The sequence below is a fragment of the Mytilus galloprovincialis genome, chromosome 7 (assembly GCF_965363235.1).
Source record: "Mytilus galloprovincialis chromosome 7, xbMytGall1.hap1.1, whole genome shotgun sequence".
NCBI lineage: Eukaryota > Metazoa > Mollusca > Bivalvia > Mytilida > Mytilidae > Mytilus > Mytilus galloprovincialis.
This window is the reverse complement of record NC_134844.1, coordinates 28,381,254-28,453,342: the sequence shown is the minus strand read 5'-3', so window position 1 is coordinate 28,453,342 and position 72,089 is coordinate 28,381,254. Positions and strand designations below refer to the sequence as shown.

General features: G+C 32.0%; 3 protein-coding genes and 1 long non-coding RNA gene across 6 annotated transcripts in view; 2 read left to right on the top strand and 2 right to left on the bottom strand.

Moving 5' to 3' along the window:
- The window catches only part of LOC143082697 (uncharacterized), a 12,428-nt gene extending 9,820 nt beyond the window's left edge, over nucleotides 1–2,608 (top strand). Inside the window, exon 4 of the mRNA XM_076258511.1 lies at nucleotides 2,278–2,608. Within this exon, the coding sequence (XP_076114626.1) occupies nucleotides 2,278–2,433 (156 nt within the window). The 3' untranslated portion in view covers nucleotides 2,434–2,608. The remainder of the gene's footprint in view (nucleotides 1–2,277) is intronic.
- A 9,964-nt stretch (nucleotides 2,609–12,572) lies between these two features.
- On the top strand, nucleotides 12,573–25,702 carry LOC143082698 (uncharacterized). Its single transcript, XR_012980448.1, has 3 exons — nucleotides 12,573–12,713; nucleotides 23,290–23,406; nucleotides 25,063–25,702. It is a non-coding gene; the product is annotated as an uncharacterized LOC143082698 (long non-coding RNA).
- A 6,199-nt stretch (nucleotides 25,703–31,901) lies between these two features.
- On the bottom strand, nucleotides 31,902–44,413 carry LOC143082695 (uncharacterized). Of its 3 annotated transcripts, none has more exons than XR_012980447.1 (4): nucleotides 44,030–44,413; nucleotides 36,654–36,845; nucleotides 32,487–35,516; nucleotides 31,902–31,942 (listed from the first exon to the last, which is right to left on the bottom strand). XR_012980447.1 is itself a non-coding variant. In XM_076258508.1 (3 exons), the coding sequence occupies exons 1-3, from the start codon at nucleotides 44,310–44,312 to the stop codon at nucleotides 35,281–35,283; spliced, it is 711 nt and encodes a 236-aa protein (XP_076114623.1). In that variant the 5' UTR covers nucleotides 44,313–44,413; the 3' UTR covers nucleotides 31,902–35,280. The 3 variants fall into 3 exon arrangements, 1 of the variants encoding a protein (XP_076114623.1); XR_012980446.1 differs by having other exon boundaries at nucleotides 31,902–32,579; nucleotides 32,987–35,516; XM_076258508.1 differs by having other exon boundaries at nucleotides 31,902–35,516.
- Nucleotides 44,414–52,482: 8,069 nt separating this feature from the next.
- On the bottom strand, nucleotides 52,483–53,561 carry LOC143081615 (uncharacterized). Its single transcript, XM_076257396.1, has 2 exons — nucleotides 52,945–53,561; nucleotides 52,483–52,602 (listed from the first exon to the last, which is right to left on the bottom strand). The coding sequence occupies exon 1, from the start codon at nucleotides 53,537–53,539 to the stop codon at nucleotides 52,946–52,948; it is 594 nt and encodes a 197-aa protein (XP_076113511.1). The 5' UTR covers nucleotides 53,540–53,561; the 3' UTR covers nucleotides 52,483–52,602; nucleotide 52,945.
- Nucleotides 53,562–72,089: the final 18,528 nt, after the last annotated feature.

Here is a 72,089-nt window from a genome sequence, read left to right as displayed (position 1 = left end):
CCTGAATTGTAAACAATTTTCGATTATTGAAGAAATTGATATTTTTTTGTTCATTGTTTGTCTCGTCATGTTATACTATTTCAAGATCTTAAATTTTGTCGACATCTTCTGTAATGGTAAAAACAGATTTTCAGATTTTCAGTTATGTTGATTTGTTTTGTTTACCATGGTTGATAGTTTTAACCTTCGTTTTTAATAGTATACTTAAAACGTACAATTTGTGCAAATTATGAAACAATTGTTATCAAAATAGAAAATAAAGCAAAAACATTTATCCACTTACAATGGTGGATATAAGAGGTCATTGCAAAACAAATTTTTCTTGGAAAAAAAAGCATGACAACGAAATGCATTGAAATACAAATTTGCTTTTCTAAATAATCATTATGTATCACATTTGAAGTGAACCATACACTTTTGTTTGAAAACTTATCATATGTTATTCAGGTCTCAGAAAGGGTATATTCTGGGACATTCTCGTCCTAGAGTTTATAACCCCGGCAGTTATCTGCATATATACTGACATTTCTGTGTTATTATTCAATCACAAAACTCTCGACACATTGATAATCCGTAATATACACTTAATTTTAGTAAAACAGTTCTTTCAATATGCTATCGGTTCAGTTAAATATTTGATATGATCCGACATAAAAGTTGTATTTTGTTACAGGGCTACAAAATAAAGGCTCATAAAGATGTAGATTATATTTTGAAAACAGCTGAAATATAGGAATATTCTGCTGAAAACGCTTGCTCTTATATAAAGAATTATAGGAAACTATTTTATGGGGCGTGAATCAGATGTGGATACTTAAAAATTCCAAAGATCTTTTAGAGTACATACAATCTAACTCTCTTTCATCTTGTAACAGTATTAAAACATTTGACTTTTCTACTCTGTACACTAGTATTCCACATTCCAAACTAAAAGACAAATTGAAAGAGTTGGTATTGCTTTGCGTCGTAAAAAAGAATGGCCAACGTAGATACAAGTATCTTGTCTTAGGGAGGGATAAATCCTATTTTGTAAAGGATCACTCTGATTCGAACAAAAAATTCTCTGAAATTGATATTATCGAGATGCTTGATTTCTTGATTGACAACATATTTGTTACGTTTGGAAGACGTGTTTTTCAACCGACTGTCGGCATTCCAATGGGAACAAACTGTGTCCCTCTACTTGCCGACTTGTTTCTTTATTATTATGAGGCTGACTTCATGCAGGAACTTCTTAGGAAGAAAGATAAGAAGTTAACAATATCCTTTAACTCTACTTTTCGCTATATAGATGATGTTCTTTCACTAAATAATTCAAAATTTGGTGACTATGTGGAACGCATCTATCCAATCGAGCTAGAGATAAAGGATACTACAGATACAGTTAAGTCGGCCTCATATCTTGACTTACATCTAGAAATTGACAATGAGGGTCGGTTGAAAACAAAACTTTACGACAAAAGAGATGATTTCAGCTTTCCAATTGTGAACTTTCCATTTCTAAGAAGCAACATTCCAGCAGCACCTGCATACGGGGTATATATCTCCCAACTGATACGATATTCCCGTGCTTGCATTTGCTATCATGATTTTCTTGATAGAGGTATGCTGCTCACAATGAAGCTATTAAAGCAAGAGTTCCAAATGGTGAAGTTGAAATCATCCCTTCGTAATTTTTACGGACGCCATCACGAGTTGGTTGACCGTTATGGAATAACCGTATCACAAATGATATCGGATATGTTCCTTACGTCGTAACTACAATCCCCTTCCCTTTCCTGAATGTGACCTACCGAATTAGACTATTTACCGGATTTGTTATCACATAAGCAACACGACGGGTGCTGCATGTGGAGCAGGATCTGCTTACCCTTCCGGAGAACCTGAGATCACCCCTAGTTTTTTGGTGGGGTTCGTGTTGCTTATTCTTTAGTTTTCTATGTTGTGTCGTGTGTGCTGTTGTTTGTTTGTCTTTTTCATTTTTAGCCATGGCGTTGTCAGTTTGTTTTAGATTTATGAGTTTGACTGTCCCTTTGGTATCTCTCGTCCCTCTTTTATGGTATAACACCTTTTTTCAACTGTTTCCAGTTCTCCCTTTTGACCTTATTATTAACACAAAAACCAAATAATTGATAAAAATAATAAGTACAGGTCAATAACTACTTGTAGAAGATAATTATATTTCAGTTTTTAAAAAACATTGTCTTGCTTGTCATTTAATAAATTTTAAACTTTTTTGACTAACAACAAAGTGCAATATTGTTTTTTTTTTTGTAGGCATCCATTGCAAGATCACAAGGTGATTATGATGCAGCAAGAAGATATAATCATTGGACCAAGATTTTGATAGTTTTATCGATTATTTTTGGAATTATTTTTGGAATTATTTACATCTATCTATACATAAAAAAAAATTCGGTCGTCAATTACTAGTATATTAGTTGTATGCTTACATCTAGATGTCTTTATACATCGTTTTTCATAGAGCTGTTGTCTCATAGCTGTATATCTCTACATAATTTTTACTTCATATTTTTTTTTCTTTTTCTATCAAGTAAGAGCTCGTGGTTGACAGTATGTAGTATACATTTGGTTCCTAATAAATGACTTTTAAAATTTATCATGAAACCTTTTATATTTCATTTCATGTTCCCATTGTAGAATTTTCAACTAAACATAGTTCCTTTATCCATCAGAAATCTGTACCAAAAATATACCTGATGACTTAAAAAAAGACTACACCTGTAATTTAAAAAAAAATGCACCAAGTCTATTGCATCTTAGATTTTCAAGAAGATGGTTTTAGAGGCCTTTAACATTAAAGATGTGAAATCTATTCCTCCGGATTGCTCATGTGGATCGTACAAATACAATTATATTCTAAATCATCATGTTAATACAACCGGCCTTGGCATCGTTACCAATGAAAAAGTGAGAGCGTTGTAAGCCAATGGACTAAAAATATAGAATTCTCCAGTCTATTAACTAGAAAAAGAACTGCCGGTTACTGATGAATGCAGTTGAGCTGAGGACCATGCTAGAAAATTTGTTTAGCGCGAAGCAGACAGACCTGAACTTGACACTTTGTCTGAATGGATCAAAGATATTCGATCATGTATTCAGAAAATAAGGTTAAAATCATAATAAATAGTATAAGATATCCGAATAATTAAGGCCAAGTTAATTTAATTTGGCCCAGTAGTTGTATTAAAAGCAGGTCAACCTATTGTAGTTTTACTACAACAGTTACTACAATAGTTACTGAAGACTCCGAACCATTATCTAAATTAGTTGTGACTATTTGAAATTGTTTATTACAATTTCCACATAGACTTTTATAGTAAACACCTGTGTATATGTTTATACTATGTTAAGCGGCCATGTTGAGTAGATGGCAGGCTCATCGGATATATATTTTCAATGAAGATCCCCTTTTATAAATGGTGGCTAAGTTTAATTCTATTTAGCCCTGTTGATTCAGTGGAGAATATTTTATTATAAAAGATTACAAAAATGTAAGGAGAAATGTTAAAATTGACTATAAATAGCAATCACTCCTAAAAATTCAATGAACAATATTAATCATGTTGACTTATTTGTAGATCTTAGTTTGCTGTTCAATATTGCTATTTACTATATATCTCTATCTATAACTATATTCAGGAAAATAACCTATAACTGAAAAATTTCTTTAAAATTACCAATTTAGATGCAGCAACCCAACAACGGATTATCTGATTCGTCTGGAAATGTCTCAGAGATGCTCTACACGCTTTACAATGTAGTTTCAGAGGTATAAGCCAAACACTTCACTTCACCCCTATGTTCTGTTTTATAGCCATGTCTGCCATGTTAGTTGGCAGGCCGAGTCAGCGGACACATTGTAAAATCTAAGTATCCCAATGATGATTGTGAGCAAGTTTGATAAAATTTGAAGTTGGTATTGATAGCAGATATAGAAAGTCTTTTTTGCTTTTCTTACTTTTTTTTAATCGTATTTGCTATAAAACGTGGCAAATATTGAACTATTGGTAACTTGTTTGGTGTCAGTTTGACTTAAAAGCGCTACTTTCTTCTATGTTTTTAATTATGCAGGATTTCATTATTATCGTCATTAGAGTCTATAAGAATCTACCAACCAGTAAACTTAATAGGTATTGGATCATCAAAATTGACAATACTACACAAACAGGAAAAATTATATGAGTATAAAAGATTGTGTAACAATACCGATAAAAAGATTGAAAACAAGACACTAAAAAGTGTTGAATATCATCGCACACATAGACTCATATATATATATAAACGAGTCTAAATTGAAAACTACGTTCAAACCTATGATTGCGTTGGATAAAAACCGCAATTTCTATACGTGTGCATGTAAAACGAATTCGTTGTAGAAGGGTCTAAAAACAGCACAAACAACATTTTCCAAAAGACCAAAAAAGTGAAAAAGTATTTTTAAACAAAACGCATTTGACTAACAGGTCGAACAACTGATGTTCTTTAACCCTGCTGACTGCCACTGGCGATTCCCAAATAAAATTGATCACAAGGTATTTGTAGACAGATACATTTTATTTTTGTTTCTTCACTTTCAATTCAATTGATAGGTATTTTAAGGTATAATATTCATGCAAAACAAAGTATAAGACTATATATTTTTTTCGAAATCTGTCTTTCGGCATGCATTTAAACATGTTCAACATATCGATGTATCAGGTCGGGAACTCTGGATTTCTTGACGTAAGAATATATTTGCATAGTAATTTCCTAAACATAAGGCCAATATGGCCTTGAAAAACTGACAATCGACTCAATGAACTTCAATGCGTTGTTGGCTACTACGAGTTCCCTCCAATGAAAACACGTGGAATTAGTGAGAAAACTGTAAACTAATATAGTGTCTGGAACTCTCATAAATTAATACATTATTTTGTTCTGCGAATATGTTTAATGTTGAATATATAACGCTATCTTCAATTTCCATGCTCAGATTAAAAAAGTATTGTTTACTGGCTTCACGATTCGACTTTCTTTTTCGCCTTGAAAAAGTAGTTGAACAGCAATCATAGTTTCAACACTGAAAATTAAGTTATAAAGGGACCAAAAATTACTAGTGTAAAACAGTTAAAAAAAACCAACAGCAATGGCCTAATCTATATACAAAAGGAGAAGAAAAATTATCCAATAAATAAAAGAAATATAACTAGTTTAAGATCCAACAATGTAATTTTCAGAAAACATGTATAAAAGTTCACGTCCTTTTCGCATCGCACATAAACATAGATACTCTCATGAATGATTTAATTAAATTTGGAAAATGCCCGAGTCCGTTAAAATAAACAAAAGGAAAATGTCCATTAAAAAGAAACAAAAAGAATTTTGCAAAGACAAAACGAAATTTAAACTACAGCTGCATGCCATTTAATCTTCAGAAAAAACAGTTTGAAATAGGAAAAAAGTCAAAATTACTGAAAAACTTATAGATTTAATTAACATTGTCAGACAAGAATTAAAAAATGTCTTGTGCAGTTTTGATAGAATATGATGGAGCATATGAGCTTTACGCATGTTCTGTACATGTCAAATTCTAAATATTTAAATATTACTCAGTATTCTACAGTAAATTTCCATGATGGAAAACTGATCTTTTTCAAAGGTGTTTGTATACAAAAATAAGTAGATGTGGTATCATTAGCAATGGAACAACTATCCACTTAAGTTCAAATGGAGTTAAGGTAAGTAATGATAGGCAACCTTGATACCTTCACTAACGAGAAAAATCCATACCGTAAAATGGCTATAAAAGGCCCCGGTTGATGATTATACGTTGTTGTTTCTTAAAGACAAATTAATAACCATACTTTTCCTCGATTTGAATTACTTTTCAATCATAAAAGAAGGTACAATATCATATAATCAATTGGAACAACTGTGGAATTTTGGTGACCACAACAGATATTTGACACATTCTATGTCTGCAAGGGTCCTTTTTTTTATCTATCTATATGAAAGTTGCTGTCCTCATGAACATTATCAACGACTAAACTTTGAAAAACTAAATCCCAGGAATACCTTAGCCTTATTTAGCTCAACTTTTGGAATTTTGGGGCCTCAATGTTCTTCAACTTGTTTGGCTTTCTAACTATTTTAATTTGAGCGTCACTGATGAGTCTAACGAAGACGAAATGCGCGTCTGGCGTATTAAATTATAATCCCGGTACCTATTTACACTAGTAAGTGTGTATTATGGGTAATAATGTTTTTTTATTATTGTTTCGTTGCCGTCTTGTGGACGAATACCTGAAAGCTCCGTGTCATCATCAACCATAGTAATGGCTATATATCGGGTAAACTCAGTTCTTCGCAACAAAACAACTATATGTTAATCTGAGCTTTGAACGAATACTTTAAACCACGAACTATAAATGTGATTTAAAAAATTTAAAAAACTAAGCGAAATTGTTATTCCCGCAATGCATGAAAAATGTGTTGTATTTCAGTAAAACACACGTGTTCTCGGTTGATTGTAAAAACGTAACAGTCCATCAGGCAGTGATACTGATTAAGTAGATTGGTCGAAAACCCAGGTAAAAATAAATTGCGTCACACGTAAATAAACAATTACATGTGCGAGGACATAAGTATGCTAATTCATGCATATCCATATAAGGTAGTGTTCCCGACCTGTGTATATCTGCTTATGCATCACGCAGTAATGACACCGTGACAGACATTAACCCATTTAATACAAATATAAGGAGATGTGGTTCAATTTACTTTAATCTAAAAAAAAAATGCATAATGCATAATGGTATCCGTATATTAATTTTAGTTTCTTGTGTATAATTCGGAGTTTAGTCTGACGTCCATTATCACTGTACTAGTATACATATTTTTTAAGGGGCCAGCTGAAGGACGCTTACGGGTGCGGGATTTTCTCGCTACATTGAAGACCCATTGGTGGCCTTCGGCTGTTGTCTGCTCTATGGTCGGGTTGTTGTCGCTTTGACACATACCCCATTTCCTTTCTCAATTGTATTGTGATTTCTATACATAAATGACTATTGGGATAACCAGAAAATGTTTTAAAAAAACTTGAGGGCAGATACAAGGTCAATTGTATTAAGTTATTGCATCCTTTGTTTGAATAATATTATATCCGTCCTTTTTTATGGTTTTATTATTGAATATTAAAATAACTCAACAAGCATCCTAACTTATATGTGACAGGCTACAGATAATTTGAGAATTGAAGCACATAAACGGTTTCAATTATAGTATATTTATGAATTAGCTTGTTTCAATTCTTTCGATGAATATTGTGGATATAATTGTATAAAGTTCGAGATCGCATATATGTAACAAAAGCACGTAATTGTTTGTGTATATCCTGTTGTGACTGTCGTTGAGGGAATGTGTTCGTTGTTGATCTGCAGTTTTCAGTCCTTTCTACTATTAATTTAATTATTTTGCGTTTCTCTTCGATGAATGTTCTTATGTATGTTTGTGCTATATTTCTGTCAAAAAGTGTTATCGTTTTATTTTTGTAACATAAAACGGGAGGTTTGGCTAACCATCAAACCATCATAATAACTAGTACTGTTCAGCGTCAACGTTTTATATCAAAATATGTCATATATTATTTTTTATTCGAATCTTCAAAAGTATTTTTGTTTTTCAACTTGACTGCCAATACTTCTGAAAAGCACACTTTTGACGACGGAACGTTACAAATGTTACATGCATGGTTCAAAGTATTATAGGAATGGGGTATTTACCAATCTTAACTGTAGATCAAAATTGAGATATGTTGTTCTCCCTTCTTCTGAAAGAAATCAACGAATTAGAGTTTATGATAATTAATGTATAGTTTTATCTACTTTTCTTATTCATTCAATAGGAAGGTTTTTTTTTTGGCTCTAAAAACAAAATCGTGCACATCAAGTTTTTTTGTTTTTTTTTAAAGTACTTGAAATGGAACTTGAATGCCTAAAATAGAGAGGAGATTATAAAACAGAAAACTATATCAATGAAATTATATAATCAAATCAAACGCTTACATCGACAATCCACGGTTCCAAATGTTACGGAATGGTGCAGATTATGACATGAACTGCAGATTTAAAATCAGATCTTGTTTAATGTCAATACTTCGGTGTTGACATGAATATCAATAATGTGGTCAATTTTATAAATTTCCTGTTTACAAAACTTTGAATATTTTGAAATACTAAGGATTTTCTATCCCAGGCATAGATTACCTTAGCCGTATTTGGCACAACTTTTTGGAATTTTGGATCCTCAATGCTCTTCAACTTCGTACTTGTTTGGGTTTATAAATATTTTAATATGAGCGTCACTGATGAGTCTTATGTAGACAATACGCACGTCTGGCGTACTAAATTATAATCATGGTACCTTTAATAACTATTTACCAACTAGGTCGATGCCACTGATGGTGGACGTTTCGTCCCCGAGGGTATCACCAGCCTAGTAGTCAATACTTCGGTGTTGACCTGAATATCAATAATGTGGTCAATTTTATAAATTTCCTGTTTACAAAACTTTGCATTTTTCGAAATACTAAGGATTTTCTTATCCCATGCATAAGATTAACTTAGCCGTATTTGGCACAACTTTTTGGAATTTTGGATCCTCAATGCTCTTCAACTTTGTGCTTGTTTGGGTTTATAAATATTTTGATATGAGCGTCACTGATGAGTCTTATGTAGACAAAACGCGCGTCTGGCATACTAAATTATAATATTGGTACCTTTGATAACTATTAATATTCTTTGTAAGTAAATGAATAACCGACTATACGTAATTGGTTTTTCTCGTTTTTGAAGGTCGTATAGTTGCTTATTTTTGCTTAAATTCAATTCATTTGAACTCTGGTTGATAGTTGTCTCATTGACAGTCATACCTAATCTATTAACTCCCGGGATTCAATATCAATCAAAAATCATTAAAACATACATATTCTGGACGATATCTTACTAACACAATATGGATAATGTACGTTCTGTAAAGTAGGTCGAGTGAATCCGTTAACTAATTGTTGAAGCTAAAACAATTAAAGTATGGAAAGGTCAAGGTTATTTATATAAAAAAAATAAGGAAATTGTTCTTGTTTGCGCACTTGAATATCATAGAATCAATTCAATACGATATAATTAAGTTGATTGTGATACAATGGGTAAGTAAATACTATTATTTAAGTATATTTTATTTCAGATTATTCAGTCTTAATCATGTTCATAAAACACAGTTATTGAATTCTATTTATAAACAACTTAAAAAGAGGTTTATTCGTTTCACTTTCCTTTTCCTGTTAACAGTTCATTACAGGTCGCAGAAATTGTGATGTCCTTAAGAATTTTAGTTGTGTCGGCCCGATATATAGTACTGTAATTTACATATTTTCAATAGAATTTCAGTTTCTTATCTTATGTCTACGAAATTGTACTGAAACAATTTTTTTTATTTCTTTGCTGATTTGAATGCTTTTGTTTTCACGCAGCTACACAGTTATTTTACGTGAATTCATAAATATTTGGTTCATATCAGACACTTGATTAAGTTTATTCTAGTATCAAATTACTTAAACACTGAAAAATGTATGACATTATTATAAAAGCTGACAAACATATAACAGTATACAGAACACCGACATACACATCACACTATTAGAACACTGACATACGAATCACATTATTAGAACGCGTCGGATTATTAGAACCACGACAAACACATCATATTATTGGAATAACGACATATAGGCGAGTGACTTTAACCATAGAATTAAATTTTTAATGCACCTACCTAACACACGGCTAAATTATATATCATTTGAAAACTACACATCTGTACTATCTGTTTTGCCCGGTCGTAAAAAAGATCGTACGGTGCAATTTCCGTCAAATCAAGATCAAAGGCCAGGGACGAATAAGTGCATATTTTCTAAGATTTCAGCCTGATTGCATAATATGACTTTTATATACTAAATTCACATATGCAAACAATTTAAACTTTTAGCAGAGAGATTAACAGTCATTATTCAAATGCATTTTTTAATATTTAAAGCGTGTTTTTGACAGAGAGCCTATGTTTCATGAAATTCGGTTAAAAGATAACAAAATGTGTGAAAACCCAAATTTTTCTTTCTGGTGCAAATGCTAATCACTTAAAACTAAGTAAAACCCTGTAATGACTATCAAAGAAGTTTTTGACATCATAAAATTTCCTAAAATTATGCTTACTTCTAATCAAACGGCAAATCATAACAACTCATACAGTTGCCCAAAATACCGCCATCTGCGACAAAAAACAGCTTTTAAGCATTTCTTCCTATTTAAACATTGTATGTGGTCAATATAATATTTAATAAACAAATTTTTAAGGATCTGAAAAAATTAGAGTAAAAAAATATGTGCGCGAATCATCTTATTGTTTGAAATAAAGGGGTCGAAACTAAGATATTGCAATCTGCATTGTAACTACCAGACTGAAATAAACATATTTCGACTTTTCTAATTGTTTGATTTGTAGCTTCATCATAAATATTGATGTAGTGAAAAGACTTTTTATTTATTTAATGTGAATTGAAAATTTAGACCAAAATAAATAGAAAATAAATTGATGGAAATTGAAATTTCAAAGAATTTCAAAAACTAGTAAACACATTATAAAACTTGATTTCTTGATTGCTTAAATTGCGTTGTTCATTGTTTACATGCATTTATTCATCAAATAAGAATAATTTTGAAGAAAAAATATCCATTAATACGCAACGATTCTAGTTACAACTAGACTTCCTGAATAGCTAGCTTGAATGACTAGTTCATTTTTCATACGAGGATGACTTCATGCAAGAGCTTCTCATGACGACTGAAAAGAAGCTATAATTATCTTGAAACTACACTTTCCCTCATATAAATGATGTTATCTCACTGAATAGTGCAAAATTTGTGACAATGTTGGACTCGTATTTTCCATTGAAATTGAAAATAAAAGATTCAACAGATATTGTTTACTCCATCACGTACCTTGAAATTGATGATGAGGGTTGGTTGAGAACAAGTTTTACGACAAAAGAGATGAGCATAAAACAACCCATAAAAACACCCCTTACTACCAAATTATAAACTTTTCATTTCTATGTAACAATATTATAGCAACGCCTGCATATCTATACTACTAAAGGAGGAGACCGATTTCATTGAGCCTCAACTCCTCTGAAATAAAGGCAACTATAGTATACCGCCATTCAATAGTCATCAATCGATTTACTAGTAACTGAAATAAATCCGGGTAACAAAGCAAAAACTAGGAAAACGCATCAACTATAAGAGGAACACAACGATAACAGAAATACTGACCTGCTACAAAAACAAACACCAACATACAAAGACACAGATTATTCGATACCAACTGCCATATGCCTGACTTGGTACAGGACATTTGAAGAAAAATGGTGGTTTGAACATGGTTTTAAACCAGAGTTCAAATGCAAAGTTGAAATCATCCCTTTGAAAATTTCACGGACGCCACTACGAGTTGGTTAACAATTATGAGATATCTGTTTCGCCAGATGACAACTGATAAGTTCCATCGACGTAACCAAATTGCCGTCATTTCTCCCGTTAATGTCACCAACCGAATAAGGCTTGGCACCGAGTTAGGAAATACATGAGCCACAAGACGGGTAAAAGAGAGCCGTGGTGTAGTGATTAGTGCATCGGACTACTAACACAAATCCGTTTACATATTAAATCTAGTTAAACCTATCACTTTTTATCTTACCGCTGGTAATTACGTTGTGATTGGTTGAACGCCGTCACATGGTGATCCCCTATGGATTTGTAGGGGTAAGTAAATTTCATAGGGGTTCATGACGTCACGTCCACTGTTAATGGTGATGCATATATTTATGTTGTTGTGTTTATTTATTAATTTTTCTACAAAACGCAGTAGAAAAGGTACTGATTGCGATAAATTCTTTATACGGTGTACTCCTGACCCCCTACGGACCATAGAATGGGAATAACATACATAGGATGTTCGGGTTGCGGCCTCAACCCTATTGATTTTTCTAACCCTCTATGGATCCGTAAGGGGTCAGTAGCAAACCATTCATCTTATATTCATCCTTTATTCTTTATTCTTTATATGTATATTTCTGAACAAATATGCTATGAATGAATAAATGAAAAGACCGGATAGAGTAGCAAGGAGCTCGGTTGCCAAGTGGTCAGAGTTGTTCATCTGCAATAAGCACTAACAGGTAAATCAAAGACGAAAAATTCGCTCATGTTAGATTTGTTCCACTTCTTTATTAATTGACTAGGATTGCAAGTTGTATTGCCGTAAGTTGGTGGTTATCTCCGGAGTCTCCACCTATATATGCTTCTAAATATGTCTGTGTCATTCAAAATAACTTTTATACTTTGTAGCTTTGTTGTCCTTGTACTTTTTTTACCCTTTATAATCTTATGAACGAGTACGATCCTTACATGTAATTATGGTTTTTATTTTTTTCAGCACAGTCCTCTATCTACAGTCAAATTCCATTGAATCAAGATCGGTCCAAGTCATGTCTTCCTACATGCAATAGCGATCCAGTAAATGTAGCTCAACCAACGACATCTACTTATGTCGTTCCAATTGTTTTTGAGAATCAAACTGAGAAGATTTATTCTGGAAAGGTTAGTAATTTGCATATAATACATATTAACGAATTTCCCTTGCTTGAAGATATACTCTGTAATACATTAATGAATAGAAGAGGACCAAAAGATACCGAAGGGACAGCAAAACTCATAGATCGAAAAACAAATTGAAATCGCCACGGTTAAAAATGAAAAAGACAAACAAACAAAACGTAGTACACAAGGCACACCAAAGAAAATTAAAGACTAATCAACAAAAGAATTGGGGTGGTTTCATGTTTCATATTTTAATTTTGATATTATTAATTTCCCCCACCTTAGTAGCAATATACCAACTTCACCTGCATATGGGATATATATTTCCCAACTTATTCGATATTCAAGAGCTTGCAGCTCCTACTCAGACTTTGTAAAACGTCATCAGTGTCTGAGTAGAAAGTTGATGAACCAGGGGTATGTCAAAGAACGTCTCGTCCTTTTTCTAAAAAAAAGTACCAAGACCTTGTTGATAAATATTCCGTATCAACTTCTCAAATAATATGCGATGGTCTTGATGTATAGATTCTGCGTACCGATGTTGTTTATCATCTTAACAACGTGTTTTATAGTTCTTTCATTTGTCTCTGTTCTATTATTAATATCACTTTTACTGTTGAATGTTTTTATGTGATATCTGTTTCACGTGGCTCGGTACTTATACATCTCGTCAATGTGTTTGTATTGGCCTTCATTTTTTGGTGGTTTGTTAATTTTGTAGATGCGACTTTTTGTATTTCTTTTGTTCTTATAACGTGACTCTGTACTTTAAAAGATCCCGTCAGTATGATATTGTTCTATTGTATTTCATTATGATATATTTCTTTTATGAATTACAATATACGTTGAACCATCATTCAATCGCGTAGTGGAATTAACTATTTTTTTATTCTTATAAATATAACTTTTGGACTAGTTTAAATCTCGGTCTATTTCTGAAATTTATTCTTACATACTTTTGATTTTTTAACCCTGTATGCTAACATTCCCATGTAAATTTTAAAATTGTTTTTATGCACATTGAACGACAAGTTTATGTGACGTATAAAATTTTATGACGTCAGACACTCAAATCAATAAATGTGTTCGTAGATAGTAGACGTTTTTGTGTTCTGTTAAATTGTCCCCTTTTAAAATTGTTATACGATGATGACTGATGTACCCATATTTTGACTATTTTATTTATTGCATCAATGTAAATATATCGGACATTGATGAGACTGTCATTAAAGTGAGAGGGTTAGTGCAATAGAACCAGGTTTAATCCACCATTTTCTACATTTGAAAATGCCTGTACCAAGTCAGGAATATGACAGTTCTTGTCCATTCGTTTTTGATGCGTTTTGCTATTTGATTTTGCCATGTGATTATGGACTTTCCCAATTGATTTTCCTCTAAGTTCAGTATTTTTGTGATTTTACTTTTTTCTGTAAATATTGACAATGCAATTTCCCATAGGAACTCCTTTTACGTCTAAAACTGTACCACTTTTGAACTTTTGAAAAAAATCTTATCCTAGAATTGAAAGATCATATGCACCACAATTTTTTTCAAAGGTCAAAATATAGGGTTGCGCGGCATATTTTCAACGTTTATGTGCCCTGAACTTCTCAGAGTTTTAACTTACACTAAATTTCTTAACTACCCCTACCTCGAACGAAAGGTTACCACAGATTTCAATGTAAACAATATGCACATGTTTATTTACTGGTAACATTTCCAAGTTATGTCTCTGTGAGATGGAACACATAGAGCATAACTGGGAACCAGTATGTTAACAAAATTAATTTTCTATGAATATTCAAGATCTCCCCAAAAGAGGCGTGTTTTGAGAAACAGCTGTATTTACAAAGTGCAATCTACAGTGGAGATCACTTCTAACCTCTCATTAGAACTGTCAGGAGAACTGTCATAGAACTGTTCTAACCTCTAACCTGTCCTAGAACAGTTCTACCTAGAACAGTTCTACCTAGAACAGTTCTACCCTAGAACTGTTCTAAGTAGAACTGTCAGAATCAGTTCTAGGTAGAACTGACTAAATCAGTTCTAGGGTAAAACTGTCTGAATCAGTTCTAGGTAGAACTGTCCAAATCAGTTCTAACCGTAGAACTGTCAGCAGAACTGACTAAATCAGTCAGGACTGTAGATAGTAATCAAAGGTACCAGGATTATAATTTAGTACGCCAGACGCACGTTTCGTCTACATAAGACTCATCAGTGACGCTCATATCAAAATATTTATAAAGCCAAACTAGTCAAACTAGTAGAACAGTTCTAAACTGACGTCACTGCAGTAAGGGCACTTTAGAATTTAGAAGAAATAAATCACTTCCAATAACTTTGCTATATAATAGCAGATTTTCTATATTTTTTCTGATCATACGTTACATGTACAAATATCGAAGTAAATAAGAGGTTATCCAACTCATCGGAGAAATATTTTTATAAGATTGCATAGGAAACATCATTGTTTACGTTTCTTCGTTCCCTGTTTTTAACAGTCTCTTCATACATGTCATAAATATATCTCTGCATTTAATTCATGGAATTTTAATCGTAATTTACCTTGTTTGCCTTGGATTTACATTCATTTAAGATTTTGTTTTGACAAATGTTCATACGAAAATTGTACAGTGGATGAATTATGGGATATTAATGATAAAAGTGTTGTATTATAACGTAAAAAAACTATATACATTTGCACCATCTCGTCAATTTAGACAGACTTATCCATAACGATTATAAATGATATCTAGGAGTCTGAAACTCAGAAAAAATATACTCATCTGAACATTAATGAAGCAATTGCCACTGGACGTTCGGCTACAAACAAAATCATGCATTTGTCTTTGCCTTCATCCATTTGTCTTCAAATTATATTAACAGTATACTATTCCATGAAGAGAACTTCCCATACATGTACTTTTTATTTTAAAATAAAGTATATGAATCAGTCATGTGAGTGTTGGGTGATGCCGTAAAATATTTTGTTTTTAAAAAAAACACATCACAAACTAACTGACTTAAAAAGTCACTTTAGTGACGGTTCATTATTATGGATACAGAGAGAAAATAAGGGTGCGCTAAATTTTTAGATATGGTATAAATACACCTTACAGCTATTTGTCTGCCATTACTGGATATCGCACAGGTTCCCGTAAAAATTTGACATCATAAAACAAAATTTCTGACGCCACAATGGAAAAGTGATTGTTGTATGCTTCAAAAGTTCAAGAGGCCGGGTCATCCAGGATTAGCAATAAAGGTGTATTGTGTTCCAAAGTTGGTGTCATTTTTATCATACGATCCGTCCTGACATAGAAATATTATTGGTTTACAATGAGGCCATATATATTTACATGATAAGTGTAAATAAGTTCAGTTTTGGTTGATATGGTCAAATAATTTTGTTAAAACGACTCAGTCTGATACATGTATATCGAAACTACTGAAATGTGTTTACAATTCAATATTTTGAATAAAAAGAGGACTTGCAGAAAATTTCTGGTACTCTAAATTGATGTGAAATTTTTTTTTTAGCCAATGTGTTACAATATTGCTGTCATTTGAATTATACAATCCATCGTGATATGTAACTACATGTATAAGTGATTTACTATGCAGCTATATATATATATATATATATATATATATATATATATATATATATATATATATATATATATATATATTATATTAAGATTTACATTATAAAGTGTAAATATGGTCAGTTTTGGTTGATGCTGTCACATATGATCAGTTTTGGTTGATGCGGTCAAATATGGTTAGTTTTCATGGTTTTGGTTGATGCGGACAAATAATTTTGTTATATCCATGAGTCAGTCTGAGATATCAAAACTACTGAAATTAGTTTACGATTCAAAATTTTGATTAAAAAGAGGACATGCTGGCACTTTAAACTGATGTGAGCATTATTTTGTTTTCCAATGTTGCTTTCCTTTATCATGTTTATATTGAACAATCAATCCTGATATAAAAATATAAGTACGCGCAATATAAAATTCTACTCGGAACAATATTCCCCAATATTCATGCAATAACCCTATAATATAAATCATTTGTATTATAATGATAATACACTCCATCCTTACATAAAAATATTACAGATTTACTATGCGACTATAAGAGTTGTATAAAAAAGAGCAAATATGGTCAGTTTTGGTTGATGTGGTCAAATATGGTCAGTTTTGGTTGTTGCTGTCAAATATGGTCAGTTTTGATTGATACAGACAAATAATTTTGTAACATGAGTCAGTCTGAGGTATGAAAACTACTGATATTTGTTTCTGATTCGATATTTTGAATAAAAATAGGAAATGCTGGCACCCTCAATTAATGCGAAAAACAAATTTGTGGTCATTGATTTCCAATATTGCAGTTATTTATATACTACAGTCCTTCTCGAACTAAAATTATAACTGAATTGCTGTGCAGCTCTATAGATTTACATAATAAAAAGCAAATATGGTAAGTTTTGGTTGATGCAGTCAAAAGATTTTATTACACGACTCAGTCTGAAGTATAAAAACTACTGATATTTGTTTATGATTCAATATTTTGAATAAAACAAGGACATGCTCATTGGAGGATCAAGGGGAGGGGGTCCAGGGGTTGGAACCCCACTTTTTTTTAACATCAATGCATATGAATGGGAGCATATAGTTGGACCCCCAGCCTGGTCTAGCTGCCCCTGCATGCTGGCACTATAAATTGATGTGAACAATTACATTTGTTTTCCAAAATTGCTGTTACTTGTATCTTGCAGTCCCTCTAGACCTAAAATTAAAACTGAAGTACTGTGCACCTATATAGATTTGCAGAAAAAAAAGCAAATAAAGGCAGTTTATATTGATGCGGTCAACAGATTTTTGTTAAACAGGTCGTCCGAGGTATGAAAACTACTCGTAAACAGATATTATATTGGTTATTGAGGTCCGATAATTTTGTTATGTGATAATGAGCCATCCTGACTCCCAGAATAACAAATGTAAAACAATTCAAATAATAATGCCCCCCCCCCCTAATACTAACGGCATAATTTATGTACAAAAATTGAGAGAAAAACAAAAATTTATGTAACACATCAACAAAAGAAAATCACTGAATTACATGCTCCTGACTTGGAACAGGCACATACATGCAGAATATGGCGGGGTTAACAGGTTAAACATGTGCTCTAAGGCAGCAACCATTTGATTTTTTTGGCTATGGGTTTTTTTTCTGTACAAACTTTTTTTTTCGACTTCGGCGAAGAACAATCTATTTTTTGACGACAAACCGAAAACAATTTTTTCTTTCAATTTTAGCATTATATAAAGTGGCAGCTGAGGATGAAACAAACAATATTTTTTTTTCTCAGGGTCCAAAACAAATTATTTTTTTCACCAAAAACTGGAAACAAACTTTTTTTTCCAAAAAAAACCATAGCCCCCCTCCACCCAGAAAATCAAATGGTTGCTGCCTAAGTCTTGCCGATTATAAATCTGAAAAAAAAACGGCAAAATAGCAAACTCTTAATTTAAATCGCTTTTTTACCCAACCCTTTATATTAAGGCAAAGTGTTCAGATTGATGCGGTCAACAGATTTTTGTTAAACAGGTCGTCCGAGGTATGAAAACTACTCGTAAACAGATATTATATTGGTTATTGAGGTCCCATAATTTTGTTATGTGATAATGAGCCATCCTGACTCCCAGAATAACAAATGTAAAACAATTCAAATAATAATGCCCCCCCCCCCCCTAATACTAACGGCATAATTTATGTACAAAAATTGAGAGAAAAACAAAAATTTATGTAACACATCAACAAAAGAAAATCACTGAATTACATGCTCCTGACTTGGAACAGGCACATACATGCAGAATATGGCGGGGTTAACAGGTTAAACATGTGCTCTAAGGCAGCAACCATTTGATTTTCGGGGGGGGGGGGGGCTATGGGTTTTTTTTCTGTACAAACTTTTTTTTTCGACTTCGGCGAAGAACAATCTATTTTTTGACGACAAACCGAAAACAATTTTTTCTTTCAATTTTAGCATTATATAAAGTGGCAGCTGAGGATGAAACAAACAATTTTTTTTTCTCAGGGTCCAAAACAAATTATTTTTTTCACCAAAAACTGGAAACAAACTTTTTTTTCCAAAAAAAACCATAGCCCCCCTCCACCCAGAAAATCAAATGGTTGCTGCCTAAGTCTTGCCGATTATAAATCTGAAAAAAAACCGGCAAAATAGCAAACTCTTAATTTAAATCGCTTTTTTACCCAACCCTTTATATTAAGGCAAAGTGTTCAGATTGATGCGGTCAACAGATTTTTGTTAAACAGGTCGTCCGAGGTATGAAAACTACTCGTAAACAGATATTATATTGGTTATTGAGGTCCCATAATTTTGTTATGTGATAATGAGCCATCCTGACTCCCAGAATAACAAATGTAAAACAATTCAAATAATAATGCCCCCCCCCCCCCCTAATACTAACGGCATAATTTATGTACAAAAATTGAGAGAAAAACAAAAATTTATGTAACACATCAACAAAAGAAAATCACTGAATTACATGCTCCTGACTTGGAACAGGCACATACATGCAGAATATGGCGGGGTTAACAGGTTAAACATGTGCTCTAAGGCAGCAACCATTTGATTTTCGGGGGGGGGGGGGGCTATGGGTTTTTTTTCTGTACAAACTTTTTTTTTCGACTTCGGCGAAGAACAATCTATTTTTTGACGACAAACCGAAAACAATTTTTTCTTTCAATTTTAGCATTATATAAAGTGGCAGCTGAGGATGAAACAAACAATTTTTTTTTCTCAGGCTCAGGGTCCAAAACAAATTATTTTTTTCACCAAAAACTGGAAACAAACTTTTTTTCCCAAAAAAAACCATAGCCCCCCTCTACCCAGAAAATCAAATGGTTGCTGCCTAAGTCTTGCCGATTATAAATCTGGAAAAAAAAAACCCGGCAAAATAGCAAACTCTGTATAATTTAAATCGCTTTTTTACCCAACCCTTTATATTAAGGCAAAGTGTTCTTAAAACTGATAAATTAACTCTAGTCGTAGAATTCATAAATTAATTTTAGCCGCAGAATTTATAAATCAATTTTAGCCGTAGAATTTATAAATCAATTCTGGCCGTAAAATTTATAAAAATCAATTTTAGCCGTAGAATTTATAAATCAATTTTAGCCGTAGAATTTATGAATCAATTTTAGCCGTAGAATTTATAAATCAATTCTGGCCGTAGAATTTATAAAAATCAATTCTAGCCGTACAATTAGAAATCAATTATAACCGTAGAACTGTTCTAGAAGTAGAACTGACCAAATATCTGGTCAGTTCTAGCTAGAACTGTCAGGATTAGTTCTAGGGTAGAACTGTCAGGATCAGTTCTAGGTAGAACTGTCCAAATCAGTTCTAGGTAGAACTGACCAAATCAGTTCTAGCTAGAACAGTTCTAACCTAGAACTGACTAAAAGGTGTCAGGCTGACAGTTCTACGTACTGTTCTAGAACAGTTCTCCTGACAGATTTAATGAGAGGTTAGAAGTGATCTCCACTGTATACATACATTTATTTAAATCGAAAACTCTCTAAAATCAGTTTTTCTCACATTAATACTCTTTTATCAGAATTATAGTCTTAAAGAAATCACTGCGTATACTCTAAGTTTTTCTTTACTATACATTTTATACCCCCTCCCCTGTTTCAATTTTTTTTAAATTTGAAAACAAGACTTTAATTATTGGCAGCTTACCTTATTTGCATATTTTCTGATAAAAAATGCCTAGAACCTGTTTAAAACTATTTTGATAACATATTGAAAGCATATCAGAATACTATAAATGTAATGTTTAGCAGTCAATCATTACAACATTCAAGATTATATAAAGTATCCAATCCAGCCTGTCTCTAGTCCACATCTTACTGTATGTCTATTTGTCAATAAAAGAACACTCAAATGGTCAATTCAGAATCCTTGTCACAACAGTATCATCCGTAACTATATATCTGACACAATTTAACTAATATATTACTAAAAGTGTTCAAACAAAGCCATATTTGCAATAGTTGTATGTATGCAGATACCAGTCTGAGATATAAATTCACTTAAATTGTTGTAGAGATGACTACTAACATCTGATTTTTGCATAACTTCCAAGCATAGTTATTGGTTTTTTTTATATCAATAACTTTAAAGTCATAAAATCATAGCATTTACAAGTTAAATTATTTGTTTTATGACCCAGGGGGTAGGCAATTTTCTATGTTTTTTTGCCCATGGGGTCTCAAATTTCCTAAATTATTCTGCTGTTTCTAGCAATTTAGAATATTTAGTAGATATTCAGGATAGAACACACTATTGTAAGTTTTCTTGAGATATTTTTGTTTTTCTAGCTTGTTTTTATTATGCCTTGGTGACAAAAAAAGCAGATTTAGGTGTTGCGGCTTATTTTTGGGTTGTCGAAAGGACACAAATACCCCATAAATAATATTAATGAAGGATCAATGAGTTTCAATGACTGAGAAGAGTAAATATAAGCACTTCTTTACAAATTTACTTACAAATATGCAAATATTATGAATTAATTATGTATCCAGCACTTTAGGTAAACTATGCATACTGTAAACTGTGAATTTATGCTGAGTCATCATATTTAAGGCCCAGGATTCTATCAATCTTCATTAAATATTTATAAAACTTCATATTTGAGTTAGTTTCTTTAAAATCTTTGAAATAAAGCAAATTTGGTTAAATTCTGAATGTTCCCCTTTTTCAAGGTTTTTATTCTTCGGTTAAGTTCATGGTGTTATCTTAAAGTATTTTAAAACTATATATCAAACAGGACTGTTACTTGTAACGAACTAGAAGGAACACATAATACTCATTTTATATAGAAAGAAATCCCACGTAAATAATCGATGAGTTAGATTTAATTTTATTAGCATTAATAAGTAATATATTCCTTTCTTTCTGAAATTCTTTTATGGATGATGAGAGGCTTTGTATGATATGTTTAAATAAGCATTCCTGATTTGTTGGATTTGGGAGTTTAATGTCAGTTTGTATCGCATAACGCATGTACACGTTGATTTTCTGTGGCGTTCGAAAAAAAAACAAAGTACAAAAGTTCAGGTGAAGTACTATATACATGTAAAAGAGCATTGAGGTCCTGCGATTTTGAATGGTTTCCCAAATACAGCTAAGATAACCCATACCTGGGGAAGAAAATTCGTTGGTATTTTGGAAAACATTTATCAGAACAGTAGTAATTTTGCTCACAGTTTGTTAACCCCTCCAAATTCTAAAAGTCAGGAGCCTGTTATTTTGTCGTTGTCGTTTGTAGCTTTCTGACATATTATTTATTCTTTATTTCTTGATTTTATCATAAATCAGACTGTTTGCTTTTTCCATTTGATTACTTTACAATTCAATGTGTAATGCATTGGTCCTTTATATTTGATTATTCGGTATGAGTTTTGCTCATTATGGAAGGTCTAAGATTATCTTCATTTGAAAAAATCATTGTCAGTTGAACTCTTGTACATACTTTTCTCAGATGGAGCCATACCACATCTCCTTATTTTATACTGACAACAAAAAACACTACAAAATCTTTCTTAGTGTAATTTTTTATGTTTCCCCGTTTCTAATAAAATTGAAAAAAACGAAGGATTATGTAAATATGCCGTCTTTATACTGGCTACCTAAGCACCACATACATCCAAATTAAGTTCAGCATAAAGCCAGGTGGCGAAAATGTTTGAATGAGTAATTATCTATCTATCAACATTCTTTTGAAAGTAAAATAAGGCTTTTAGAAATATGGTGATGAGAAGTATTCAACCAGCAGTGTCACTACATATGAATGCTCAAAAATTCGAAAGATCTACAGAAAAAATCTTTTACAATCTTGATATCAAAACTTTGGATTTGTGTTTGCATTGCATTCTTATTCCATTGTTCAGTTGAAAAATAAATTACATTGTCTCAAAGCAGCGTATATCTTCTACAGAATATAATTAATGAATACACATTTCTTGATTAAGGTCAACAAATTTGGTAGATTGATATTTCAGCAGATATTCGGTATTTGGAAAGATACTTATTTTGCACAGCTATTGGCCGACTAGTTTTGTACTCATTGTTAATGAATATATTGCATACAGAACATTTTTAAAGACATTATTACACAAAAAAAAACATCTTTTGATTTTTATTGAGGATACATTTGTGGTGTCCTGAAAACAAGTTATCCACATTTATGTGTGTCTCATATAACCCTGTCAAGTTGAGACAAGTTATTTAACCGAAACTTTAAGGTATTTTTCATATCTTTATGTTTTCATCGACAAAGAAGATGTACGACTAGGTTTTATGACTAACGTTATGGGTTCAACTTTCCTTCTCAGCAGTAACTGTAACATAGTTACCTTCTGCCCTATCGCATGGTGACAATAAATCTCAATTTCACTATACGGAATTCGATTTCATGTGATAACTTTGTTTACCATGATTCGTATAATCTACGTAACATGTTTGATGTTTTAGAGACAGGAGAAGGACGAATACCCACCAGATGATTCAAACTATCTTTATTCAGCCGTTTGTGTAAGTTTCTGCTGTTTCTGGCCATTAGGTGTGGTTGCCATCCTTACGGCCATTAAAGTAAGTTTTTAATTATCAACTTTTGACTATTTAGAATAAAGAGTCGAGATATAACATCCATTTTTTATATGGTTGTTAAAACATTCTATAGTCGAATTTTTGTCACTTAAAGCCCCCAACTATTTTTTTTATAGTTTGTATTCATAAAAAGATGTGACTTTTATGAAGATTTTGAAAAAAAGATGGATACAAGTTATTAAAATCATGTCCGGTTTTAAGTTTTTCCTCCCGATTGCGTTTTGTTCATAAATTCAAAATTAAGTATTCAGACTGAAGTGCAGACTGATGACAAGGTAAGATATGTGAAAGACAATAAAAAGAAACGTAAAACAACAACCCTTTAAAAACATTAAAAGCATTAATACAACAAGGTGTTTTCCTGAAGTGTAAACAATTTTCGATTAATGAAGAAATTGATTTTTTTTGTTCATTGTTTGTGTCGTCATAGCGAACTATTTCAAGATCTTATCTTGCTTATAAATTTTGTAATTAACAGTTCGTCTTCATCTTCTGTAATAGTCAAAACAGATTTTCAGTTATGCTGATTTGTTTGGCTGTTTACCATGGTTTACAGTTTTAACCTTCGTTTTCAATAGTATACTTAAAAAAACGCACAAATTGTGCAAATTATAAAACAACTGTTATCAAAATAGAAAATAAACAAAAAACATACATCCACTTGGAATGGTTGATATAAGAGGTCATCTATTTCATTGTAAAAAACAAATTCTTGGAAAAAAAACATGTCAACGAAATGCATTGAAATACAAATTTGCTTTTCTAAATAATGTATCACATTTGAAGTAAACCATACACTGAAAACTTATTATATGTTATTCAGTTCTCAGACAGGGTATATACTGGGACATTCTCGGCCTAGAGTTCATAACCCCACTAGTTTTCTGCATATATACTAATATCTCTGTGTTATTATTCAATTACAAAATTATCGACACATTTGTAATCCGTAAAAGAGGGGCGAAAGATACCAGAGGGACAGTCAAATTCATAGATTGAAAATAAACTGACAACGCCATGGATAAAAAAAAATAAAAAGACAAACAGACAAATAATAGTAAACAAGACACAAGTACTACATAGAAAACTAAAGACTAATACACACTTACATTTTAGAAGAACAGTTCCTTCAATCTATTATCGGTTCAATTAAATGTTTGATATGATCCGACATAAAAGTTGAATTTTGTTACAGGGCTACATAGACGTTAAAATAAACTCATAAAAAGGATGATTATATTTTGAAAACAGCTGAAATATAGAAGTAGTATGCTGAAAACGCTTATTTTTATATAAAGAATTATAGGAAACTAGTTTCTGGTATAACACCTTTTTCTGAACTTTTTATCTTATTTACATTTATATTATGACTTATGAAATGAATATAATGGTGATTATTGGCTCTGTAGATTATTGAGGATCTTGACTTGGTGATCATTTCAACTGTTTCCAGTTCTCTCTATTGACCTTATTATTTAGACAAAAACAAAATAATGGATAAAAAATAGGTGCAGGGCAATCACTACTTGTAGTAGATAACTGGTATTTCAATATTTAAAAGATCTTGTCTTGCTTGTCATTTAATAAATTTTAAACTTTTTTGTCTAAAAACAAAGTGCATTATTGGTTTTTTTGTAGGCATCCATTGCAAGATCAGAAGGTGATTATGATGCAGCAAGAAGATATAATCGTTTGACTTCGACTTTGATAGGTTTATCAATTATTTTTGGAATTATTTCTTTTCTCATTTATTTATACATATATTATATAACCTTTAGAAGTAGTAAATAAGCAGCCTGGTGAATCTCATTCAAAGTTTGTACGTTCACGGAAAATAATTGAATTAAATTGGATTAAAAAATTACAGACAGTCTACCCTCTCGGTCTTAATGATAATATCATGGGAATTGGTAATATATCTAGAACCGATTCCGTTAACATTTTGGATATAGTTTCTAAAACTGTTCGTAAAAACCGTTCTCACGGTCGTAGAACAAATCACAATCAAAGAAACTTTCGGACCAATCATACCAATATTTCGGACAAACGTTCTATTTCAAAAAACAACGGCAGACATTATCTGTTAACAAAACTCTGTTCATTACCGGTTAATAAGTTAAATAAAATTTTGGAGGATTGCAACACAATTTCATATAGCAGTCCTAAGTATGAAATTGTTCAAGTTATTATGGCATAGTGTTATTTTAAACTATTTCCCAAAATTGATCGCCCTGAAGATCATAAAAAACATTTTATTAAAATAAAGTATGTCAATAAAGGTTTTGATTTTGTAAATATTGCCGGTATATTTAACGACCATTCTGTTAAAGAACAAATTCCTGGATATTTTGACAATACTGAGCTACCTCTTATTTGTTATATTTACAAGAAATCTACCCGGAAATTTGTGTTTAATTATAGTCAACTGTGTAAAGATGTTAATATCAGTGAAAATACACCTACTTCATGTAATTGTAGTACCTCCGAATATATTTATGGACCCATTTCCCATGTTATAACAGGAGATCTTAACATCGTTCAAGACCGAGAGTTAAAATCATTCCTCAGTAAAGGACCTAAATATCGTCCCCCGTCAATTATTAATTGGCATGAGTGTCGTAATATCATCCACGACTCACTCCATACTTACTGTATGAAATGGATAAAACGGGAAAAAGCTGACAAAAAAACTTTGGACTCTTTTTTTAATTCAGTAATGAAGATAGTTGATATACGTATTCAACATTTTAAAGAACATTTTACTATTAACAATAACCACAAAAAACCTATTTCTCGTATCAAGCATAAACTAAAAGAACTAGCCAAGAAATTTGTTTTTGTCCCGGCCGATAAAGCTGCTAATAATATTATTATTGTTTGATGTAAATTTTACATTGAGGTTCTGAAAAAAGAAATCACCAATTCACCAACATTCCAACTGACTCCATTTTCAGAAAACGACATCTGTAACAAACATAAACTTTTAGCTACCGCTTTACAAGCAGAGCCAAATACAACGAAAGTCCCAACTATGTACTGGCTTCCGAAGCTACACAAAACACCTTACAAATATAGATTTATTTCGTCTTCAAGCCATTGTTCCACTACTAAATTGTCTATTCTTCTTACCAGCACACTTGGTACAATTAAAAACCTGATAATAAATTGTTCAAATAAGGCCTTCGAAAATAGTGGAATTAATTACTTTTGGAGTGTCAAGAACTCGTTGGAAGTACTTGATAAATTGCATGCTTATATTGGTGATTTTGAATCTGTTCAAAGTTTTGATTTTTCTACCCTGTATACCACATTGCCTCACATTCTCATTAAGAAAAAATTTACACACCTAATTAAATGGGCATTTAAAAAGTCAGAATGTGAATATATATGTTCAAACTCTTTTAGGTCATTTTTTAGTAGCAATAAACAAAAAAACTATGTCAATTGGACATGCTTTGATACTATATATGCCCTTGAATTTTTACTAGATAACATTTTTGTAAGCTTTTGGGATTCCGTTTATAGTCAGATTATCGGAATTCCAATGAGGACTAACTGTGCACCACTTATTGCGGACCTGTTTTTGTATTGCTATGAGTTACAATTTATGACAAAAATAAGCAAAGACCCATCGAAACAACATCTGATAAACAAATTTAATAATATTTTTAGATATTTGGATGATATTTTGGCTCTCAATAATGACGACTTCAGTATGTATATTAAAGAAATTTATCCTGTTGAACTTACTTAAATAAAGCTAATACTAACAATGACCACTGCCCTTTCCTCGATCTTGATATCTATATCATTAACGGAACACTGAATACTAAAATTTATGATAAAAGAGATTATTTTTCATTTCCTATCGTTAATTATCCATTTTTAGATGGTGACGTTCCCTTGTCACCATCTTATGGTGTTTATATATCTCAACTTGTACGATTCGCTCGTGTATGTAACAATATTTTAACGAGAGAAATTTATGTATTACTGAAAAATTATTACACCAGGGTTTTCGATATCACAAACTAGTCAAAACATTTACTAAATTTTATCATCGGTATAAGGACATCATTCGTAAATATAGCTCAACATGCAGCCTTCTTATACGTTCAGGTATTTCACATCCAATTTTGTATGGAAATATTCTTTATATAGCACAAAGGTGTCAGTATTCACCTCAAAAACTAACAAAACCTTTGAATATACTTATTAAGAAGGGATATAGTTACGATACTGTAGTCAGGTCATTAAAGATTGCATATTTTGGCGTTAATATGGATTCACTTATAGGGTCTTTGCATCGGAACTAAACACAATTATTCAAAAACCAGTTGTTGGCATGACACGGGTTATGATCTTCTCATATATGTTATGATGGTATGATACTAAACCCCTAATGGGAAGGATTGTGCCTGATGTTCATATGATGAAATCATAATCTTTCAGTCAGTTTAATTGAAGTCTGGAGCTGGCATGTCAGTTAACTGCTAGTAGTCTGTTGTTATTTATGTATTATTGTCATTTTGTTCATTTTCTTTTGTTACATCTTCTGACATCAGACTCGGACTTCTCTTGAACTGAATTTTAATGTGCGTATTGTTATGCGTTTACTTTTCTACATTGGCTAGAGGTATAGGGGGAAGGTTGAGATCTCACAAACATGTTTAAGCCCGCCGCATTTTTGCGCCTGTCCCAAGTCAGGAGCCTCTGGCCTTTGTTAGTCTTGTATTATTTTTAATTTTAGTTTCTTGTGTACAATTTGGAAATTAGTATGGCGTTCATTATCACTGAACTAGCATATATTTGTTTAGGGGCCAGCTGAAGGACGCCTCCGGGTGCGAGAATTTCTCGCTACATTGATGACCTGTTGGTGACCTTCTGCTGTTGTTTTTTTTTCTATGGTCGGGTTGTTGTCTCTTTGGCATATTCCCCATTTCCATTCTCAATTTTATATATTTTCCGGTAACCTATTTTGTAGGTTGTATGGTGCCATCTAGATGTCTTTTACATCGTTTTTCATAGAGTTGTTGTCTCATAGCTGTATATTTTTTACTTCATATTATTTTTTTCTTTTTCTACCAAGTTAGAGCTCGTGGTTGACAATATGTAGTATACATTTGGTTCCTAATAAATGACTTTTAAAATTTATCATGAAACCTTTTACATTTCATTTCATGTTCCCATTGTAGAATGTTCAACTAAACATAGTTCCTTTATCCAACAGAAATCTGTACAAAAATATACCTGATTACTTAAAAAATAAAGCTACACCTGTAATTTCAAAAACTTACACCAAGTCAATTGCATCTAGATTTTTAATAAGATGGTTTTAGAGGCCTTTAACATTAAAGATGTGAAATCTAAACCTCCGGATTGCTTATGTGGATCGTACAAATACAATTATAGTCTAAATCATCATGTTAATACAACCGGCCTTGGCATCGTTACCAATGAAAAAGTGAGAGCGTTGTAAGCCAATGGACTAAAAATATAGAATTTTCCAGTCCATTAACTAGAAAAAGAACTTCCGTTTACTGATCGATGCAGTTGAGGACCGTGCTAGAAAATTTGTTTAGCGCGACGCAGACGAACCTGAACTTGACACTTTGTCTGAATGGATCAAAGATATTCGATCATGTATTCAGAAAATAAGGTTAAAATCATGATAAATAGTATAAGATATCCGAATAATTATTATATAGTTTAATTCGGCCCAGTAGTTGAATTAAAAGCAGGTCAACCTATTATAGTCTTACAATAGTTACTGAAGTCTCCGAACCATTATCTAAATTACTTGTGACTATTTGAAATTGTTTATTACAATTTCCACATAGACTTTTATAGTAAACATCTGTGTATTATGTTTAGCTATGGCGGCCATGTTGAGTAGATGGCAGGCTCATCGGATATATATTTTCAATGAAGATCCCCTTTTATAAATGGTGGCTAAATTTAATTCTATTTAGCCCTGTTGATTCAGTGGAGTTAGTCTTTTTATCATTAGCCATGGCGTTGCAAGTTTATTTACAATCTATGAGTTTGAATCTCCCTCTGGTATCTTTCTTTCCTCTTTTCAGCTCTTTTGCTGATATCATGATATATCATTGATATTACATTTGATATGTCAACTGTCATCTAATAGTCCATTTAATCCATGCATTCGTAAATCAAAACAATGCATTAGAAAACATTGGGATCTATAAAACAGGATGCATTTTGCAACGAACTTTTTTCAAGTAAACCAATAATAGCTTATAAAAAGTATATAAATATTGCAGATCTATTGACAACGACAAAATTAAAATAAATTGATATAGGTAAATCCCTGATGATGGCGGGCTTAAAATGCTTAAACCCTTTCAAAAATGTTGTACATTTATCATGAGCATATAATACAAAAACCGCCGAAACACTATATTAGTGTCGGATTGATGTAAAGCAATTGCAAGTGTAGTAATACTAGCATCATGTGATCAATATTTTGAAATATAATTACAATAAAGTACTCATAGTATGTATACGGAGTCTTTCGAACTAGATTGTTTGCTATCGGAATTCGGATTGATGTTGGAATACGTGGATGTTAGGTGTCATTTTTATACAAAGTTTTGGATTGATGTAAAGCAATTACAAGTCTAGTAATACTAGCATCATGTGATCAATATTTTGTAATATAATTACAATAAAATACTTATCGTATGTATAAGGAGTCTTCCGAATAAGATTGTTTGCTATCGGAATTCGGATTGATGTTGGAATACGTGGATGTTAGGTGTCACTTTTATACAACGTTTAATAAGAGTAAAATTTGATATCGTTTTAGTGTTATATTAACATTTCCATAAAAGCGCGAGGTTTGGAAAGCCTCAAAACCAGGTTTAACCCCAAATTTTTTTTCTGAAAATGTCCTGTAACAAGTCAGGAAAATGGCAGTTGTTATCTCATAGTTCGTTTCTGTGTGTGTTGCTTTGTGGATTTTTTTTTTTTTTTTTTTTTTTTTAACTTCAGTGTTTTTGTTGTTTCGTTGTTTTCCTCTTATATTTGATGTGTTCACCTAAACAGCGGTATATACTACTGTTGCCTTTATTGATGTTAACTCGTTAATTTTAACATGATAATAAACAAGACTTTAACAGTTTATAAAATTTTGATAATTCAAATGTATTCTTAAGTAAAACCTATTCAAAAGTTAAATAGTAAAACATTCAATTTAAATTCAAAACGGAAGGTCCTTTGTCAAAAGGCAAAAACAAAAACACAAACACATATAACGAATGAAAAAAAACTGTCATATTCCTGACTTTGTTCCGGCATTTCCTTATGTAAAACAATGGTGGATGACATCTGATTTTATAACTAGCTAAAGCTCTTAATTATATGTCAGTCGCATTTAATACCTTTATATTGACAACAATGTGTAAGCAAAACAAAATAGGTAATAACGTCAAAAATCAAGGTACATCAGTCAACATTGTACCATATTCTTAATAACTATAAACAATTAACTGTTTCAACCAAGAAACACAAAATGGCATACAGACACAGTACATAGGCAAAATAAAAATTCCAGAACAAGATTTCAAAATTTACCATAGCAAAATAACACAATGGCGTGAGATATAAGAACCGAACATCATCATAATAAAATAATCAAAAATGAAAAAAAACAGTTCAGTTTTAAAGTATGAAAGAACAAAGATGACAAGCAATGTCAGTACGCAGAATCTACACTTCAAGGTCATCATACATTATTTGTGAATTTGCAACGGAAAACTTATCAACAAGGGTTTGGTATCTTGTAGATCAGGACGAGACGTTCATTAACATAATCGTGGCTCATCACTATATAGCTATTAGCTCACACACTGGCGTTTTATTAAGTCTGAGTAGCAAGCTCTTAAATACCAAATAAATTGAGAAATGTATACCCCATATGCAGGTGAAGTTGGTGTATGGCTGCTAAGGAGGGAAAATTTATTATTTCAAAAATCGTCTCGCTTGTCATAGATTCTGGTTTTGAGATGACCGCTTATATCAAGTGTAAAAATTAGGAAGAAGAAATCGTATTTATTGTTTCTTTAATTAATATTACTGAAAAAAATATTGAAAGAATCTAATCAGAAAAGTTAGAATTGTTAATGTTGATAAATACTATTTCTTTAAGTATGTATCAATCTGTTTACCTGTCAATTGCCAATAACGCAAATCTTAATTTTAATTTAGTTTGATTTTTTTATTATAAACTTTTTGGTGATCATATATTACTGGGCGTCAATGAGCACATCTTAATTCTTTAATTGGAATTACTTCAACGGTCGTTAGATGGAAACGCATTATCAATAACGCATTGATCGTTCAATGACACGGCGCATACAATGATACAATTACCGGAACAAAGATATGGCTTTTGATTAATAAAGCATATGTGTAGTAGGTGGTTTTCTATGATAACGAATAACACCAACAAGAGCTTAGGGTTCTGATGCTTTATTGTACCAGTATATAAACAAGTCTGAAATAGCAATACAACATGTATAAATAACAAGATATTTCATATAACATAAATATATATACTTTTACGAATATCACAGGTTATATATAGTACAGAAATATAATAAATAATACCTTTAACTGTTATCAACTAAGTAGCAAGTAAAATGTATTGTAAGTAAAAAATGTTCAATGTTTACATTCTATAAAATTGACATCGGGTGTCACATGTACCTTTACAAATGCTTGACCTTTAACTATATACTTAATCAGAATGTAATTTACGTGTATCTGTGTATTTGTATTCAATACTGGTTTACCTTACAAACGGTATATAATAAATGTTACATCTACATTTATTAATAACAACTTCATTAAAATATATAATACGTATAAAAGACAACTACATAATATCGTACAACAATCATAAAGTTGCAAATATAATAATCATAAAGACTAATGATGTCAATATTATCGATTCATTAAAAGCTCTAAACTAACGGGAGGTAAGTCATGTTTACAATACAATATAAACAATGCTAAACTATAAATAAATATACTCTTACCACTTGTGGAGTGAGTTGTACTGATAAGGTTAACGGCACATCATATACACATCACACAATCATGTGTTCTATATAATTACATTACATAGAGTCCTGAAACCAAAATACGAACATAAATACTCGGACTCTAATTATAAAAATATACAATGTAACAAATATTCTTTACTCATTCATATTTGTACTTTATAAAAACTATACGATACAATACTATTACTTTATATAAATGGAAACACTTTTCCGTCTTTTACTTAGTAAGGACTATTCATGACAATAATCAAATAGTAATGTACGCAAATTAACAATACAATTCTACCGTGGCAAATAAACCGTAGATAATAAAATCATATATTTATAGCTTAATAAAATACTATCATGTACATCTTGTGTACTTGTGTTACAGGCATGCGATATGAGGAGAACGTTACAAGACAAAATAGAAACTTTACTAGAATCTCATTTACGTGAAAAATATAAATAATGTTAATAAAGAAGTAACTTACAGTATTCTATAATAATGTTGTCCAAAATATATAAGGTTTACAGGTAAACTATGTGGTCAATATAAACAGATATAAATTCAATGGACTGTCATGGCTATCGCCCCGTGGAAATGTACAGGTACAAAACAAAGGAAATTAAACTTGACCGCGAAATATTAACAGCCAATCAGATACAATGATTTAAGTAAATCCCTAATGAATATTCATAGAAAATAACGTGAATATTACTATACATAAAAGTAAGGTTTGCAAGTAATAATTTAACCAAAATACAATATTCAAAATATGGAATTAAGCTTTATAATAAATATAGTAATTAAATAGATGATTTTTACAATATATAAAATGATCATAAAAATCACTCTGCTACATTTGCATACAAAATGTAGATACAGAATTAGTGTATAAAGATTGATTAGTGCATTTTTCGAAAGATACATTTATTACATGGAATTTAGTCAATATATTCCGCAATTGAAAAGAATACTTTTTTGTCAGAATATTATTCTTCTAATTATTATTTTCTTTCAGTTATTACAACTTAAAATTCGTTTTCTGCATCAACCTAAAATGTAAAAGAGTGATTTTGTTTTCGATAATCTTACATCATATGTATAAAATCATTTTCTATGTCAGTTGTAAGGATTGAAGATTCATAGTGGTTTAAATATTTTCTTTTATCTTTAACGCTATATAAGTTTTCCTTTGAAATTTCAGTAAATCAATGAATAAATCACCACTTGTATATGATATCACTCTGTTTACTTTGAAATTATAACAAAGCTATTATTTGTTTATTACTCTCTGAAGCAGAGATACTTTTTATAACGAGAGGTTAGTTCAGACGTTATATTTTATAAATTTTAACATTGTTACACGAAACAAAAAAGGGGCAGAAGTACAATATTTGTCAGGGTATGGCCAGTGACGTATTTTTTTATTGGCCTGCTATTTTCAATAATCAGATAAACATGCAAAATCTTGACTTAACTTGAACGAAAAAGATATTGTGATTTACCCACTTCCTACTCTCATAATTATTTTATCCTAATTAGTTCTGTCTCCAATGTCGCAATAAAACTTAATTCAGATAAAAAAAAAAAAATGTTTCATTGCGCAACTAATTTGATAATTTTTTGGATACCTTGTACATTATCATTTTGTAATAAATACTGCGTGTGTCTTATCACATTTTAAATGTGCAGAGATATGCGATTATAGTAGACGCAAATGAGATGCAGCATATAAACTAGTGTATTTTGGTCTATATGCCATTGTGTGCTTCTTCGTTACATATTTGTTTGTTCTTTTAGTGATTTTAAGATTATAACACAATGTTGGCTGCTGTATCTTTGACATTTTTACCTATTGTGTATGTTTGTTTTGTTCACGCATCATTGTCAATATAATGGAATTTGATGCGACTTTCATACAAGTGAGAGGTTTAGCTAGCTATAAAACCATGTTTAATTCACCACTTTCTACATAAGAAAATGCCTGTACCAAGTCAGGAATATGACAGTTGTTATCCATTCGAATTCGTTTAATGTTTTTAAGCGTTTGATATTGCCATTTGATTAGGGACTTTTCTTTTTGAATTTTCCTCGGAGTTCAGTATTTTTGTGATCTTACTTTTTACTTGTATCCCAGTCTACATAAGATTAATAATACTTAGTGCAAAAATAGTAAAGGCCTCTTCATTTCTTGATGTTTTCCTTGACAGTGACGACTAAAAACTAGAATATATGATAAATGTGATGGCTTAAACTCCCCACGACTTGTACATGTAGTTTGACATGTGGTTGAAAACTGTCTATCTTAAATACCCGAATAATATCATTTCATAAAACTAATAATTGAAAGGCAACAATTATTGTCGATTGGAATGAACATCATTTGTGGACACTTTCTGGGCAAGTCGCATTTATTTTTAGTAATGTCAAATCGATTGTAAACTTAAGACATATTTAATGAAGTAGAACTGTTAAAACATGAAGTTTACAATTGGAATAACTAAAACTTGTGTTTGCTTTATGTCCTAGTTTCCAGTTGTCTATCAAAATAAATTCAAGAGATATTTAAATACTAAATGTGTCTTAGTCATATTCTGATATTTATACATTTGGGTAACATTTTATTGTCACTTTTTCGTATGATTTGGTAAGATTTACAAACCAGATACAAGGTATTTACCACCAAACATTTCATGAATTTTACAATATTGATTTCTATTATATTTTAAATGTTAATACAAAATAACACACTGTTCTCAATAATTCATGGTAAGTGAAATGTTATACAATTTGACACAATGTTCCCAGACGAGCAAATGCATGTCCATCGTGCCACCTATATCCCTGTGATTTCCTGATTAACACGTATATTTCACCAGGCGTGAGCTGTGGTTGGTTTAATGCTGAGTTCCAATTAAAATACGTCATTTCTGTTCCATCATTATATCTCCAAACAGCTGTTCCACTAGCATTATCTAAAATACCTTGAATCCACACTTCACCATTATCTACTGTGTCTGAAAAGTGGTTGTTTTTTTGTTAAGATTGTACGTCTTTTAGAAGAGTTTGACAGTAATGAAGTATGTATATGCTGAAAAATCATTTAGCAGCGAAATATATCTTAGGTAAAGTGATTTCTTGTATTTATTATAGATCTTAGTTTCCTGTTGGTAAGAGAATACTTGATCATGTTTTTATGAATTTTAAAGCACGAGGCGTAGTTTATAAAACATAGCCATGTGTTGTCTGACCAATTTAGAACATATTCACATCTTCCAGTGACATAACAAAATTAGAATCTCTCAATGCTATCTTCAAACTTAAAAAGCAGCTCACTTTGTTAACATGATTCTTGAAAATGGGAACAATTTATATTTAATTGGCCATATCAACAGATAGAATAAACAGCTATGCGATAGTGATAGCAGAACGGGATAAATAATTCCATAAATGATATATACAACTCCTTTATTTTATTATTTTTAATTTGTAATAAAAAAAAATCTTCATCAATCAAATTTAATACTACAATCGTGTAGACTTGATATGCTTGGGTTGTTTTTTTTTTTTTTTGTAATCAACAGCCGTTGTTTCTTTTTTAAAAATCTATTTATTTTACAGTTTATGGACAATGCCTTTTCGGGTTTTTACACTTCATTATTGTAGTAATTTAGATTTTGGAGCCATGTACTATGAATATTAGAAGAAAACAAATGTATTTCCATTGGTCGAGAAGGGGTGAGTATGTTCTGACAACATACAATTAAAGAGGCATTACATATGTCAAGGCTACATTTGTCATCATCAGTTTCGACGAAGTGAATACTATTTCATTAGTTTGTGTGCTTAAACTCATCGTAGATACATTTTTTACCAGGCGTGAAAAGTACAGGACAGACGCGTGTTTCATATGTACGCCCCCACCTTATGGTTTTGTGCCTAGCCAAACCTCGCGCTTTTATTGCAATGTGAATTATTCAACTAAAATGACAACATTACATGACAATCCCCTGAATGATATATACTAGGTAGTCTTGTCTCCAATTGTATTTGAAATGTTCTCTTATGAAGATATGTATAAATTTATGATATACCTATAAACTTTAGTGCTTCTGGTTTGATATAAACTATTTAACATTGCCATTAAACCATACCTAGATATGTTTCCATTCTTGTTTGTAAGACTTCTGTGTCTATTCTTGCTAGCTCAGCTCCATCAAACAAACATTGCATCGTGGCATTATCATAACGTAAAGCTGTATTTATGTACTTAAAGCAAAAACATAAATCAGCATACAATATGTAACCATTGGAAACAGGACACCTGTCGCTTAATGCCATACATTCTGAAAAAAAAAAGTACGAATAAATAGTAACACAACACAATATCAATACTTCAGACATTAGTTTGTTTCTCGACATTTCTTTTCTAGCTTTTTAAAACCTCCTCTGAAATATCAATTTTAAATAAAGGCAACAGTAGTATATCGCTGTTAAAAATTCATAAATCGATAGAGAAAAAACAAATCCGGGTAACAAACTAAAACTGAGGGAAACGTATAAAATATAAGAGAACTACGACACAACAGAGACACAACACCGAAATACAACACACACAGAAACGAACTATAATGTAACAATGGACATTTTCCTGACTTGGTACAGGGCATTTTATGAAAAAAAAGTTGGTTGAACCTGGTTTTGTGGCATGCCAAACCTCCCGCTTTAATGGTAGTGTTCATTATAACATCAAAATGACAACATTGCACGACAGGGTTACAATAAATGAACAGATAAATGGGAGAAAATATAGGACAGAGAAACAAACGAATAATAGCCATCAAAAGATAACTGGTTAAAAAATATTTGTATACGCCAGACGCGCGCTATGTCCACACAAAACTATGCTCAGATGTAAGAAGTTTGAAAGCCATAACAACTACAAAGTTGAAGATCGCCGAGGACCAAAAGTTCCAATAGTTGTGAGGCCAGGGTTATCCGCCTGGGACAAAAACATCGTTATTATGTTTTGCAAACAGTAAATTTTATAAAATGACTATATAATAAATAAACATGATTAAACTGAAGTGGTGACTAGCTATAGAATAAAAACGAATACATTACAGAATCACAGCCCTGCTAGCCATAGTCAATGAAACGCCCAAAGTGACGTCAAATTTAAAATTCTAAAACGTGTTCCGAAAATTAAGAAAGAATTTGGATGAAACTTAAGATTAGATTTGTATGACTTATCTAACTTATATTAATAACAGTGAAAATTATAATATTAATTTATATCTAATTGTAGTAGTAATTAGATAATTAATTGTATTATCTAGCTTTGTGGGTGTTTCTACTGATCAAACCGAATCCAAATATATCGTGTAAATTTCGTTGATCCAAAATTAATGAGTAGTTATCCCCAACACAACACACGAATACAACAGAAAAAAATACGATTTACAACTACAAACGTTAAGACATAAAGTCTAGCATTTTGATAATATCATCAAAATATGAACTATTGTAACCCAAAACAAGAAATTTGTATCTACGATTCCCATTTTTATATAAATAGTTCTGTTTTATGAGATGGTGGAGTCGATCTTTCAACTTTATGTGATTGTGAAAAACTTTGCATGTATAGAAGAATCAAGACAGATTTTTGTCTTGAAAATTACTTAAATTTCTTTTGTGATGTTCGATTACTTACGAAACTACGTAGTGGGACACTTCAATTAAATATCGAAGTTGGTAGACATGCCAATACGCCAAGAGAATTACGATTGTGTCTTTGTTGTAATATGAAATATGTAATTATATTAAGGCCGCATGGAAAATGAGATGTCAAATTCTTACTTAACTTTGTATGATGTGTTGTTTTCTGCTGTTTATTATTGTGTCATATATGTACTATATGTTTTGATTGCCATAGCATGTAAATGCTTTTTGCAAATAAATAAATTCAATAACTGAGCATGGAGAATAGTAGTGGAAAGGGTCGAAAAATCAAAAGTCTTTATGTTGCTGCAAATTGCAAAGATTGTGATGGAAGATTAAGCAGTAGATCTTTCGAATTTTTGAGAATTTGCATCTGGTTAACACCACTGGCAGAATATATCTCATCACAATTTTTTCGAAGCCCATCTTTAGAAAACTGTAGAAAGAATAGTAGTCATTATTTTAGAAAGATGTTTAGTCGAACATTTTGACGATCCAGCTATGTATCGTTCTCTATATGGAGTTTTGTGTAGTTTTGGTATCCACTATAATGATGGTAAATTTTCTTCGTTTTGTTTGATGTTGATACCAAAAGAAAGAAGGACAGATTTGTGATTTTGTAAAATCTCGTCCTTGGTAAATGATGTTAAGGAATATGTAGGATTACCAGTTGTTCTATTTATTCCAAGCTCTGTTGTGAGACATTGCAAATAATGGTTTTTACATATGAAGACAATATCATTAGAGGCTTTATCTGCTGGAACAACGACATATTTGTCATGCAAAGAGGATAAAGCATACACAACATCTGGATTCTTGAAAGGGTTAGTAACTCTTGTGCTCATAGTACATCGTAACTTTTGAATGCGCTTCTGAATGCACGATCAAATAGCTTTGATCGATTCAGACAAAGTGTCCAGTTCTGGTTCGTCTGGTTTGGGCTTTACCCATTTTCTTGCATAGTCCTCAACTGCATTCATCAGTAAATTGAAGTTTTTTTTCCAGTTGATGGGCTCGGGAATTTTATATTTTGGTCCCTTGGCTAACAACTTTCTTAGTTGTTCATTGGTAACGATGCCAAGGTCACCAGTAATAACATGACCAGCTGGACTTTAATTATGACGATGCACATGGGCAATCCGGAGGCTTGGATTTCACATCTTTGAGGTTAAAGGCCTCTAAAACCCTCTAGTAGTTGAAAATCTTGGATGCAATAGACTTGGTGTCAGTATAAGAAATAACAGGTGTAGCTTTATTTAAAATTGGTATGATCAAGAGTATTTGCATAAATATTACCCCATTTAAAATAAAAAGTTCCGACTTTTTAGTTATATCCGACGATTATCATATAAACACAGTCCGTTTTCGTCAATCCATTCTCCCTTATTAGTTATACATTATATCCCCTAATCTATCCTCTCCCAATCAATTTGTTGAACAGACATTGAAATGTATGTTATTGCTGTAGTATGAGACCAATATTCAATAACTGCGTATTGAGTTTCTACTTTCAAGTTTATGAAATTAATGTAAATTGGATTCGGTAAAAACGGGGGCTAAACATGCATCCTTCTTCTCTACAGCAAAAGGTGATTTTCGGTTAAAAGTTGTTTCCATTCATTTACATGGCTTTTAAGAACACGTTTGTACATTACGAACCAGTATGAATTAAAAGGCAAGTTAAAAATAATTCTAGCCTCTTAAGATATCAAAATAAAATTGAGAATGGAAATGGAATGTCAAAAAGATAACAATCTGACTAAAGAGCAAAAAACAGCCAAAGGCCACCAATGGGTCTTCAACTCGCGAAAAAATCCCGAACCCGGGGCTGACCACTAAAGAAAAATATGTGCTAGTTAAGTAAAGAATGGCCGTCATACTAAACTCCAAAACATATAAATGAACTAATATTGAAGGAATTACAATATCCGGTATGCAAAATATAATAATATCTTAAAAAAAACATTTAATTCCTGTATTTTTTAATACATGACATATACGATTAAACGGTCATTTATAAGCATAAGCTGATGAAAACCGCATTATAAAGATTATTTTGTGAACAGCTTCAATGAGCTTTTTGATTTATATTCATATAAATAGTAAAATTTGTGATCGTAAATAATCTACTTCTTGTTGATTCCTGACGTTGCGATACATTGAGATTATATTCTTTTTAAATGGACAAACATGGGATTTTCAGCTTTAGCATGTAAGAGCGACACTTTTAAACTATTTAGTTTAGTACTCTGTTATTTTGATAAATGCTATACTTTAATGGCTTTACTAAATATGTAGAACTGGACATATCTGTGATTGATATATGAAATGTACCGGTTATACGGTATTTTGCATATGAAGCTTAGTTTTAATATAATTATTGATGGTGGATTTGGAAACAAGTTATTTAATGAATGGCTATTATATATTTTGAATTTATTGAACCATAAAACTAAATTTTTACTCTTCACATTGAATAATCCGCGAAGCGGATTATGTAAAATGTGAAGAGTCAAAATTTAGATTTATGGTTCAATAAAATCAAAATAAATTATTGCTATTAATTATAAATAAATTTCTATAAAAAAAAATAAGGCTCAAAGAACTTTTTATATTATTTATATTAACAATCACAACGTACACACATGTTGGCGTATGAATACACAACGTCAGAGTGGGCGTGTCACCATCAAAATTGACAACATTGAAAATAAAACTAATTTTAACCTATCAGAAGACAGTAAAAACACCAAATTTATTTATTACAACTTATACTAATCCCTTTCCACTTTGCGGGTGTGAGTGCTGCCTTTTAGCGGAATTAGCCTGCTCTTTTTCGAAATCTATAAGGTGTCTTTTACGTGCAAGAGATATTGCGCTCTCTCTATACGGGTCAGCCATTTATCGTCCCCGTCCGACGGACTATCATCGTTTCTCGAGACCATACTCGCAAATGGTGTGAAGTTTATATATGACCCCAAGCATATGAGGCTTAATGACGAGTGAAGGTAGCGAACGGTTTTCAAAGACTTCTTTTTTTTTGTGTCACGCATCTTGATTTCACAATATCAATATGATGAAATATAAATCGATATATATTGTATATGAGTATTATGCACGACAGAAATTACAATCTACTTCTTGTTGGTTCCTGACGTTGCGATACATTGAGATTATATTTTTGGGGGGATTTTCAGCTTTATCATGTAAGATCGACATTTTTTAACTATTTAGTTTAGTACTCTGTTATTTTGATAAATGCTTGATACTTTAATGGCTTTACTAATTTAACGAATTTGTAACTTCGAATGTGCTTGACCAGACTTATAAATGTCTGGTCAAGCATATTTGAAGTTACAAATCCGTTGTATTCCCTTTGATGCAGCGCTAAGCTGTTGAGCAAAAGGCACAGGCGAAACCGATAAAGCTTTTTTGCTAAAAAAAAATGTATAATGTCCATTCGTACATCACGCGTTTCTTAATTAATCACCAGGTATACTCGGCCCTAAAGGGTTTTAACGACTACACTCGAAAAGCATGAAATAGAATGGACACTTCGGCCAAAACCGTCCATGATTAATTTTCTAAATAAGAAAATACCTGTACCTAGTCAGAAAAATGCCATTTGTTATCCATTCGATTGAAGTGAGCTTTGGATTTTGCCATTTGATTAGAGACTTTCCGTTTTAAATTTTCCTCTGAGTTCAGTATTTTTGTGATTTTGCTTTTTTTCTCAAAGGAGTTTCAACCTTTCACAATCTGTAGTAACATGGCTAATGTACCATACTGCGCTAGATGGGTAGCATATTCTGGGTCTTGGTGTTAACCAGCAGTACCGACCTAATTGGAGTAAAACCGTTTGAAATATTTCCGTACGCACAACGCGTAATATTCCTGAAATTGCTTATTGGTCAAAGGGGGTGGAGTGTAGACACTTTCACGTCTTACTGTAACTTTTCTTATAAGTTTTGCATATATATATATAAACCCTAAATTTGCGAAAGCAAATTTACAGATCTAACATTGTTGGGTTGATGTTTAGACGAGTTGTATATATATATATATATATATATATATATATATATATATATATATATATATATATATATATATATATATATATATATATATATAGCCAGATATGAGTGAATAAGAAAAATGAAAAACATGACCGAAATGATAACAGTGCAAAATGTAAGGATTGTCTGAACAAGCATCGATTTCCATTCATTGCAATGCGTAGGGACGTAATATTGTGGTCGTCTTCTTTGAACCGAATGCTCTATTAACCGGAAAACTTTAAACCGAAAACAAAAACATGCGCAATAGAATTAGAGAATTGATAAATAGTGTCAACATTTCCATAATCTGGTGTAAATCGATCAGTGCATGCACTACATATTTCCTTTGAAAACTGAGAAACTTAAATAGAGCGAAATAATACATGATAATTAAACAAGATTTCTCATCGGCAATACAATAAGATTTAAATATTTCAAGTATTCAACATTCTCTTACGTTTGACTTATGAATTTATTACACAAAAAAGCAATTTATTTCTCTAATACTCGACTGCTAATAAGGAGTCAACTTGTCAATTATATAGTGTGCTGGTGAAAGTTGTAACAGGTTGTAACCTCTATTAATATATGTTAGTTGACGACAATGATCAGAGACAACACTAGTTTACTGATTTTCAAATCTCATAAACTCATTAAAAAGGTGTAAATCAAGGTAAAAATTAAACCTCAGGCAATTGTAAAAACTTCAAAAATTATAGTTGCTTACTTTCTGTTGTAGAAATATACATAACGAATAACAAGAATGGTATTATTTATGATTTCATAATGCTCTATTTGTATCTTAAAATGAATTGAAAAAGAAGCATAATGATTGTATACATGTATCTGTCAGAAGACCGCCCCAACACTCGTAATTTGCTATTCCCTGATTCCAACGAGGCGGATGTCATCTTTTATTTGTTTTAGATATTTCGCGTAAATGTAGGTTGATTATTTCTGGTGTTATTGAACATCGTTTAGACGTACATGTATGATACCAATGACATAATCTTTAATATTTCTAAATGTATTGATTTAATTGGTTATTTCAAAACGATCCTAGTATGCGTCTTGAACAATGGTCGTTCTCCATCTTGAAAGTTATCCACAATATTTATCGATTTTTGCAATTTATATAATTTTCATTATTTTTGAAAGAATGCTTTTGACAATTTAAAATTCTTAATTTTTGCATGGAGTTGATACAAATTATTTTAGAAAGCGTTCAATTCACTGCCGCCTAGTACAGTAGTTGTTAACGTGTGAATCACGTGAGTGGGCGGAGTTTAGCTTATTGTTGTCTCCATCTTTATAGCACTTAGTGAAAGTAATACTTAAAGAACAATCGGAAGTAAAAACATAATCAGTGTCGTCTACATATATCAACATTTTGTATGATTTTTTTTTTTTTTTTTTTTTTTTTTATTAATTTAGGATTTGTCTTGATATGTTCAAACAATAATTCAAGTATGACTTACACTTTGAGGGTATCGTTTTAAAAAGTATACAATTATAGCCGCTGTATGAGGTAAACAGAAGGATATATGAAAGAAAGACATCGACTGAAGAGGAGATTGGTTGTAATGATTTATTTATGTTTCAAAAAAATGAAAATTTTATAGATTTCAATTTTTATCTACCGTTGTCAATTTACTCATTTTAAAAATTTACAGTTTGTTTCTGAGGGGTAAATGTGCAGAAACAGATGGCAATTTTTTATCACAGATTAAATTGGTCTTTTTACTCACCATTATTATTTCTAGTCAATATAACTGCCAAAAACACAGAACTTGCAACACAGCATCCAACAAATAATCCAAGTAAACAGCACAACCAATATTTTTTATTTGATTTCAATTCCTTGATATGTAAATTGTCTTTTTTTAATTGTAAATCATCATAAGTTTCAATATTATTATCTTTTCCACGTTTTAGACTTTCATATTGATTATCTTGCTCTGCAGTAATTCCTCGAGGTCCTTTCAAATTTTTATCCCGAACAGAGTTAACGTTATAGTAAGGGCTATCCATGACATGCAAGGTAAATTAAGTACAACTAAACAATTTAATTGAAACACAAGTACGTATAAATATGTCGTAACATTGTCACTGACAGAGGATGTTCATCTCGTACTTATTAGTGAATCACAATGAATCAATGGTCATTTTCCGGCTTAACAGTGACGGTATTTGTCTTTATCTTATACTATACATCCGTTAAAACCTAACTTTCACACGCTATATTTAGTACTGTTAAAAGTTTTAAAAAAAAACAACCTGAATTTACCTAGTAATATACAGGTTAAGATGTTTGATGCAATGATTTTACCTATTTCAATGTATGGTTATGAATTTGGGGTTTGACCAATAACATTATAAGCGAATCCTACTATCCGTAACTTTATATGTATAGTCTTAGTTTGAAGAAATGTAAACCAAAATTGTACCATGTATGGTGAACTATGCCGATTTCCTTAAACTTGATGTTTTAACCAAGACAGAATGATTGCTCTCTGGAAAATACTCATAATTAGAAAGACAAAATTGCTACACTTTGTACAAATTATCATATATCATGCATATTATCACCTTTTCTATTTTAAATAAATTGTACATAATTATTGAAATACCTTCAATAAGTGTGGTCTTCCAATGTACTGACTGTCACAAGGGGTCACAAATTTTACCAAAGAATAAAAAGGTATCAAATATAGTCAAACAACTGTTACACATCTGTGATCAATTTAACCATTCATGGATTATTACTGTTTATGATTCAGCAAAGTGTATCAACTATAGAACTTTAAAAAGAGAGGTGCAGGATATTCAACTCATAAGTCGTAAATAACCTGACAAAGCCATGAATAAAAAAGAAGAAGACAAGCAAAAAACAGTACAAAACACAACATAGAAATTAAAAAGACAGAGCAACACGAACTTAAGCTAAAACTGGGGTTGTCTCAGGTGCTCCGGAAGGGTTAACGATCTACGATATGATCTTCGAAAGGAATATTGTAATTTTAGGTGTTTGAAACATAAATTGCCAAAAGAATAAAGTAGTTTTGGGGTTTCAAACGTGATGATCGCATCTGTGATTTATGCATTTTTTTTAATGAAATTTGTGATGATTTTCACTATCTGATTGAATGTCCTTCCTTAAATGAAAGAGCATAGATTTGAATGTGTATAAATAACCTAAAACTATAAAGTATTTCAACATAAAGTCTCAACTTTTTTGTTATAATAATTACAATTTACATTATGTAGTTATCAAACTTGCAAAATATAATTGTTAAATAATAAGTATGTTTTAAATTATTCCACAGTAATTTCCATAAAAAAATAAACTTTATAACATGTCATCTGTAACCTTGCCATTCCATTCATTTCATTGTTTTATATATTTGTTATCGTTATTATCATTGTTCAGAATATTCTCATTCTACTGATGGGTCTTGAGAAATAAAAGCTTCAATTTTAACAGTTCAGAGGTCACGAACTGCTTATTAAAAGAAACTATAAGAAATGTTATATCTACATTATTTATATAGATTCAGTCTTACTATACAAGATTCTAATTTTATATTTAATATATTTAATTCAGGTCTTTGGTGGGGTTCGTGTTGCTCTGTCTTACATTTTCAAAATTGCGTTTAAGTTTAGAATTGTTGGTCTTGTCGTTCTTTTTCTTTTAAATTTTGTTTCCGGGGAGTCGTCAGTTTATTCGACGTATGAGTTTTGAATGTCTCATTTGGATGTTAGATGGAAAAGATATTTCAGATATTGTCTAAAATTCAAATCTTAAAATGGAATTCAGAAATTCAGACTTTTATATCGAGTTTGAAATATTGAAATAACATTACAACTCTTTAAAACTCTTGAATCTTAAATTTCTAACATAAAGTATCGATTTCTAGTTTGGATCTCGGACGAACTTTCTGCACTAATTCGAAATTTAAATGGCAAAGTGTGTAATCTATATGTTCGAAAAACGTTTTAAGAGAGATTTAAAGAAGCAAACCTTTGTTAGTCGTGAAATAACTCCATCCAATTTCTGGACTCGCAGTTACAGAAGTCAAATTGTAATATTCCACGTCCCAAAGATAGCAATCATTAGTTATATTATTATAAGACCATGACATACAACCATTTAATTCTATGCAGAATGCTCCACAATTAAGATTACTCGGGGCCAATCTCACCTCCATTACAGTTTCGATGATTTTAAAGTTTAAGAAGTCTTTTTTTCGAAATCCGTACATGTTCCGATATACAGCAAAACAGTACACAACCAAAGACACAAAGACAAAAATGTTGCTTAATCTTGACATTCAAACTGTCTCCTTTTCGAAAAATATATGATTTCACAAAGTGTCAATAATGCACATCTCTTTTGATTGGTTATATAATCCTAGTGTGAAGTCAATGAGATTTCGTATTATCCGTTACAACGTTAACACACACCATTGTCATTAAAATATGCAAATAGCCAAGATTTCATAACCTTAAATCTACATAACTTTATTCAATATCTAGGCCCTAACCATTACCAGTTAACAATTATATGAATCTTAACTTGAAAGAACATTGGGAGAAAATACATAATGAATATTAATATCTAGGCCCTAACCATTACCAGTTAACAATTTAATGAATCTTAACTTGAAAGAACATTGGGAGAAAATACATAATGAATATTAATAAAGTCAGGCATCAAAGAGTTGCGTAAGCCTTAATGGATTTTTAACAGAACCTATAGTACTTTTGCATTGATAGACCTTCAATAAACAACAGTTTTATATTTACTATATATATCGTACAGATTTATTTAGGCATGTTCGAAATAATTTTCTCTGGGCACTGCGGCTTCCTCCACCAATAAAAACTGGCCGCCAAGAAATAGCCCAAAAGCGGTGCTTAAAGTAGGCGTTAAAACACAAAATAAATAAAATCAGTTCGAATACAGTGGAACACTCTTTTAAAAGTAACAGTTTACAAAACAATTATTCATTAAAAACTGAAACGAAGTGTTCTTTTTAAAATATCTACTGTTAGTGTGTCCAATATTATAGAACATTAATCGGATAACTACCCTCATCTCTTACTTCGTCTAATAGCTACATGTATAATTGCGGCTGTGACGTTGACGAGTATAAAAAGGGGCTACGGATATTTTCGCGAAAATATAATTTTACTCTTAGGGATCATTTTAGCGCAGGTATTATTGCCCATTTGGATACCAGATCAATCCGTTCGACTGTATTTTCGAAAGCCCATTTGAGCGAAAACTGACCCGGTTGAGTAATATTTTTATTAAGACATGCGAAATCGGTGGATAGTAATTAACTATTGCTTAATGTTTCATTTGTTTGTAGTTACAAGTTGGTTAAACATAGAAATAAATGTTAAAACAAACACGAGATAAAAGTTCAATATTTGATGGTTTTCGTCGATACTAATATTAGCAAATACAAGTGTAATGTTTTTGTATCTAAGATTAGACTGTTTTCATTAGTTACAGTTCGGCAGAAGTCTTATTTTGTACATTTGTATAAAATTTGAATAAACAAGAAAAGAATAAGATGTTTCACGGATTAATCTTGGGTCAGGTCAAATGTGAAGGGGTGTTCCAAAGGAAATTGTAATACGAGTAAAGAGACACTTTGGTAGAACACCCCTCATTTAAGAATAGTACGGCTGGTATTGGGGTATATAAGCAGGAGCGAATTCTAGCTCTTTGTCATTCGTCTGAAGAAGACGATGGCCTGATACGTACGGTCCGTGATAATGAGAGAAAGGATATTTGAGATAGTTGTCTCTTATATAGTTTCTATTACTTAGTGTAATAAAGAACTGCAGGTTGGTGCCTGTAAGTATTCTCTTATATTGAATTGCATTCATGATTGTAATGCAACAAAGGACATTGTTGAATCCTGTTCTTTAGACTTGTACAACTTGTATTTTTGTCAAGTATGAAGTTTACCGGACAACACAAGTGTGTTCACTTGTAGGGTACCACAATATACCATTAAGACAAGTCGTAGCTTGAAGGGTACCAACATGTATAGGACAAGTGTGAGTATGTGTGACCAACTTGTTAGGTACATAATTGTACTAAGAGAACGAGTGACGTATAGGACAAGTGTGAGTATGTGTGACCAACTTGTTAGGTACATGATTGTACTAAGAGAACGAGTGACGTATAGGACAAGTGTGAGTATGTGTTACCATCTTGTTAGGTACATAATTGTAGTAAGAGAACGAGTGACGTATTGGACAGGTATAAGTCTGTGTGACCAGCTTGTGGGGTACATAACTGTGCCGGTAGGACAAGTTTGTTCCTGACCCAGGACAAATTTGCAATTGTACAAATTAGTACCAGTTGTATATATTTGAAGTAGAATAATTGTAGATAGTTTATTAGAGAACGCAAAGAGTAGTTGTACATATTTTGGTTCATTGGCGTTATTTCATAAATAAAGTTTACTTGTTATATATATTTTGTGAATAGAACAATTTTGGATCCAGTATCAAACTGGTAACGAACTCATTCTAAAATAGAAATAGACACGCTTTCCCAGTGTACACGTTACACAAGCAACCAACATACATAAAGATAAGTAGTGCATTGCTCCGATGAATCTGTACTTCAATTTGGACATGATACAGATAAGGAACAGTTTCTATTGCAACTGTATACCAGTCTTGCACAAATATTATGTCAAGAGCTCATTACGTATGTTCAGATGGGTGAAATTTCATGCTCCAACGGACTTTGTAACGTTGGTCGTTTAACTTCTTTGTAAGCGCTATATATTACTATTCCTGATACTTTTGTTCCTGATACTTTACAAACTCAGTGTTAATGAATTAATTAGTTATGTGGCTGAAGTTTTGTGTAAATCTGTGCATTCATGAATTATGTACCTGTACGAATGTTTTCTATATATGAGTTTACAAGGAATCCGTGGAATTTTGATATAAAACATGGCTATGGAAAAGATTAACAAGAAGTGTGTCCATAAAATACGGATGCTCCACTCGTATAATCATTTTCTATGTTCAGTGTACCATGACATTGGAGACAAAACTCTAATTTTTCATTAAAATTAGAAAGATCATATCATAGGGAACATGTGTACTAAGTTTCAAGTTAATTGGACTTCAACTTCGTCCAAAACAACCTTGACCAATACCTTTAACAGACGCAGAACAGACGGACGGACGACCGGACGGACGAATTGACGCACAGACCAGAAAACATGATGTCCATTTACTATCGTAGGTTGGACCTAACAAAATAGCTTGCTGAGTTCTAATAAAATTTTCACAAAAAATATATATCACATTCACACCTTTCATCATTCATGTATTTTTTATTTGAATATTGACGAGACTCATAATTTCCTTAAATAACGGTAAATTCCCGTTTGCATAATTATGCAATATGTGTCAATAGAAGATAAGAAATGTCTGACACTACCATACATAATGAGCAGCTGATTTCATTTCAAATTTTATGTGGTGTTATCCTATTGTGTAAGATATGTGGATTATTATTTTTTCTTTATGTTTTTTCTCTTCAAGTTCAGTTTATGATTCTCCTGTGATATGTTCTTCCTTTAGCCTGCATAGTTGTTTTTTTACTCTACACATTCATGGCAAGAATTTTTTTTTTTTTTTTATTGGGAACGGTCGGTTATCCGCATCCACGTATGTTTTATTCATTTTACGTTATTTTCATTTTCACTGGCTTTTTTTTTTTTTTTTGCTATTATGTGGTGCATATTCCTGTCTAATATTAATCAAAATAGCAATCGATGATCGAAGGAATATAACGACTGACATTATTCGGGTTAGTCGGTCCGAGTACACAGTTATTGTCCTTTCACGACCATAGTCCCTAGTGTGGACAGTGTTTTGCTTACAAATTTTTTGTATACCCCTTCCAAATGTATTTCTTCATGTTTTATGACTGGCTCATATAGCAAGTAGGGGGGTAAAAAATGGGACATCAATTTTAAAGTAAAGTGGTGATTTGTTCCAGCGGAAAAATGTTAAAAATTAGCACTTCGGAAGCTGTCAAAAGATTCCAAGACCCCCTTAACACAGAATTGTCCAAATTTTGAGTTAGAGCCGATGAAGTTTTCTATAATTTTGATATAATTTGTCAAGTAGTACAACACTCTTTAAAAATATCAAGAAAGCGCAGATGGGATTTAGTCTAAAAAAGATGCACTACGAAATAACTGTGTACTCGGACCAGTTATGAAGTTGCTGTGTGAAATTTCTATGGTGTACAACCACCAATATTAGATCATTGAAGGGCATAAGTTTATCTCCACTGATAAAGTACTTTTTGGTTATGTTCAGACATTACAAACATTCTTTGATTTGGTGTAATTTGGTTTCTTATTGTTTCCTTATATTCGGCTATTTTTTTAAATCGTTAATAGCTGAGAGTTAATGTCCTTTCCTGTTCTGATTATTATTGTATATATTGATGCGTGTTCTAGTGGGTGTGCTTATGTACATACAATGTATGTATATCGCTTTATCATATTTCATGTTGAAATATCAGATTTTTTGTTAACAAGTACTGCTTACCCTTATTTAACACACACCATCAATGATTTTGATTAAGCTTGTGCTGCTGAAACTAGTTTTCATCATGTGTTTATTTCGCTGTTTTTTTTTTCGGAAATTGGAAAACTCAGCAGCTGATATTAACCATTGCACAGTGAACAGATTGACTGAGCATCTATTGGAAAGATCATTTTAGTAGGTTCGTGTTGCTTAGTCTTTGTTTTGTGTACTGCTGGTTTTTTTACACCACATAATAAGATTGAGAAAGGAAATGGGGAATGTGTCAAAGCGACAACAACCCGACCATAGAGCAGACAACAGCCGAAGGCCACCAATGGGTCTTCAATGTAGAGAGAAACTCCCGCACCCGGAGACGTCCTTCAGCTGGGCCCTTAACAAATATCTAGACTAGTTCAGTGATTATGGACGTCATAATAAACTCCGAATTATACACAAGAAACTAAAATTAAAAATCATACAAGACTATCATAGGCCAAAGGCTCCTGACTTAGTACAGGCGCAAAATTGCGGTGGGGTTAAACATGTTTTTTTGAGATTTCAACCCTCCCCTATACCTCTAATCAATGTAGGAAAAAAAAAACGCACTAATACGCATAACACGTGTCAATTTGTTTTCAACTTGAATATCCCTTTGGTATATGTATCCTCTCTTTCCACACACTACTGGATTGAGTGCGATCAAAATGTCTGACAATAAAAAAAAAAAAAAAAAAAAAATCTTAAGCACCACCTAAAGTTTTATCTATATGTACATTTAAGTTGGAATATTAAGTTTCTATACGTCTAAGTACCAATTATCATGTTATGTGAATGATAAAGGTCGTTTAACTTCACAGTCCACACTACTTTTATTGAAAGACAAAGGAAAGAACTTCGTTTTGCCAAAATTAATTGCATTAGGGATGAATATGAGGCTAGATTTATAGAAGGTATGCACAAACCAAGTATTTATAAAAGGTGTTACTTTTAAAAATAATTATCTACATGACTCTCACATGCGTAATTTTGTACATAAACTAGGCCGTCAGTTTTCTCGTTTGAAGTTTTTTAAGGTTTGTCGTTTAGGGACCTTTTATAGCCGGTTATGCGGTATGGTCTTTGCTCATTGATGAAGGCCGTACAGTGACCTTTAGTTTTTAATTTCTGTGTCATTTGGTCTCTTGTAAAGAGCTGTCTCAAAGGAAATCATACCTCATCACAAATTTCGAATTCGAATATGCTTTGGAAATCTAAAAAAATCTTGGTTTTATTGGATTGTCCATTTATACTTTTGTTATCTCAAATATTATAAAGATATCAATGAATCTCCCAAATCAAATGGCAGATATGAAATAGAAATAAGGTAAAATCAGGACATTATCGTGTTTTTTTTTTTTTTTTTTTTTGTTCTTCTTTCTTGACGTCTATACTGACAAAAACGTTTCAAATGTTTTGTTCAAAATATAAACTTTCTCCAAAAGAAATGCAATAAGCTCAACATGAAAACACATTCTATATTTGTATATGTTCACCTAATTTACCTGATAACGTAGTCTGATGATTGTAACAAATTGTAGAAGCACTATAATTGCTTGTTTTTCAATAAAATAAAGCATTTTAGTTTTATGGAAATGTTTATTCCGTTGCATAACTAAATAAATATCAAACAACAAACATAATTGCAAACAAAACGGATTTTCTCAAGGAATTCTGGTCGTCAATGCATGGATAGTTGCTGAAAATAAAAAAAAGGAACGTTAACAATTTTTTAGAATTGATATTATGCTTGGTTAGTTTCAAAATATTTAGGTATAATATGATTAAAAAAAAGAAAACGAATAAAATAAAAAAAGAAGAACCATCTTAACAAAAAACGAGTTAATTGCATTACACAGCAATATGCAATATGCATGCAGTTTCTCTAATTATATAAGGATATTAATCAAAGCATAAGAATAAAGAATTTTATTTTTGAAATTCTTTATCGTATTTCAAATTTATTTCTTGGTTATTAATTTTGACAGTGGATCCTCCTTAGGTAGATATATATCTTGTTAACAAAAACTCATTTAAATACCTTAATATTTTCCGTATCCTCCTTTGCCACCACCGAATCCTCCGAATCCACCACCGAATCCACCTCCTAAACCTCCACCATATCCACCTCCGTATCCACCTCCGTATCCACCTCCGTATCCACCACCGTATCCACCTCCGTATCCACCCTTTCCACCATATCCACCTCCGTATCCTCCTAATCCACCATATCCTCCTCCGTATCCTCCTTTGCCGCCACCGAATCCTCCGAATCCACCTCCGAATCCACCTCCGAGTCCACCGTATCCTCCTCCGTATCCACCTTTACCTCCATAACCACCACCGTATCCACCTTTACCACCTCCGAATCCACCTCCAAATCCACCATATCCGCCTCCGTATCCACCACCACCAAAACCTCCGAATCCTCCTAAACCACCTCCGTATCCACCTTTACCGCCATAACCTCCACCGTATCCACCTTTTCCACCTCCGAATCCGCCGCCGAATCCACCGCCGCCGAATCCACCCCAGCCTCCACCACCATATCCACCTTTTCCTTTACGGTATCCACCGTATCCACCAGCGTAGACTACGGCCAGAGAAAGACAGAGGACAGCTAATTCCTTGAACATGATGATCAGTCTGAGGAATAATAAAAAAATATATGTATATTTTTTGTTTAATATGAAACGATTTTTGTTTTTTCCGTCGTGTTTACATTTTCAATTGTTCTTGTTGATTTATATATGATAAAGTTTGCCAAAAAGCATTAGTCGTATTTTTTATATTCTTAACTATTATTGTTATTATTTCTAGTGCCAGAAGCAATAGAATATTATAGTATATTTCATTATTACAATAATCTTTTCAGAGAGTTCGACTACAATGTAAAAAAGGTACATGTTACTAATTTCTATGGTTAGTTCGTTTCATTCACATTTATTTAGATGTCTTAATGCAATTTTTTTCAATACTTAACGCATAATTTATTTAAAACAAGGATGGAACAATTATATATATTTTTCAACTAGAAGATTTTAAGATTCTTTAGTTGTTGTTTCTGTATGACGGATGAAACAATTGAAAAGAGCGTATATCTATTTTGCCAAAAAAAATCGTAAGTTAAGAACTTCAACTTTCATTTCCGTAAATATTAAGACACAGATATGGTTTTAATTAATTATACATGTATACTGGTATTCAAAACCCAGAAATACCCATAATGCATCATGATTCCTGGAATTGTCCACGTGTGCATGCTATACTTGGAGTATACTTGACAAGTTGAGTTACTAACTAATACTACATCTTTATAAGATAATAAAAATAAATTGCCACCAATAGGATTTGAAGTATAACAAAATATGTTACTCATTGATTTATCATTTTAAAAATATGTGTGCTAATGCAATAGGTTAATTGTGCTTAATTTAAAAATTACGATAGCAAATTATCAACCAGAAAGACTCTAGAATTGGTATATAGTGGTGTATTGTGCCTCCTATTCATATATGGATGTACATTATTGAAAAGTATAATTGCACAAATAATGGTGAATATTGTCATGAGCAGATTTGCATATTGCACGAGATCGCAAGAGAAATATTCATCAACATTTATGCAATAACCCTTCAATTATATACTACTGCTTGAAAAACTGTTTCAGATTTTTTTGTATCAACTCAAAGTCCATAATACAATGCTATATTTTCACAATTGCAATATGATAAATTATTTTTCGTTGCATTCTTTGGTAAAAAAAATATGATGCTATACAATTAAAAGACTTTTTTTATAACATAAAAACCAATGAGATGTTAAAGAAATAAATGTTTGAAAATTATTTTACTTATTATTCAGATGAATAGTATTCATTATAATCTTATAAAAAGAGAAGTATACTTACAATGTATGGATTCGATGAAACTTGTGATAGAAGTCCTGCGTGAATTCACCTTATATAGTTGAGATTTTATTACTCCTTGGTCTATTGTACATGACCAATACAGGCTTGCTATATTCATGTTGATGTCCATTTGAGGTTACAATAAAATCAAATACACAATTATTTATCCGAGGTTGTCACAATAAAGACTTCGAGGTGTCAAATAAATTTTTCGAAATATACAACGTTGTCCATCACAATGACCATATCGTATTACTATAGACATTTGAAACATATACCTTAATAAGCAAATATGTTAATACCTACATTAATCAATTTATAAAATTCTGTTCCTATCCTTTTTCCTTTTTTTTTTCGCTGACAAATCATTATTAATTTTTATTTAGACAAAGGGCAGTAATAAAAACTAAAACGTTGGCTTCTATTGCACACGATTTTACTGTAATAATCTCTACAGTGCAAACTTTTATATTTATCAAGAATTTACCCTCTAGAAGTTGATTCCTTTTCAAAGTTTACATATATGAGTCCTTATATATCATCATTGAATTTCACAGAAATAAATAATTTTTCAAATTTGCAGTTATGATGCATTTGTGAACTCGTTGTTGCTCTTATACTATTTGTTAATGTTAATCGACTTAAACTGTTGTTCAATTTTTCATTTCAATAAGTATATGTTATATAAAAAAAAAATAAGAAGAAATTAACAGCTATAGGTCACCGTACGTCCGTCAACAATGAACAAAGCCCATATTGCATAGTCAGCTATAAAAGGCCCCGAAATGACAAACAATTCAAACGAGATAACTAACGGCCTTATATCAATATTTTGAAATGCATATGATAAGACAAACATCGCTTACGTATTCTGTTATTATCTTCATCATCCGGCATCATTTTTTCAAAAATCATTTTTCCCTATTCGGCGACCGTCCATCTGACTAAGAGCGTAAGTTTTTATGTTAGACAATTAAAAACATAACTCCTTATATTATTCCGATTTTGGATTTCATCTTGAAACTTTAATGGTAAATATAGGTAAAGTAAAATTTTAATAACAACAGCGATCAGAGTCTTTTTCATTGGTCTATAAATCCTACCAGCCAAATCCGCTCAGAAAGAAAAAAATCAGGATAATTGCATACATAATTTGAAGATTCATTGTAATTTTTGGCAAACAGTCTTGGATTAATATACGAAGTTACAGATGTCGTTATCCCCTCGGTATAAATGACAAAATCTGACATGGGACAAGTTAACATTTCTAAAACTTCCTCAATTATAATTGAGACCATTTTGAATAAAAAAAAAACCTATAATTTTCGTATGACTCATGACGTTTACGTTATAATAAGAATAAAAAGATTAGGTATAATTGCAATGATACAAATGAGCCGGGGTTTAACATGTTTGTGGGTGCACCAACCCACCCTTAATATGAAACAATGATGTAATAAAATAGAATAAAACAAACTATAGAAATCAGTTGAAATGGGATTCATATGAAGACATAATCTTTCAACCAGTTTAATTAAGGACTGGAGCTTACTTAGTATTAGTCTCATATTTGCCACCCCATGATAATGTATGCCTTTGAAAACCCATTTAAAGGAAATAGCTTAGTGTGAAAGTATGAAGAATACAAAAACTCATAATTAAAGTGCACCACACGATAGGTACAGATCTGTACGACACCTATACATCATGAAAAAACAAAAGAAAATAATTTCGCTCTAATTCACTAAGTTCAACCGTATGAAATTATATTTTCTTTTGTTACCTAATCTGACATCGGACTCGGACCTTTTTTAGATTGAGTTTTACCGTGTCTTGCTGCGTCTTTCTTTATTCTACAATGGCTAGAGGTAAAGGGGAGGGTTGAGATCTCTCAAAACATGTTTAACCACGCCGCATTTTTGTGCATTTCCCAAGCTGAGGTCCATCTCCGGGTGCGGGAATTTCTTGCTGTGTTGAAGACCCATTGGTTGCCTTCGGCTGTTTCCTGCTCTTTGGTCGGGTTGTTGTCTCTTTGACACATTCCTCATTTCATTCCCTATCTTATTAAATGATCAGATCAATACAAAGAAACAAATGCAACCTCAATCAACGTACTAAACATCGTACTAATTTTACTTTTTATAATGTATCTTGAAAAACAATGTTTAACATACACTTTTTTGAAAAGAAGGTCTAACATCATTAGTAGATAACATAATATTTTCAAAGAGTGTTTTTCAAAATCAGACTAATATATAAGTAGACTCATATATCACATAACCTGTGTCCGCGTGTGGTCAAATTTAAAAGGCAATTAAAAAAAATGTTACATTAACAGATGGTTTGATTTTATCAATTTACTTTTGATGATTGTACTATTCTTAATATGCTAAACATATTTTGATAGTATAAACCATTCTATAATTTGGTATGCGTACTAAAATAAACGATGAAGAAGTCGATTATTTTTAGTATACGCCGATTGCACCAGACATCACTACGGAACGCGAGACATAGACGTTTAGATATGATCCATATTGTTATATAGTTACATGGAACCTCGATATCGTCCAAGACCAAGAGGTTGTTAAATTTTTAAAGAAAAAAATGACCAACATATCGTTCACCGTCGAAAATGAATTGGAAACAGTGTCGTCGTAGTTTTTAGATGCTCTTTCCTCCTACTTTAAACATTGGTGTAAACGGGAGAAATCAGCTAAAAGACACTTAAATCATATTTTGATATATGTCTTAATATTATTGATATTCGAACATTTGAATGAATTAATTTAAAAAGAGTAAGTTATACGCACATTTCCCAGATTGAAAACAAAATTAAATTTATCGCAAATCGTTTTGTGTCGTACCGGCGGACAAAGTATCCAAAGTAACAAAATTTCATTAAAAAGGCCAAACAGATTTCTTATGCCTTTATAGAGCGTTATTGTTACTGGCACGGAACATCATCGTCATCACCATACACACGTCATCGTCACAGAATTATATGACTTTTCAAACTTTCTTTTTCTCTTTTTTTTCTCTCTCTCCTCTTTTTACCTATGAAAGCTAGTATTATATTCTATAAACTGTTTGCTTTATATGCATGTCCATTATGTTATACTATTATTGTAATTTTATATTGTTTTATGGAGAAGACTTCATAAGTATGATTTACTTGTGTCTAATCCATTTTGCTTTAATTCAGCAAAAAAAAAATATGTTTAAACTAAAGTAACCAGCAGCGCAGTAATGCTATAATGTAAATGCTACAAAGAATTAATCAAGAAAAAAAATGTTACATTCATAAAAAATTATGCATTCAAGGCCATGCGCTCCACAGAGAGTCAAATTCTTAATTATCATGTCACTACCAACAGCTTCTCTGAAAATTGAACCTAAACCAACAAAAACCCGTTCAAATTTGTTTCATTTCAACGTTAAGGTTTTTCAGCGACTACTACCGCTGTATTACTGACTAGTTCTCTGACCTCTATTAACATTTTTACAATAAAGCAAGTGAAAATAATAGAATTATCTATTTAAAGCGTATCTAAAACTGATGTTGTTTCAGATTGTTCGTTCAATATTTATTCAGTTGACAGCTATAATGTTTTGATTTTTTGTACATAATATTATCAAATTACTGAATACATGTAAATGGTCATGAGAAAATTTATTTCTGCTACTCATTTAAAGCCTTCTTTTGTATTAAAAAAAGGAAAATATGCTATAATTGTTTACTTTTATACAATGTGCCTTGGATGGATTGTTGTCTCATTGACACCCATACCACATCGTCTTATTTATAAATTTACTTACATATATTAATATTGGAACTGTGAGATGAAAAGATTAAAGCCTTAAATGTTCTTCTTCAGAAAATTTAAGTACGTTCGGTGATAAAGTTCATCGACAAGCTGTAGGTATTCATATGGAACCAATCGCGCCCCTTTAATAGCAGACATGATTTTGTATTGTTATGAATTACAGTTTATGATCAATCTCGGTTAAGATCCGTCTAAATAGACAAATCAAAACACTTACTTTTACCGTGGTAATATTTTTTTGCTTGAAATAATCAAGAATTTTCGCATTTTACTTAATTTGAATAATACAGGTAGCAGTAGCTGTCTTTTCCTAGGTTAAGATATTTCATGTGTATCCGGTATACTCTTTACACAAATTAACGACAAAAAAGATGAATGTTCGTTCCCGATTGTTATTTTCTTTCGTTTTGGACGGGGATGTTTCTTTGACCTCTAATTACTGAGTGGATGTTTCAGAACTTGTTCGCTATGCCCAGTTCTGAAGTTACGTTTTAGATTTCAATGAACATAATTTATGTATTAAAAACCGAAACATTATTTAAACTATGGTTCTTGTTTTCACAAACTTACTCAAACCTTTACCTAATTCTCTCATAGATACAAGTATTTGGTTTTGAACTTTGTCTGTACCTGTAAAGTTCAAAAAAGGAATATCGCATTCATATATTTACGAAGTTGCTGTTTATAAAGCCTTTAAATTCAGATACGACCCATGTAAACAAATTGAATAAAATTACTCTTAAAGGTATTCAAATTAACACAATTACGGTAAAATCTTTAATTATTGTTTTTATTGGTACTAACATTAACTTGTTTCAGAACTATATATACTTATTATTATACATCCTGTCGATACTGTGTAGTGTTTACTGTTCTTTCATTGCACAAGGTTTCTCAATATAAAGATTAGCAGATGTGGTATGATTGTCAATGAAACTACTATCCACCAGTTCAAATAAAGTGGATGCATGCAATTATGGGTAACCTTCAACGATGAAAAATCGTACTGTCTGCTATAACAGGCATCAACATTGAAAATATGAAATTGAGAAAACTAAAGTAAAGATCTTATATATAACAAAACCATTCACGACAAATAATTTATATACATGTATATATAAAACATGACAGACATAAACCCAACACAACCACTGAACTACAGGCCCCTGACTTGGGACAGGCACAAATAGAATGTGACTGAGTTAAATTAGCTTGCTGGTGCCAAACCCTCCCGTAACCATTACAAGAAAACATCGAAAACACAGACCGGATGTGGCAGCATATCGATACATTCCACTACAAAAAAGACACCATGTAAAGATCTGGGAGATCTAGAAGCTACTGACAGCTATTTGAATTACGAAAAATAAAAATAACACAATATTGTATTTAAGACTAAGATATTAGTTAGTATAAACCTAACGTCCTATGGATTTAGTATAAAGACGTCATTTACAGTAAGATTAAAACACGATCTTGTGCATTGCAAAATATACACACAAGACTGTTTATGACGTCTTGAGCTCAATCCGTTGGATGTGTATTGATTGATACTTTAGTCTAGAAGAACATGATTTACTTTTTAGTTGCAATTGGCTTTGAACTAGCATTCAGTAACTGCGAGTACTTTATTTTGGTGCTGTGTTTCTATTGTATTAAAGTAAGTTGTATTGTGACTTGTACCAATCTTCTAAGTTAAGCCAATTGCTTCTAATTTTTACAGTTTAATTTTATGTTGTGCTGTAACACCACTTCGAAAGTTTTGTGAAGGGTTTGGGATTTGCAAACATGTGTAACCACGCCACATTCTTTATGAACTGGTATAAAGTCAGGGTCCTATAGGTCAGTGGTTGCAGTTGGTCCATGTCTGTCATAATTGTTTTTTGTCAACTGTTTTTGTATTATATTATAGTAGTGACAGCTTGGGAATTGATGGTATCAAAATAACAAATACAAGTTATTTGCATTGTATCAGTGACAGCTGTGGATAGTAAACTGACACCCCTAGTTTTTTGGTGGGGTTCGTGTTGTTTATTCTTTAGTTTTCTATGTTGTGTCATGTGTGCTGTTGTTTGTTTGTCTTTTTCATTTTTAGCCATGGCGTTGTCAGTTTGTTTTAAGATTTATGAGTTTGACTGTCCCTTTGGTACATGTATCTTTCGTCCCTCTTTTGAAATTGATAGTAAATAGCAAATACAAGTTATTTGCAGTTACTGCATTTTTATGTTCTTTAATACAAAAAAATAAACGGGTAAAATGATTAAAATCATAGAAAACAATAACGATTTTAAAAAAAAGAAAGACTTAAGAATTGTCCTGTCCCAAGTATCTATGGAAAATTTCTGCAGAATATTTTTTCGTTATCAACAATTACATTGTGTGTTTTTGAAAAATTATACAGTCATGACAGCAAGTGCCTCACGTTTTTTGCAAGAAGCTACCGCCCTTCCTTAACTTAATTATATTAACTTTATATGTCTCATCCCGTTTTGAATATTTTATTAAAAAATAAGATAAGATTAAAAGTGTTACCAGCAAAACCGTTCAGCAATCACCTGTCAATCGACTCAGTTCTGGAGTTGTGTCCCTTAATAATAACATTTTCCCCTCTCCTGCGTTTTCGGCTATAGTACCTCGAAATTTGTTATAGGAAGAGATGAAATGTATCAAGCTAAAGTATTCAACAAGATCTAAAAGAAAATTAATTAAAGAACATGTTCAATCGACTCTCATTAAGGTACCGCCTAAAATGAATTTTAGTTTTTAAAATTCAAAGAGTTGTTGAACTGCTTAAACATTTATTAATAGTGGATTGCGAAACAAGTTATTACACATTATATTAATCCCTTTCTACTTCGCAGGTGTGAGTGCTGCCATATAGCAGCATTAGCCTGCTCTTTTCGAATTGTACAATAAAAAAAGGCAACAGTTGTATCCCGCTGTTTGAAATTCATAAATCGATTGAGAAAAAACAAACCTGGGTTACAAACTAAAGCTGAGGTTAACACATCAAATATAAAAGGTGAACTACAAAACAACAGAAACACACCATTAAAATATAACACACACAGAAACGAACTATAATCTAACCATGGTCATTTTCCTACACTTGGTACAGGATATTTTAAGAAAAAAAATGTCGGGTTGAGCCTGGTTTTCTGACATGTCAAACCTCCCGCTTTTATGGCAATGTTAAATATAACATTAAAATGATAACATAACTTGACAGGAATGCAATACAAATAAATTAATACGCCAGACGCGCGTTTCGTCCACACAATCCAACCCAGTGACCCGCAGATTAAAAAATTTCGAAAGCCAAAACAAGTACAAAGTTGAAGAGCATTGAGGACCAAAAGTTCAAAAACGTTTTGCCTAATACGACTGGGATAAGAACATCCTTATTATTTAGAATAATTCGAAATTGTCTTTTACGTGCAAGAGATATTCCTTTCTCTTAACACGGGTTAGCCATTTATCTGTTGATTTGTATAACCTGGTCAAATACATTTTTGCATAGTTAACTCTCATTACTTAAGCCTTTAACTAAAACTTGTAAAACTAAAAAAGGAGATGTTTGAGACATTGAACCATAGCTTAATGCACCACGAATACACATTTCTTTCAAAAGTTAATAAACTCTTTAGTAAACTAGCTGTAGTCGTTTAGGACTTTCCTTTTTGAATTTTATTAGGAGTTCAGTATTTTTGTGATTTTACTTTTTATTATATCTAAATGTTGGTTTTATTTGTGTTGTTTTTGTTACTTGAAGATCTTTCATTATTTTTGTTCAATTTGCTCAAAATATTTTTAGAATCGAACAATTTAAAGCTCAATATTGTATCGACACTAGGGGTCTGTTGTCCAACTTCTGTTTTTTTATATGGTTGCTATGTCATAGGCGTATACACAACATACACTTTAACTCATATGTGAACTATGATGAGGGTGAAATAGTATAACATTGCCAGGACAAGAATGGTAAGAAAGAGATAGATTATCACACGAACAAAGGAAGGAATCCGCACGTTTAGTATTGAAGTTAAATGATAGGCAAAAAGATTAAGACACTAAGGGGTAATTAATATCTTACTTCACACATTTTCACAGCTAAGATAGAATAAACCTCCTGAAAGATCGTAAAAGTAGCTCTACATGTAATTGCAGCGATAAAACAATAATAAACGTACAATCTAGTTGTCAAAAATATCATATTTTTGTTGACATGTTCATAGCTTCAATTGATAAACCTTGACATCTGAAAATAAATGTGAATAATAAATAAACACGTGCTACTAATGGTCAGCATTATATGATGACCACTGTCAGAGCAAACAATTTACTGCTATGTCATGTATTGTATATACAATCTGGACTCATATTCTAATAGAATAGGGAACTATATATAGTGTAGAAAATAAAACCGCTATAACATGTTCGGAATAACATCCTAATACGGCTAATAATTTGTTTACTGAGGATCTATGTGTTATCATTTATATTTGCCAGGAAAACAGGCAAAAAGGTATACTTTATGAATAATCATAGGTATGGCCATATTACAAAAATAACTGTTTACAAAACTTTGAATTTTTCAGAACACTAAGGTTTTTTGAACTCAGGAATATATCACTTAACTGTATTTGTTAAAGCAATACGGAAATTTTGGTTCTTAAAGCTCTTCTACATCGTTATTATTATTGGCAATTTAACATTTATAATTCGAGCGTCACTGACGAGTCCTACGTTTCTATAATGAGTATAATTGATAATGACAATAACTTCATTAGAATTCTAAAAAAGTTGAAGTTAAAAGACATTACAAATCATTTATTCTTTTACCACATTTAGCAAACGCTTGATACGTTACAACATATTTTTTGTCATTATATTAAATATTTCGAATATTTATGATTCCTTTTTTGTATGTAGGGGCCCAGTATCTGTAATTAGAACTGTCTTATAAATAGATTAGAATAATGTAAGGACTAACTTACGACATGTCTCAGCATGCACATTGAAGCTATCTTAAGACTTAATTTCGTTAGTAGTAAATAATTTCAAGATTAAAAATCTAGAAATACTATTAGTATTAACGTAAGAAAAATGAATATTATTTATCTAATAACTGAAAATTCCAATGTTATGAAACAAAAACATGATAAATGTACATTTAGTAAAGTAATAAATATCATATATAATAATTGAACAAATAATTTATTAACTGTGAAAACTATTAAAACACAGTCCATAACATTTATCATCGTGACATATTTTTGAGTGCATCTTTCATATAACTATACATAAATATATATAAATAAGGAATACATAAATCATTTCATTACGGATCAAGGCGCTGGGTGAAATTTTCTTTAATATCTTAACCTAGGTTCATTTATTTAATGTGATTTATTTATTTATTATGCCCTGCAATTCTTATTTTTCACGTGGAAAGTATGAATAGAGGAGTGTTATATATTTATAGGTTATCGTTGATCATCTCAACGAGATTGATTTTCCCGCTTGAGCCAGTACGGCGAAAGCGAGAAAAGCAATCGAGTTAAGATGACCAATGATAATCTGTTTATCGCTATTTTACCATGAAGACGTTGTCAATTTCATGTTTATTTCGTTAGCAACGCCACGTGCCTCCTTAGTTTCTAGCTTTAATTTTCCACTTCAAGCGAGTATCATGATATGAAAAATTATCACAAAAATAGATCAAATGAAAAATTCACATAAATGAATTATACTACTGTTTTTTTGGTAAAATTCGTTACATAAATGTTCTTATTTAAAAGGTAATTTGAGTTGAAAGGATAAAACCATTTTAAATCTGCAACCGATTCACAAATCAAAATTGTCTTTTCTGTTGTTAGTTACTCCCCCACTAACCAAATACCCCCAACATAATCCGTTTTTTAGGTGACACCAATTTCAAAAAGCCCATAACATATTTGAAAATTATGTACATGTTCTATTGAGTAAAAGAAAGTAAAACTAACAAGTTAAAATGTACTGTTATTAATAAACCTTCCCACAAAAAGTCTACATATAAATATTGTACATCCAAATCCATGATAAAACTGCTTGTGAAAAAAAATTGTAAGCACATAATCAAGTGCTGACTACTGGGCTGGTGATACCCTCGGGGACGAAACGCCCACCAGCAGTGGTATCGACCCAGTGGTGTAAATAGTTATCAAAGGTACAAGGATTATAATATTTAGTACGCCAGACGCGCGTTTCGTCTGCATACGACTCATCAGTGACGCTCAGATCAAAATAATCACGAAGCCAAACAAGTACAAAGTTGAAGAGCATCGAGGACCCAAAACTTCTGAAATATTGTGCCAAATACAGCTAAGGTAATTTATTCCTGGGATAAGAAAAATTAAAAATTTTGTAACAGGAAATTTATAAAAAAAAATACCATATAATTGATATTCGTGTCAACACCGAAGTGCTGAAAATAGCCAAAAATAGATTCCAACTAGTTGAGGTTCATGGTTAGGTTACGTGATAGAATCTTACAAGATAAGTTTGGCAACAAAATAGAAAAAATGTGAATATTATCATAAGTTATGAAAATGTTTTTGCATCAAATTCTACTTCTATGAATATATTAATTTTACATGAAACAAAAGCCTGTACAACCACTTGATAAAGCTATAAATCATTAACATGTAATTTACGTCTCTACTGACCTATGTATCAATCAAACTATTCGGACACGGTTTTTGTTATACTTTATGTTAATTAAACAGTCAGTTCAAACAATACAAGTTATATATATTGTTCAAAGATAGAATAGTTAATGCATAAATGTCGAGAAATGATATAATGAATATTTGGATGAAAATAATTGGAATATTAAATTCTAAATCTAACCGTTTCTTATGTGAAATTGTGATGAATGTTTTTTGATTTTATGGTACAATTAATATGAGACCATGGTTAAATAAGCCTCTGGATTAAAGTTACACCGAATTATGATCAATTATCCTGTCACTATAATGCATATATTACCTAATTTACATTTGCTTTTTATTGAAATTGCTCTTTTATTATTTTATTTGTGTAGAATTTCAATAAAACAAATTAGTTAAGCACAAAATCAATAACAAGCAAATACAGATTAGGAAATATATGCATAATACAGACAGAAGAATACTGACTAGGTAACATATAAGAACAAATCTTAAAAGTAGTGTGTAGGGAATCAAGTTTAGCATTTCTCAAAATAAGCAACTTGTAAACTAAGTTTCATTTTTTTATATTCATTTTTTTTTATCCCTACCACATAGTCTCTTCAAATAGAAGTTTTCACGAGCAGCACCTATTGAAAATAATGGTTGTATTTGTTTATGGTTCAGTGCTTGTTCTGGTAAAACATATAAGGGTGGTACTAGATTATTGGTATTATCCGAGAACTTTATAAACCCCTCATCGAGTTGGTAGACGTTACTAATAACTCGAAAATGACACGAATAACATCAATAGACGGTATTTAATTTCTAAATAATGTCAATAAAATTTTTCAACTTTTATTCTGCTTTTTGGAATGTACTTGGTTTTTTTAGAACAATAGCATGTTGTTTTGTTATCTCAAGCAGCTGATGCCCTGTTGTATATTCATATGAAAATAATGCATGCATCATTTAAACTCAGTCAAAATGTCCCAACCATAATATAGGAGACAATTGATAACTTTCCAGATCAAATGAAATTTATGACATGTTATTGTAATTTGGTGGTGTATTTCTCAACGCATGTCATTTCTATAAAGACATTTGACCCGGTCCCATCATTCATGAACCATTAGATTTAAACACAGTGACATTTTCCACAGTAAAAGTGTTCTCTAGGTCGAGCGATTATCTAATAATTATCAGATACCTGTCTTATTAATGCCACTTATCAAAAAAGAGCAAATTTTACCATATTTATAAATTTGTTTTGTTGAATAACTATACAAAACAAGAAACAATGAGAAAACGCTGGAAAAAAAACTAATATAAAAAAGAAGATGTGGTATGATTGTCAATGAGACAACTATCCACAAAAGACCAAAATGACACAGACATTAACAACTATAGGTCATCGTTCGGCCTTCAACAATGAGCAAAGCCCATACCGTATAGTAAGCTATAAAAGGCCCCGATAAGACAATGTAAAACAATTCAAACGAGAAAACTAAATCCACTATATAGCCTCTAAGAACATAAAAAAGACGACATTATCCCTTTCAAAAGACGATTCCTAAGAATCATACAGAACAAAATCAAAAGGGTTTTCGTATATGTTTTATATTGATGATATCGCAAATAGAAATCATCTGCGTCTTCGCTTGATGTCTTGGATTTTCGAAGCGTAGCTGTATAGACGAACATTATAGACCAAAAAAGTATCGATAATTTTGCGGAAAGAAAGATAACTCTATTTATTTTATGTTTTTGTCTAAATTTCAATCCTGGTATCTATGACGAGTTTATTTACATGCGCCTCACATACAATGCACTTTTTCAAGTCAGTTTAACAGAATATTGTGTTGGCGCTATTAAGTTTTCTTTGAATAAAATCAATTAAAAAAAAACAGAACACAATACGAGAGTATATATCATTGATACAAGTAAAATGACAATATCTAATAAAAGATTTTATTCGAAATCTAAGAGAACCGACCATGACTAGAAACGTATAATACACATGTATGCACTATGTTCCAGTTATGGTCTGTTTTGATTTGAATATATATATATATATATGTATATATAACAAGTCAAAAAGGGTACAACATCACCATTAAATAACTATAAAATATACAAATATTAGATATTTCGGATAACAGATATCCTTCTTCGGTAATTGCACAATGACAAATGAATCATGTCAATTCAAATTGAGACTCTATCAAAATCTTGATTTATACAATTTAAGCGAATGCTGGAACAATTTTAAAATTTCCAAACACACCGCAAAGACTACAGAAATATGCCAAAAATAAAAATAGTTATTTACGATGTGAAATGGCACAACTCTAGATTTCCAAAGGTTGTGACAGTTGAGATGTTATAACTGCATTGAGGGCAGTCCTCAAACAAAAAAATCAAAAATGTCCTAACCGATCCAGGATGGTATAAATTAGACAACGGTAGGGCAATTACAACAGAAACTACATATTTAAGCCTCCCAAACGAATATCAGTCTAATAATGATTGAAAAAATAAGTTTTGTATAATGAGGTAAAATAATTGAACGTGGCAACGTACTTATACATCATCCCGAATCAATGAAAACCTGTAATTTAAACTGTTATTTTAAAAATAATTTCGAACTGTAAAGCCAGTACTAAATCCGGCGTTGTTTGAAACAGGTAGTCACAGGAAAATGAGGGACTCGTTCTATGTTTTTTCATTTATACCCTCTGGGGAGACTGTCCGTAACTTTCTTATCCAAAATCTTTCCCGAGCGACTCTGTCGACCTTCGACCAATCCTCGTTGTGGTCTATGATCGTGATGGTAAGGTTTTTGAGATCAGCTTGTGTGTGTCCAGGTGATCTCAAATGACGACTTACGGGTAGGTCGGGCTTGCAAGTGTAGTCACTTCGATGACCATTCATGCGTTTGTTAAATGGCTGCTCTGTCTCGCCAACATACTGCATGCCACAACGACATTGAAGGAGGTATACAACATTCTGGGTTTTGCAAGTTACATTGCAATATATAGTGTTCATCAAGTTAATTATTTTTATAAACTACGTGATAATTTGCACTGCCGATCCCGTGAACATTTGTCTGATCCTGAACTTGACGAAATTCAAGTACGTCTTGGTGATATCAACCATATTGAATCACATAAGCTCCACGTCAAACAGATCAACAAATTTAAACGTGATGGTGTGCAAATTAACCACCCTTCAATTAGACCCTCTACAAAATATAAGAAAAAGCCTCGAAATCGTAGATTTAAAAGAAAAATTCGAGTTCCGATGGATCCCAACAACACGGTTGTCAATTTATCCTCAGTCTCTTTATCTGAGGACGAAACTAAAGTCTTGTCCAAGGGTTTGAATTTTTGCCCTACTCCCAATAAAATAGATGATATGAAACTGGGAGATGACCTTGATAACTTTGCTAGAACCCTCAGAATCAAAGAATATTTTGGTAACAAGGATAAAGAGGTGGATAATGAGAAAGACACAGACACGTCCGACTCGGAGGAAGAAATCATAATTCCGCATTTTAAAAAGAAGAGTTCATGGATTCCAAAACCTAGTAAATCTGCTACACTGGAAGATGTTATCGACAAAATCAAATCGGATGTTGTTCATCTAGCTAGCAACAAGTACTCGTCATTTTACAACACCTCTCCTGACGAGAAAAAAGCCATACAATCGCTAAGAAACCGAGATGATATTGTGATAAAACCGGCAGACAAGGGCAGTGCCGTTGTGATAATGGACAAAGCTAACTACATCGCGGAAGCAGTGCGTCAGCTCTCTGATGAGAGATTTTATAAAAAGCTAGACTATGACCCTACTTCCGAGTTTAGCTCCAAAATTATCACTGCGGTACAAACCATGTACAATGACGGTCTCATAGATGAGGATACAATTGGTTATTTAAAGCCAGAGAATGCCAAGCCTGGTCGATTGTATCTTCTTCCCAAAATACACAAGGTTAACAACCCTGGTAGACCCATTGTATCCGCAAACGGCCATCCGACTGAGAAAATCTCAGAATTCGTCGATTTTCATTTAAGATCTCATGTAGAAAATCTTCCTTCCCACATTCAAGACACTACAGATTATCTTCGTAAAATGGAATCCATGAACCCTCTTCCTCCGGAAACCCTCCTTGTCACTTTAGATGTCACCTCATTGTATACCAACATACCTCATGATGACGGCATACAATCTTGTAGGGAAATATGGGACTCGCGCAACATTTTAGAACCACCTACTGAATGTTTAGTCCAGCTGCTTACTCTGGTCCTGAAATGCAACAATTTCACCTTTAATGGTGAGCATTACCTTCAAATTAACGGGACAGCGATGGGGACGAAAATGGCACCGTCTTACGCCAATATTTTCATGGGCAAATTAGAAAAACAAATTATTGCAACATCTTTATCCAAACCTTTGTCTTGGTTCCGTTTCATTGATGATGTTGACATGAAATGGATTGAATCTCAACAAAAACTGGATGATTTCATCAGACATGCAAACAACGCCCACCATTCAATTAAATTTACGTATGAAATTTCCGACTCTAAGATATCTTTCTTAGACACAATCACATCTATAAAGGACGGTGTCATATCAACAGACCTTTACTGTAAACCCACAGATAAACATCAATACCTTTCTCCCCAAAGCTGTCACCCCAAACACTGTACAAAAAGTATCCCGTACAGTCAAGCTCTCAGAGTCAAGCGGATTTGCTCCTCTGAGGAGGCTGTCACGAAACGGTTACAGGAACTTCGCGGATTTTTGACAAAACGAGGTTATAAGAAATTGGACATAGATAAGGGGTTTGCGCGCGCTAACAATAACAGCCGCAATGACCTCTTACAGTACAAACGGAAGAGGCGCAGCAAAATAGTCCCGTTTGTTCTTACATACAATCCAGCCTTTAATAACCTTTCACGTTTGATCCGTGCCAATTGGCAAACTATTGCCAAACACCCTAAATTATCCAAGATCTTTCCCAATCCTCCTGTCTTAGCTTTTCGGAGACCAGCAAGTCTGAAAGACTTATTTGTTAGAGCTGACGTCTCCTCAAATAAAAGCTGTTCAATTGCAGGATGGTGCAAGTCATGTGGTAACAGACGTTGCCTGACTTGTCAACAAATACTGAATACTCAAACATTCACTTGCCACTCGACTGGGTCTGTGTACACTATATATTGCAATGTAACTTGCAAAACCCAGAATGTTGTATACCTCCTTCAATGTCGTTGTGGCATGCAGTATGTTGGCGAGACAGAGCAGCCATTTAACAAACGCATGAATGGTCATCGAAGTGACTACACTTGCAAGCCCGACCTACCCGTAAGTCGTCATTTGAGATCACCTGGACACACACAAGCTGATCTCAAAAACCTTACCATCACGATCATAGACCACAACGAGGATTGGTCGAAGGTCGACAGAGTCGCTCGGGAAAGATTTTGGATAAGAAAGTTACGGACAGTCTCCCCAGAGGGTATAAATGAAAAAACATAGAACGAGTCCCTCATTTTCCTGTGACTACCTGTTTCAAACAACGCCGGATTTAGTACTGGCTTTACAGTTCGAAATTATTTTTAAAATAACAGTTTAAATTACAGGTTTTCATTGATTCGGGATGATGTATAAGTACGTTGCCACGTTCAATTATTTTACCTCATTATACAAAACTTATTTTTTCAATCATTATTAGACTGATATTCGTTTGGGAGGCTTAAATATGTAGTTTCTGTTGTAATTGCCCTACCGTTGTCTAATTTATACCATCCTGGATCGGTTAGGACATTTTTGATTTTTTTGTTTGAGGACTGCCCTCAATGCAGTTATAACATCTCAACTGTCACAACCTTTGGAAATCTAGAGTTGTGCCATTTCACATCGTAAATAACTATTTTTATTTTTGGCATATTTCTGTAGTCTTTGCGGTGTGTTTGGAAATTTTAAAATTGTTCCAGCGTTCGCTTAAATTGTATAAATCAAGATTTTGATAGAGTCTCAATTTGAATTGACATGATTCATTTGTCATTGTGCAATTACCGAAGAAGGATATCTGTTATCCGAAATATCTAATATTTGTATATTTTATAGTTATTTAATGGTGATGTTGTACCCTTTTTGACTTGTTATATATTATATTTTGTAGTGTACAGAATCATATTACATGATCCATCGCCCTGTAAGATTGATCGTTGACTATTTATTCAGTCATTTTATATATGTATATATATATATGTCATATACTTTGTATCGTAGGCTAAAGTGTTCAACAGAGATAAAATGTAATACTAACCAAGACCTCTGTATGCGCTTGTTTAGTATTACTAAACAGTTAAACGTAATTCGCTTACCAACAATAATTTTACTTACAGTGTAGTACAATTTCGACATAATAAAAAGATTTTATGTTACAGATTTAAAAACTTAACAGTCTTTACTTTATCTGTATTTCTGAGACATCCTTCTTATGTACTTGATGTAAATTTCAAAGAGTTTATATTTGCTGCATCTCTCCATATTGTAAATTTTGTCTTGGTATTCTCTTGTCTAGCAAATATCATACATATACAGAGTTGTTGCGTGTCCCGATGCTTCATACAGACAGCAGAAACGTAACGTGTGGTTGGAAAATATGAAATTTGTCAAAATATATCTCAAACTCATTTACACCAATCTCATAAACAACGTTGTCCAGGAAAAAGTAAAATCACAAAAATAC

Excerpts from the sequence above, each read along its gene's own strand:
- LOC143082695 (XM_076258508.1), bottom strand. The coding sequence starts at position 44,312 with ATGGATAGCCCTTACTATAACGTTAACTCTGTTCGGGATAAAAATTTG. Across the intron at positions 36,846-44,029 it reads ATTGACTAGAAATAATAATG|AATGTATGGCATTAAGCGAC; the intron begins GTGAGTAAAAAG and ends TTTTTTTTTCAG. Across the intron at positions 35,517-36,653 it reads AAGAATGGAAACATATCTAG|ACACAGTAGATAATGGTGAA; the intron begins GTATGGTTTAAT and ends ACCACTTTTCAG.
- LOC143081615 (XM_076257396.1), bottom strand. The coding sequence starts at position 53,539 with ATGTTCAAGGAATTAGCTGTCCTCTGTCTTTCTCTGGCCGTAGTCTAC.